The 70,518-nt window shown below is 55.3% G+C and overlaps 1 long non-coding RNA gene across 1 annotated transcript; it reads right to left on the minus strand.

The window, feature by feature from the left end:
* Window positions 1-21,882: 21,882 nt before the first annotated feature.
* On the minus strand, window positions 21,883-25,463 carry LOC135308377 (uncharacterized). Its single transcript, XR_010368815.1, has 3 exons — window positions 25,368-25,463; window positions 24,977-25,048; window positions 21,883-21,956 (listed from the first exon to the last, which is right to left on the minus strand). It is a non-coding gene; the product is annotated as an uncharacterized LOC135308377 (long non-coding RNA).
* Between the last annotated feature and the right edge of the window lie 45,055 nt (window positions 25,464-70,518).

The following is a 70,518-nucleotide window of genomic DNA, read 5'->3' on the forward strand; positions in this document are numbered from 1 at the left end:
GGCCAAGCATCCAGCCCTGGAGCTTGAGAAGTCCTCCCTGCAGACACACCTGTAACTCAACAGCCACAGAAGCTTCTGCCATCTCTGCTGATCTGCACGGGCACCACTGAGCCGCAGGAGCGGTGAGGGGATCGTGCAGGGCACGGGCACACACGTGCATGGTTCTGTGCTGGCACCTGCAGCGCTGCCTCCCTGGCCCAGCTTTGGGCTCTGAGCTGGCAGCTCTCCCAGGGGAAAGGCCTTGACCTACCCTCAGCATCTCCCACAGCCTCAGTCCTGGATGTGGGGCCTTCACCGGCAGGTTCAGCTGCAAAGAAAGGCAGGAGAGAAGAGCTCCTGTGGCACTGCAGGAGATCCTCAGGCTGCCCACAAGGCTCAGCCCCGGGGCACAGCCCTGGGCCCGGCCCCTTCCCTCTCTGCTCTTCTCTGTGATTGCACAGAGCACATGGAAGGACACACTGGCATTGCACACTGGAGGAAGATTGAAAGCTAAATGCTCCTTCCTCCCACTGACAGTGATACTGTGCGACTCCTCAGGGATCCAGAAGGGAGCAGGGCAAGATTTTCAGAATCCTTCAGCCCTTAAATAATGTTAAGGGAAATGGCTTATGAGTGAGCTCTTGTCACATTGATCCTGATTATTCTGTCAAGAAAGGCACACGGAGGAATAGCCTCCAGCATCCTCCAGGAATTTCAAGCCATTTTCCAGCAGGGCTTCCAAAAAATCCAAGACATGATTCCAGTCTTGAAGGGATCAGAGATCAGAACGATATCAGTGGCATTCTGGGATCCCGTTCTGGCACAGGGAAATGGGCACTGCCAGGGTGTCGGGTAAGACCGTGGGAGCCAGATGGGAATAGACATGGCCAAAGGTGCACAGGGGCCTGGGGAGCTCTGGGCTGGCTCCTGGTCACTCTCCACACTCTTTCCCTGCCCTCAGCAACATCCCTGGGAGGGGTGGCTAGAGCACCACAGGGCCCCGGGGCTCTCTTCTTCACATACAAAAGAAATCCTCGCAAAAGCCCTGGGGAAAACTGCAGCAGGCAGTGCCACAGCTATCCATCCCTCCGTCCCTCTGTCCCTCCTGCCCTCCTTCTGCTGGGACAGCTCCCAGATCCCAAGGGCAAACAGCCAGGCCCTCTTAGGACACACTGGAGCCTTGCTCTCCCCCTCTGTCCTTTCCCCACCATGGGCACCCCGTGCAGTCGCTGCCAGGATTCAGGACATGTCTCCCATGGAGGGACCCCAGCAGGACTGCTCAGGACCCGAGTGCCCTGAGCCTGCTCGGGATAATTCCCCTGGGCTGTGCCTGACTTGTCCAGGCTGTGCCCGCACTGCCAAGCAGCAGAGAGGGCAGCTCAAGCCTCAGCAGGGCTCAGGCCCAGAGGCACGGCAATTACCTCCTGTGCCTGTGCCTGGCATGGCCTCCCTTCCTGCAGCAGAGGCTGGCACGGAACCACTGCTTCCTCCGGCAAATGCTTCCTTCTGCACAGGCTCTCCTTTCATTTCTGGAGAATGGAAAAGAGACAGCTGGATCAGATGAAAATATTCCTGACTGGGAATGGGGAAGGTGATAACTTCAGGAAGCATCACTTGTGAATGGAATGCATAAGGATCAGAAAACACCCAGGATTTTGGAACAAGCCAAGGCTGCTTCCTTCCCCAAACAGCCCCAACATCTGATCTGCCTGGACACCAGGAAATTGCAGGGGATCTGAGGGTGGGCATGGCCTGTGGTGCAATTGGGGCTGCCTGTCAGCTGATGCCAAATGCCTTCCTGCAGAGGCTGGGCAGAAGCTGCAGCCAGGCCAGGCTGGGAAACAGCCCTGCAGGGCGTGAAAGCAGCAGCAGGGCAGCAAGGCTGCCATGGATCCCTTCCTGCTGTGCCGGGCACGACGTGTCCAGATGTGCAGCCAAAGCCCCCGGCTGCTGAGTCCCAGGGGAAGCATGAGGCAAATGCACCCACCTTGCCTTCTCTGCAGACATTCCTTCAGCATTTGCCACATGACTTCTAATGGGTCCTGGAATTTCTTGCCTGCCATGTCTTTGGTCTCTCCTGTCGGAGGACCTTAAGAGAAAGTAGTTCCATTTCCCAGGAATGGATCCCACAAAAGCAGGGCTCAGCTTGTGGGGTCAGCAGGGACACACTACTCACCCCTGCCATGGGAGTTCGGCTTTTGTGCAGCATCTGAGGTAGGAGTTGGTGAAGGCGTCCCTGCAGACACGCCTGTAACACAACAGCCACAGAAGCTTCTGTCACCTGGTTCTTACCAGTCAGTCAAACATTACGCCTTGGTGGGACAGTGAGAACATACCTGCAGAATGCTCGGAGGGCTTCACAACTTCAGTTTGCCAGGCTAATGAAGAATCCTTCCCAGCATCCCAGTCTGGTAACAAACCAAGATGAGAACTGTTTCCATTGTGTGCTAGGGCTGGCTCTGGCCCTGGGCTGGCGGCAGGGCTCCCGCTCGGGGCTGCTCCTGTGCCTTGGGCCTCTGGGCACTCAGGGCCAGCTCCGCAGCAGCTGCAGCGCCAGGGACGTTGCTGCACCAGTCCCATTTCCCCGGGGCTCTGAACCAGCTCCAGAGGCCTGGAAGCCGAGGCGCCTCCAGCTTTGGCTGCTGATGGGGAAGGGCAGGCCCTGGGGGAAGAGCTGCTGCCACACAGCCCCGGCCAGGCCTGAGCCCGGCACAGCAATTACCTGCTGTGCCTGTGCCCATGTCTGGAATCGCCTTCCTTCCTGCAGCAGGGGCTGGCACCGAAGATGGAGTGCTTCCTTCAAGAAATGCCACCTTCCACTGAAGCACTATGTCCATCTCTTGAGAAAGGAAGGGAGACAGCTGCATCAGATGGAGCTGTTCCCCACTTGGGTGGTGGCATCAGAGGTAATATTTGTGAAATTTATGGAGCAGGAAAATGGCCAGGTTACAGTGGCATGATGAGAGCACTTGCAGCTCCAAACAGACACCCTTTTCCTAATCTGCAGGGCTGGATATTGTGGGGGATTTCAGGGTGTGTTACAGTTTGGGCTGCCTGTCAGCTGATGCCAAGTGCCTTCCTGCAGAGGCTGGGCAGAAGCTGCAGCCAGGCCAGGCTGGGAAACAGCCCTGCAGGGCGTGAAAGCAGCAGCGAGGCAGCAAGGCTGCCATGGATCCCTTCCCGCTGTGCCGGGCACGGCATGTCCAGATGTGCAGCCAAAGCCCCCGGCTGCTGAGTCCCAGGGGAAGCATGAGGGAAATGCACCCACCTTCTCTTGTCTGCAGGGGTTCCTTCAGCTCTTGCCTCATCTGTTTGAATGGTTCCAGGGATATCTTATCTGTTGTGTCTTGGATTTTACCTGTTGGAGTACCTTAGAGAAAAATATTTCCATTTCCCTGGAATGGATCCCAGAAAAGGAAGTCTCAGCCTGTGGGGTCATCAGGGACACACTACTCACTCCTGTGATGGGAGCTGGGTTTGAGTGCAACATCCAAGGTAGGAGCTGGATAAATCCTCCCTGTAGAGACATCTGTAACACAACAGCCACAGAAGCTTCTGTCACCTGGTTCCTGCCCGCTTGTCTACAATTCTTCCTTGGTGGCACACTGAGAACATACCTGCAGGAGGCTCCAAGGGCTTCAAAACTTTATTCATCCAAGCTGATGGAGAAGCCCTCCCAGACACCTCATCTAGAACGGATCACAGATGAGAACATTTTCCAGAGTGTGCTGGGATCCCCTTCTGGCACAGGGAACTGGGCACTGCCAGGGGTTCGGCTAAGGCCATGGGAGCCAGATATGAATGGACACGGCCAAAGCTGTTGGGGCCTGGGGAGCTCTGGGCTGGCTCCTGATTACCCTCCACACTCTTTCCCTGCCCTCAGCAACATCCCTGGGAGGGGTGGCTAGAGCACCACAGGGCCCCGGGGTTCTCTCCCTCAGACACAGAGGAAATCCTCTCTAAAACCCCGGGGAAAACTGCAGCAGGCAGTGACATAGGTATCCATCCCTCCCTCCCTCCCTCTGTCCCTCCAGCCCTCCTTCTGCTGGGACACCCCCCAGATCCCAAGGGCAAACAGCCAGGCCCTCTCAGGACACACTGGAGCCTTGCTCTCCCCCTCTGTCCTTTCCCCACCGTGACCAACCCGTGCAGTCGCTGCCAGGTTTCAGGACATGTCTCCCAAGGAGGGACCCCAGCAGGACTGCTCAGTTACCCGAGTGCCCTGAGCCTGCTCGGGATAATTCCCCTGGGCTGTGCCGCTCTAGTCCAGGCTGTGCCCGCACTGCCAAACAGCAGAGAGGGCAGCTCAAGCCTCAGCAGGGCTCAGGCCCAGAGGCACAGCAATTACCTCCTGTGCCTGTGCCTGGCATGGCCTCCCTTCCTGGAGCTGAGGCTGGCACGGAACCACTGCTTCCTCCGGGAAATGCTTCTTTCTCCACAGGCTCTCCTTTCATTTCTGGAGAATGGAAAAGTGACAGCTGGATCAGATGGAAACATTCCTCACTGGGAATGGGCCATGGATCCCATCCCTCTGTGCCGGGAACCATGCGTTCAGATGTGCAGCCAAAGCCCCCGGCTGCTGAGTCCCAGGGGAAGCATGAGGCAAATGCACCCACCTTGTCCTCCCTGCAGCATTTTCTTCAGCACTTGCCTCGTCTGTTTGGATGGTTCCAGGGATATCTTGTCTCTTGTGTTTTGGATCTTCCCTATCGGAGAACCTTAGAGAAAAATACTTCCATTTCCCAGGAATGCATTCCACAAAAGCAGGGCTCAACTTGTGGTGTCAGCAGGGACACACTACTCACCCCTGCTATGGGAGCTGGTCTTGTCAGCAATAACTACCAAAGGACGTATGAATCTCCTCCCTGCAGACACACCTGTAACTCAACAGCCACAGAAGCTTCTGCCATCTCTGCTGATCTGCACGGGCACCACTGAGCCGCAGGAGCGGTGAGGGGATCGTGCAGGGCGAGGGCACACACATGCATGGTTCTGTGCTGGCACCTGCAGCGCTGCCTCCCTGGCCCAGCTTTGGGCTCTGAGCTGGCAGCTCTCCCAGGGGAAAGGCCTTGACCTACCCTCAGCATCTCCCAGAGGCTCAGTCCTGGATGTGGTGCCTTCACCAGCAGGTTCAGCTGCAAAGAAAGGCAGGACAGAAGAGCTCCTGTGGCACTGCAGGAGATCCTCAGGCTGCCCACAAGGCTCAGCCCCGGGGCACAGCCCTAGGCCCGGCCCCTTCCCTCTCTGCTCTTCTCTGTGACTGCACAGAGCACACGGAAGGACACACTGGCATTGCACACGGGAGGAAGATGGACAGCTAAATGCTCCTTCCTCCCAATGACAGTGATCCTGTGGGACCCCTCAGGGATCCAGAAGGGAGCAGGGCAAGATTTTCCGGATTCTTTCAACCTTAAGTTTATGTTAAGGGAATTGGTTAATAAGTGAGCTTTTGTTGAACTGATCCTGATTATTCTCTCAGGAAAGGCAGAATGAAAACTTACCTCCAGCATCCTCCAGGAACTTCAAACCATGCTTCATGAGGACTTCCTGAAAACCCATGTCACGATTCCAGGCTAGAAGGGAGCAGAGATGAGAACCATTTCCATGATGTGCTGGGATCCCCTTCTGCCACAGGGAACTGGGCAATGCAGGGCTGTTGGGTAAGGCTGTGGGAGCCAGATGGGAATGGACATGGCCAAAGCTGCACAGGGGCCTGGGGAGCTCTGGGCTGGGTCCTGGTCACTCTCCAACCTCATTGCAGGCCCTGTGCATCCCTGGAAGGGTGGCTGGAGTAGCCCAGGGCCCGTGGGGTCTCTCTCCCTCCCACAGAGGAAACCCTCCCTAAAGCCCGGGGCAAAACCATCCCCAGCGCTTCCCAGGGAGCAGGGAGCGCTGTTCCGGGAAAGGGCAGCCAGGCTGCCGGCTCACCTGCTCGCCGCGGCTGCAGCGGAGCAGCCTGGGCAGCCCTGGCAGGCAGGGCCACGGCCAGGAGCAGCAGGAGTAGGAGGCGCAGAGCAAGGGCCATGCTGCCTTGTCCTCCGCCAGTCCCGCAGCTCTTGCTGCCACCGCTGTCCCGACACCGCTGTCCCAATGTCAGCACCGCTGCTGCCACCGCCGCTGCTGCCGCAACAGTTGTGCTCAGGGACTGACTGCTGGCTCCTTGTGCTGCTGTGCAACCACGGGGCTGTGGCACCTCTGGCACCTCTGTGACCTCAGGGCCTGCTGAGAGCTCAGCCTGCTGTGACCCCGGAGCCCTGCTGTGACCTCATGGCCTCAGCTGTACCCCCAGAGTGTGCGCCCGTCTGCATGAATGGACTGCCCTGACTGTAAATGTTTTGCTTCATCAAAGGGCCATTGCTCAGCAAAACCTTTCTTTTGCCTGCTGACATTGCTGGTCAGGCTGCGTCCCTCAAGATGCTCTTGATTGTTGCAGTTCAAATTTATTTTATTGATTTCATTTTAAGTCTTGTTTAAGGGCTCTGTTGTGCCCCCGTTTTTTTCCTGAGTTGGTTCACCTGTGGGTTTTACCCTCCCTCCAAACTGTCCCTGGTGTCCTTCCCCACCCCTTGTTCCAGCTCTTTCCCTGCCTGTCAAGGCAACCCAGCCCCTTGGTTCCCCAACCTTTGGGCCAATCTCTGACTGCAACTCCCCTTTGGAATTCCCCTACTCCTGGAAGCCCCATTGGCCCTTGTGACCCATCCTCTCCACCCTCCTACCCCAACTGGCCCCAGACACTTGATGTAATCCCCTCACTCCTCTCCTGAGCATTCCCTATTGGTTCATTGTTTGCATCCACCCCATGACTTGTATGTGTACAAAACCCCTTGGGCAGTACAGCTAGGGGCTTTTCATCCTGTTCTCTTCACCTGGACTAAGCTGTTCCTTGAAGAACCTGAAGACGGGACGCCTCCTCCTTTCTCCTGTGCCTCGTCCCTGTCGTGGCTTGTGTCTGGCACTGGAGAGCAAGTGGCACTAAAGGTTCTGCCTCTGGTAAATGCCCATAGCGAGGCAGTTCCCGACTCCTGCCGTAGTGCCGGAGTTGTAAGAGCTAGCCCAGGTTCCAGCACTCACTTCACTAATGTACCGAATGCCCCTTCTTCAGTGCCTGCTCTGGTGCTCTGCCATCTCACACAGCAGAGTGTGATTCACATACTGCAGCCCAGAGGTAGGTTGTTGCAACATTGAAATGGGTGTGGTTGGCAGGATGGCTGGGCATAAATCACTACAGAACTAAAGCAAATGTGTGCACTGTCCCAGGCTGGACTTGAATAGGCACAGGAATTGTGGAAAGATGAGGACAAGATAGCAGAGAACAATGGAAACACCAGCTGAAAAGGAGGACATGCTGAAGGAGTTATTTGTGCACATTTGGGGGTATATTTTCCTTGGGTGCAAAGCAAAATCAAAAGCTTCTAAATGCCCAAAAGATGAGAACTGTGTGTGGTAAATAGATATGATTCATGCTGACAAAATTGAAACAGTAATCAATATTGATAATTAATATTTGGAAATAAAAAACCAGTTAAAGGAGTCATGCCAAGCAAGAAAGGGAGAGGAGGGGTCCACCCCCAACCTTCTCCTGCAGATGTTCAGAACAGGAGGAAGCAAGAGATAACTATGACTAAATTTCCTTGGAAGAGAGGAGAATTTGGTTAGACACCAGGCAAATGTTGATTATATGAGATTCACTGCTTTAATGTTAGAACACAGTATTGGTTTATACTGTAGCAGCTTGGTGCGCATGTGTAATCCAAAAGGTGAACTCCAGGACTCCATGGAGGAAGAGGAGAGGCCTTCCTCAAAGAAGATCCCCAAAGAGTGGTACAACTTACTTAAAGAAGTGTGGAGCATGCGTGGGGAAGGTGATGATGAGGGCGGTGATACAAGTGTGACGAATCGAAAATGGGAGGAGATGGTAATGACATGCAGCATAAAAAGGGGAATTTGGGCTTGACACGCTAGTACGTGAGGTGACGGGGGTCCAAAAGCCCTGCACCCGTACCCCACGCATACCCCGCGAGGTTATTTTTGATTATACGCTATTATCAGAAACAAATTATTCATAATTTAAAGCAAATTATATTGTCAATATTTTGAGTGTATTCAATTGTATATATATTAAGCTACATAATTAAAATTGCTGTTACATTTCATTTTGTTTGGGTTTGTTCTTTCCGTTTTTTTGATTGGATAATTGGGCAAATATAACATGTGGAATGTCCTCCACAGCAGAGTGTCAGACCTCTGGATCTTTTTAAACAATTTTATCAAGGTGGAGCTGTGGCGGCTTCAGCTGGTGCCTCTGGGGGACCTTGAACAAAGAACCCCTGAGCTTTTCTACCCTCCCAGGTGAAGTGTGATAATCTCAGGTCTTCCTGCTGTGTCCGAGTGCCGGGCCACTGGCTGGCACCACAGGTCCCCAGACCCTCTGCTGAGGCATCCCTCTCCTACAGTCAAGTTTAGTCTGTCACATTTGGCTTTTCTCTCTGATCCACCACCAGGACCAAAGATCACATGGTCCTGAGGATGTAAAAATGCCTGTTCCTTCTGGAACATTGCTGTTGTGTGACAGCCGTGCAGGCAGAGCGGGCAGCTGTAGGGATACTGACTCGTTTCCCTGGACCCAGTCGTGCTGCATCCATCGAGCTGCTGGGTGTTGGTGCTCGCTGGGACGCGGCCCGGCCCGGCACCACGGGAGTTAGGAAGGGTCTTGAAGGAATCCCCACGCGTTAAAGCAGACGATTTAGCCTGGGATTTTAAGTTGTTTCTCAGTTAACCTTGTAAAAGGCCAAAACAAGTCTCCTATGAATTCTGTCCCTGTCAAGGTCAGTTCTGCCCCGAAAGCCCGTCAGCATTCTCAGGGCAGTGGCAGGAGCCGGGTGCTGGCCCGGAGCCCCGCTGGCCGGGGAGAGCGCGGCCCAGAGCGAGCCCCTGCTGCCCGGGATGGCCACAGGCCCGGGGGAGCCAGGCAGGCAACGCCAGGGCCCTGTCCAGGGCTCCTGGGGCTCCTCTGGCATCTGTTCCGTCCCCTCAGGTGCTGAGCGGTGCCCGTCCCGCGGAGCTGTCTGTGCCCGGCCCCAAAAGAGGCAGGGCCGGGGCTGTGGCCCCTGGGCTGGCGGTGCCGCCTGCCCAGCGCTCAGCACCGCCCGTGCCGTGCCGATGCAGCGTGACCCGGCGGGGCAGCTCCGCCTTGGCGCCTCGCCACCGCCATCCCGGCACGGCGGCTGGCCCTGGGCCGCGGCAGCCCCGAGCCGCACGGGCCCGGGAGGGACTGTTGGAGGTCCCCGTCCCCTGCGTGCCTCAGCAGACACTCCAGCCCCACTGCATGCAGCAGGAGGGACACAAAGCACCTGCACGCTTACGAGAGTCCACAGCCCTTTCTACATGTGAAATGAGACCCCAGAACCATGACATGTGCCTCAGGAGAGATCCCAGCACCCTGCACACCTTGGGAGAGATCCCAAACCCTCTGCATGCCTCACACAGGATTCCAAATCCCTTGCATGACTTGAAGTGGACCCCAGTGCCCTCCATGCCTCAGAGGAAACCTAAAATATCCCTGGGTGTGCCGCAAGGGACCCCATCCCCTCATGCACCTTAGGGGGACTCCAAAGCCCCCACGTGCCTTACAGGGAAGTCCAGGCCAGCTACGCCGAGTGTTTTGACCTGGAAATCAAGCCTGGTTGCACCTGGGTTGTTGTGTCTCTGGGGCTGCTCACCAGCTCTGTCGAACCCCAAGGCCACACAGCCCTTCCCTTCCCTTCCCTTCCCTTCCCTTCCCTTCCCTTCCCTTCCCTTCCCTTCCCTTCCCTTCCCTTCCCTTCCCTTCCCTTCCCTTCCCTTCCCTTCCCTTCCCTTCCCTTCCCTTCCCTTCCCTTCCCTTCCCTTCCCTTCCCTTCCTTCTGGCCCTGGCTGAGAGCAGCAGACCCTGTGCAGCACCCTGCATTGGTGATGGCCCATCAATTAGGTCCTATCAAGTGTGTGTTAATTAGGGAGGAGCTTTGTTTTGCCTGCTGACATTGCTGGTCAGGCTGTGTCCCTGGAGATACTCTTGATGGCTTCCCTCTTTTCCTGGCCATGGCACTGGAGGAGGTCTGGGCCCAGATGATCCCACGGAAGGAAATGTCCCTCAGCCCAGGGACGCTCAGCATGGGCTGCCCCATCCCCTCGGGGCCCCACCGCTGGTCACAGTGAAGCCATCTGCAGAATAAATAGACTCCACTGTCGCCCTGGTTTTTAATGTTCTTCTAAGCCTTCTGATGTTTACATTCTTGTAGCAAACTTTCCCAAACACTTTATGTAAATAACTTATTGTTTTGCATTCTTTTCTGCAGAGGAGAAATTTGATGGACTGTTGGTTTGTCCAGTGTCATTGGAGAGGTGGCACTTTCACCCTCCAATCCACTGTCACTTTTGGAAATCTGTAAATGTTGGAGTCAGAAATTCAACTGCCTTCTTTTTTACCTTGGAGAGATGCGTGTCTGCGTTGTTTTATTTCATGTCCTATAGCGGCACTCCACAACCTGATGTAGTTGTGAAGTGGGTATGCGTGTCAGGGCCTGGCACAAGCGAGACGGCTCTCGTGAAAACTTGTGCCCCGAGCCCTGGACTGAGCCACATCTTTGTTCACAAACATGTTCCATATGCAATACCTTACACAATCTCGTCATGCACATTCAACCCCTGGCCCCGCCTGTCCTCCCCTCACATGGCGATTAGATCCACGGCCTTCTGGGCACGTGTTGTTTCCTGTGGTGGTCACACTGGGGTCATTGGTGGTCTCTGAGGTCGAAGGCTGTGGTCTTGCTCATGACTGAACTTTTGAACTTTTCTCCTTTGTGCATGCACTGTGGTCCCCTGGTGCTTATCTGAGTAGGTCTGTTGGTTTGGATCAGCTTGGAGACAGAGGAGCTCCTTAGTCTAGGCTTCCTGCATTCCCTGGTCTTCTCCTGGTGTTATGAGTAAAACAGTTATCTGTAGCTATGATATTTTATTAAAAATCCTTTCCTGGGATTTTTCCCCTCATGAGGAGCTGAGGGCCTCAGGAAAGAAATGTAAACAATAACTGTCTGCTGCTGTGGAATGCAACAGGTGCATCTTCCATTGGTCCATGTGGATTGTTTTCACTTGATGACCAATCACAGCCAACTGTGTTGAGCCTGTGAGCGGCCCAAAACCTCCATTTCATCAGCAGCCCCGGCCTGGCTTCTGCCTGCCCACACCGTGGGCATCCACAGCTCCTCCTGGGCATGGAGCTCAGTCAGTGCTGGGGCTGGGTGGGCTTTGCTGCTGCTGCCACCTGGACACTGGGGTGACCGCTTGTCCTAGGTTGCAGTGTAAAGATGTATTCTAATGCCATCCTCAAGAGCTGCTGAAACCAGGAGGGGCATTGTTTCTTCCTTATCTCCTGTTAATGGGCCCATCAATGTCTTGCCACATGACTCAGAGATAACTCCCTCCCAGAGCCATTTCTGTTTAATGGCTAATCAAGGACCCACAGCATGAGGCAGAATGATACCAGCCCACTGTGAGATGCTCTGCCCATGGGGGAGGAGCTAAGCATCCCCAGCTGGATATAATCTGGGTTTTGGGACACAACAAGCAGTCTTTCCACTGGATTCCCAGAGGAACCGCCGCCCTTACCCACTGCTTTTCCAGAGGATGAGAGCTACCAGATTGTTTCTACAGGATCACCACTTCCACAAGTCCATTTCATCTGGACTGCTACCACCACCCTAACTAGCAGGGTGTCAGCAGGCTGTATTCTGAGCCTGTCAGTGGTTTTTCTTTTGTATCATTGCATGTATTTTGGGATTTTTTCCCTTTTCCTAATAAATTGTATTTCTGACTTGGAGTCTCTCACTGGTTTTGCTTTCAAACCACAACACAGATCCTTCTCTTTATTTAAACAGAGGAATGGGCCATTGCCTACTCTGCAAGCGGGGGGGGAGGGTGGGGTGGGGTGGGGTGGGGTGTCACCTTCAGTGCTGCCTAGAGGGCAAGGCCAGGGGGCTCAGGGGCAGAGGAAGGGATGTGTTTGTCTGAGGAGGGGCTGGAAGGTGCTGGGCTGGTCCTGGGGTCTCTAGAGGAACTCGGGTTGGCTGGGATGGGACAGATGGAGAGAAAAAAAGGGATGAAGGCAGCTTGGGGAGGCCCATGGGGAGAGCAGGTGGCAGTGGGATCTACGGGGCAATAAGAGGCTTCCTCATAGACGGTTGTTCTGGGGTCCTCTTCACAGAACACTTGAGAGGGCTGTCCGGGCCGTTCCTGCTGCTGGAGGAGCTGCTCACGCTGTCTGGGTGTCAGGTGCAGCCACCGTCTTCCAACTCCTGTCCCGAGGTGCTCCTGTGAAGAGAGGAGGAGGCTGAGGCCCCAGCTGCCAGTGGCACACAGGGACCCTCGTGCACAGCAGGGCCCAGAGCTGGCAAGGCTCCCCAGCACGGCTGGAGCTGCTGGCACAGCCGGGCCCAGCTGGACAGCTGCCCCTCAAGGCCCCGGAAAGCAGGGACGGCTCTGGGCAGGGTCCCTGGCCAGGAGCGGGCCCCAGAGCGCCTCTGCCTTTCAAGGGCAACCTCGGCCCTGCTCTTTCTCCTCCCCACCTGCCTCTGCCTCTGCCCCGTGCCCCTGGGGCTGCTCTTGGCCAGGCAGCCTCAGTGGGAGCCAGCTCTGGCTGCAGCCCCAGCGGGGCCCCCAGGACAAGGCCCAGCAATTGAGGGGCCAATGGAAGCACTGAGCAGCAGCAGAACCCTCAGCGGAGTTATTTGGACAATCATGGACTGGCCACAACCCCACTGCAGCCTCAATGGGAATGTTCCCTGACCATGTTAGACTTTCAAAAGAAGCTGTTTGAGGGGGAGAGCAACAAAACACTCACTGTTTTCTGTTCCAGGAATACCAGATTCCAAAGCAGCACAACATGAAAACAAGCTCCAAACAAAGCACGCCTGCCAGTAACCCTAGCCAGCAGCCGGTTCCCTGACAGAAGCCCCTTCCGAGGCCATCCTGGGCATTGCGAACAGGTCTTGTGGTGCCGGCTGCATCTGTGGGAGCGATGGGGAGCGTGAGCCCGTGCTGTGCTGCACTGCTGAGCTGGCAGCACGGTGGATACGGGCAGGACGTACTCTGTTTCCCCCAGAGCTGGGGCCTGCAGGCACCTTGCCGGCCCTTGGCACAGGCTGCGCCAGCCAACAAAGCCCAGCAGGCCGGGAGGAGAGCCCGGGGGCAGCGCAGCTGCTTGGGCAGTGGCTGCTGCCAGGGACAGGGGCCAAAGCCATCCCTGAGCAGCCACTGCCACCCCTGGCCCTCCCTGCCCCGTGACAGCTCCCCCAGCCCCAGGGGACAGGCTCAGGCCCTGTCAGGAGCCTGTCGGGAGCCAGGGCTGGCTCTGGCCCTGGGCTGGCGGCAGGGCTCCCGCTCGGGGCTGCTCCTGTGCCTTGGGTCTCTGGGCACTCAGGGCCAGCTCCGCAGCAGCTGCAGCGCCAGGGACGTTGCTGCACCAGTCCTGTTTCCCCGGGGCTCTGAACCAGCTCCAGAGGCCTGGAAGCTGAGGCGCCTCCAGCTTTGGCTGCTGCCGGGCCGGGCAAGGGCAGGCCCTGGGAGAAGAGCTGCTGCCACACAGCCCCGGCCAGGCCTGAGCCCGGCACAGCAATTACCTGCTGTGCATGTGCCCATGTCTGGCTTTGCCTTCCTTCCTGCAGCAGGGGCTGGCACCGAAGATGGAGTGCTTCCTTCAAGAAATGCCACCTTCCACTGAAGCACTATGTCTATCTCTTGACAAAGGAAGGGAGACAGCTGCATCAGATGGAGCTGTTTCCCACTTGGGTGGTGGCATCAGAGGTAATATTTGTGAAAGTTATGGAGCAGGAAAATGGCCAGGTTACAGTGGCATGATGAGAGCACTTCCACCTCCAAACAGCCACCCTTTTCCTAATCTGCAGGGCTGGATATAGTGGGGGATCTCAGGGTGTGTTACAGTTTGGGCATGGCCTGTCAGCTGATGCCAAATAACTTCCGGCAGAGGCTGGGCAGAAGCTGCAGCCAGGCCAGGCTGGGAAACAGCCCTGCAGGGCGTGAAAGCAGCAGCGGGGCAGCAAGGCTGCCATGGATCCCTTCCCGCTGTGCCGGGCACGGCATGTCCAGATGTTCAGCCAAAGCCCCCGGCTGCTGACTCCCAGGAGAAGCATGAGGGAAATGCACCCACCTTCTCTTGTCTGCAGGGGTTCCTTCAGCTCTTGCCTCATCTGTTTGGATGGTTCCAGGGATATCTTATCTGTTGTATCTTGGATTTTCCCTGTTGGAGTACCTTAGAGAAAAATATTTCCATTTCCCAGGAATGGATCCCAGAAAAGCAGGGCTCAGCCTGTAGGGTCAGCAGGGACACACTACTCACCCCTGAGATGGGAGCTGGGCTTGAGTGCAGCATCCAAGGTAGCAGCTGGAGAAGCTGGAGAAGTCTTCCCTGTAGACACATCTGTAACACAACAGCCACAGAAGCTTCCGTCACCTGGTTCCTGCCCGCTTGTCTACAATTCTTCCTTGGTGGCACACTGAGAACATACCTGCAGGAGGCTCCAAGGGCTTCAAAACTTTATTCATCCAAGCTGATGGAGAAGCCTTCCCAGCACCCTCATCTACAATGCAGCACAGATGAGAACATTTTCCAGTGTGTGCTGGGATCTCTTTCTGCCACAGGGAACTGGGCACTGCCAGGGAGTCGGGTAAGGCCATGGGAGCCAGATGGGAATAGACATGGCCAAAGCTGCCCAGGGGCCTGGGGTGCTCTGGGCTGGCTCCTGGTCACTCTCCACACTCTTTCCCTGCCCTCAGCAACATCCCTGGGAGGGGTGGCTGCAGCAGTGCAGGGACCTGGAACTCTCCCCCTCACACACAGAAGAAATCCTCCCTAAAGCATGGGGGAAAACTGCAGCAGGCGGTGCCACAGGTATCCATCCTGCCCTCCCTCTGTCCCTCCTGCCCTCCTTCTGTGGGGATACCCCCCAGATCTCAAGGGCAAACAGCCAGGCCCTCTCAGGACACACTGCAGCCTTGCTCTCCTCCTATGTCCTTTCCCCACCGTGGGCACCCCGTGCAGTCGCTGTCAGGTTTCAGGACATGTCTCCCATGGAGGGACCCCAGCAGGACTGCTCAGGACCCGAGTGCCCTGAGCCTGCTCGGGATAATTCCCCTGGGCTGTGCTGCTCTAGTCCAGGCTGTGCCCGCACTGCCAAACAGCAGAGAGGGCAGCTCAAGCCTCAGCAGGGCTCAGCCCCAGAGGCACAGCAATTACCTCCTGTGCCTGTGCCTGGCATGGCCTCCCTTCCTGGAGCTGAGGCTTGCATGCAACCACTGCTTCCTCCGGGAAATGCTTCTTTCTCCGCAGGCTCTCCTTTCATTTCTGGAGAATGGAAAAGAGACAGCTGGATCAGATGAAAACATTCCTGACTGGGAATGGGGAAGGGGACAATTTCAGGAGGCATCACTTGTGAAAGGAATGCACAAGGATCAGAAAACACCCAGGATTTTGGGACAACCCAAGGCTGCTTCCTTCCCCAAACAGCCCCAACATCTGATCTGCCTGGACACCAGGAAATTGCAGGGGATCTGAGGGTGGGCATGGCCTGTGGTGCAATTGGGGCTGTCTGCCAGCTGATGCCAAATGCCTTCCTGCAGAGGCTGGGCAGAAGCTGCAGCCAGGCCAGGCTGGGAAACAGCCCTGCAGGGCATGAAAGCAGCAGCGGGGCAGCAAGGCTGCCATGGATCCCTTCCTGCTGTGCCGGGCACGACGTGTCCAGATGTGCAGCCAACGCCCCCGGCTACTGAGTCCCAGGAGCAGCATGAGGGAAATGCACCCACCTTGTCTTCTCTGCAGATGTTCCTTCAGCATTTGCCACATGATTTCTAATGGGTCCTGGAATTTCCTGCCTGCCATGTCTTTGGTCTTTCCTGTCAGAGGACCTTAAGAGAAAGTTGTTCCATTTCCCAGCAATGGACCCCACAAAAGCAGGGCTCAGCCTGAGGGGTCAGCAGGGACACACTACTCACCCCTGCCATGGGAGCTGGGCTTTTGTGCAGCATCCAAGGTAGGAGTTGGTGAGGTCGTCCCTGCAGACACGCCTGTAACACAACAGCCACAGAAGCTTCTGTCACCTGCTTCTTACCAGTCAGTCAAACATTACGCCTTGGTGGGACAGTGAGAACATACCTGCAGAATGCTCAGAGTGCTTCACAACTTCAGAGCGCCAGGCTAATGGAGAATCCTTCCCAGCATCCCAGTCTGGAAGCAAACCAAGATGAGAACTGTTTCCATTGTGTGCCAGGGCTGGCTCTGGCCCCGGGCTGGCGGCAGGGCTCCCGCTCAGGGCTGCTCCTGTGCCTTGGGTCTCTGGGCACTCAGGGCCAGCTCCGCAGCAGCTGCAGCGCCAGGGACGTTGCTGCAGCAGTCCCGTTTCCCCGGGGCTCTGAACCAGCTCCAGAGGCCTGGAAGCTGAGGCGCCTCCAGCTTTGGCTGCTGCCGGGCCGGGCAAGGGCAGGCCCTGGGAGAAGAGCTGCTGCCACACAGCCCCGGCCAGGGCTGAGCCTGGCACAGCAATTACCTGCTGTGCCTGTGCCCGTGTCTGGCTTTGCCTTCCTTCCTGCAGCAGGGGCTGGCACCGAAGATGGAGTGCTTCCTTCAAGAAATACCACCTTCCACTGAAGCACTATGTCTATCTCTTGACAAAGGAAGGGAGACAGCTGCATCAGATGGAGCTGTTTCCCACTTGGGTGGTGGCATCAGAGGTAATATTTGTGAAAGTTATGGAGCAGGAAAATGGCCAGGTTACAGTGGCATGATGAGAGCACTTCCACCTCCAAACAGCCACCCTTTTCCTAATCTGCAGGGCTGGATATAGTGGGGGATCTCAGGGTGTCTTACAGTTTGGGCATGGCCTGTCAGCTGATGCCCAATAACTTCCTACAGAGGCTGGGCAGAAGCTGCAGCCAGGCCAGGCTGGCAAACAGCCCTGCAGGGCGTGAAAGCAGCAGCGGGGCAGCAAGGCTGCCATGGATCCCTTCCCACTGTGCCGGGCATGGCATGTCCAGAAGTGCAGCCAAAGCCCCCGGCTGCTGAGTCCCAGGAGCAGCATGAGGGAAATGCACCCACCTTGTCTTCTCTGCAGACATTCCTTCAGCTCTTGCCTCATCTGTTTGGATGGTTCCAGGGATATCTTATCTGTTGTATCTTGGATTTTCCCTGTTGGAGTACCTTAGAGAAAAATATTTCCATTTCCCAGGAATGGATCCCAGAAAAGCAGGGTTCAGCCTGTGGGGTCAGCAGGGACACACTACTCACCCCTGAGATGGGAGCTGGGCTTGAGTGCAGCATCCAAGGTAGCAGCTGGAGAAGCTGGAGAAGTCTTCCCTGTAGACACATCTGTAACACAACAGCCACAGAAGCTTCTGTCACCTGGTGCCTGCCCGCTTGTCTACAATTCTTCCTTGGTGGCACACTGAGAACATACCTGCAGGAGGCTCCAAGGGCTTCAAAACTTTATTCATCCAAGCTGATGGAGAAGCCTTCTCAGCACCCTCATCTACAATGCAGCACAGATGAGAACATTTTCCAGTGTGTGCTGGGATCTCTTTCTGCCACAGGGAACTGGGCACTGCCAGGGAGTCGGGTAAGGCCATGGGAGCCAGATGTGAATAGACATGGCCAAAGCTGCCCAGGGGCCTGGGGAGCTCTGGGCTGGCTCCTGGTCACTCTCCACACTCTTTCCCTGCCCTCAGCAACATCCCTGGGAGGGGTGGCTGCAGCAGTGCAGGGACCTGGAACTCTCCCCCTCACACACAGAAGAAATCCTCCCTAAAGCATGGGGGAAAACTGCAGCAGGCAGTGCCGCAGCTATCCATCCTGCCCTCCCTCTGTCCCTCCTGCCCTCCTTCTGTGGGGAAACCCCCCAGATCTCAAGGGCACACAGCCAGGCCCTCTCAGGACACACTGGAGCCTTGCTCTCCCCCTCTGTCCTTTCCCCACCGTGGGCACCCTGTGCAGTCGCTGTCAGGTTTCAGGACATGTCTCCCATGGAGGGACCCCAGCAGGACTGCTCAGTGCCCTGAGCCTGCTCGGGATAATTCCCCTGGGCTGTGCTGCTCTAGTCCAGGCTGTGCCCGCACTGCCAAACAGCAGAGAGGGCAGCTCAAGCCTCAGCAGGGCTCAGGCCCAGAGGCACAGCAATTACCTCCTGTGCCTGTGCCTGGCATGGCCTCCCTTCCTGGAGCTGAGGCTGGCATGCAACCACTGCTTCCTCCGGGAAATGCTTCTTTCTCCGCAGGCTCTCCTTTCATTTCTGGAGAATGGAAAAGAGACAGCTGGATCAGATTAAAGCATTCCTGACTGGGAATGGGGAAGGGGACAATTTCAGGAGGCATCACTTGTGAAAGGAATGCATAAGGATCAGACAACACCCAGGATTTTGGGACAACCCAAGGCTGCTTCCTTCCCCAAACAGCCCCAACATCTGATCTGCCTGGACACCAGGAAATTGCAGGGGATCTGAGGGTGGGCATGGCCTGTGGTGCAATTGGGGCTGTCTGCCAGCTGATGCCAAATGCCTTCCTGCAGAGGCTGGGCAGAAGCTGCAGCCAGGCCAGGCTGGGAAACAGCCCTGCAGGGCGTGAAAGCAGCAGCGGGGCAGCAAGGCTGCCATGGATCCCTTCCTGCTGTGCCGGGCACGGCGTGTCCAGATGTGCAGCCAACGCCCCCGGCTACTGAGTCCCAGGAGCAGCATGAGGGAAATGCACCCACCTTGTCTTCTCTGCAGACGTTCCTTCAGCATTTGCCACATGATTTCTAATGGGTCCTGGAATTTCCTGCCTGCCATGTCTTTGGTCTTTCCTGTCAGAGGACCTTAAGAGAAAGTAGTTCCATTTCCCAGGAATGGACCCCACAAAAGCAGGGCTCAGCCTGAGGGGTCAGCAGGGACACACTACTCACCCCTGCCATGGGAGCTGGCCTTTTGTGCAGCATCCAAGGTAGGAGTTGGTGAGGTCGTCCCTGCAGACACGCCTGTAACACAACAGCCACAGAAGCTTCTGTCACCTGCTTCTTACCAGTGAGTCAAACATTACGCCTTGGTGGGACAGTGAGAACATACCTGCAGAATGCTCAGAGGGCTTCACAACTTCAGAGCGCCAGGCTAATGGAGAATCCTTCCCAGCATCCCAGTCTGAGAGCAAACCAAGATGAGAACTGTTTCCATTGTGTGCCAGGGCTGGCTCTGGCCCTGGGCTGGCGGCAGGGCTCCCGCTCGGGGCTGCTCCTGTGCCTTGGGCCTCTGGACACTCAGGGCCAGCTCCGCAGCAGCTGCAGCGCCAGGGACGTTGCTGCACCAGTCCCGTTTCCCCGGGGCTCTGAACCAGCTCCAGAGGCCTGGAAGCCGAGGCGCCTCCAGCTTTGGCTGCTGCCGGGCCGGGCAAGGGCAGGCCCTGGGGGAAGAGCTGCTGCCACACAGCCCCGGCCAGGGCTGAGCCTGGCACAGCAATTACCTGCTGTGCCTGTGCCCGTGTCTGGCTTTGCCTTCCTTCCTGCAGCAGGGGCTGGCACCGAAGATGGAGTGCTTCCTTCAAGAAATACCACCTTCCACTGAAGCACTATGTCCATCTCTTGACAAAGGAAGGGAGACAGCTGCATCAGATGGAGCTGTTTCCCACTTAGGTGGTGGCATCAGAGGTAATATTTGTGAAATTTATGGAGCAGGAAAATGGCCAGGTTACAGTGGCATGATGAGAGCACTTCCACCACCAAACAGCCACCCTTTTCCTAATCTGCAGGGCTGGATATAGTGGGGGATCTCAGGGTGTCTTACAGTTTGGGCATGGCCTGTCAGCTGATGCCAAATGCCTTCCTGCAGAGGCTGGGTAGAAGCTGCAGCCAGGCCAGGCTGGGAAACAGCCCTGCAGGGCGTGAAAGCAGCAGTGGGGCAGCAAGGCTGCCATGGATCCCTTCCCACTGTGCCAGGCACGGCGTGTCCAGATGTGCAGCCAAAGCCCCCGGCTGCTGACTCCCAGGAGAAGCATGAGGGAAATGCACCCACATTCTCTTGTCTGCAGGGGTTCCTTCAGCTCTTGCCTCATCTGTTTGGATGGTTCCAGGGATATCTTATCTGTTGTATCTTAGATTTTCCCTGTTGGAGTACCTTAGAGAAAAATATTTCCATTTCCCAGGAATGGATCCCAGAAAAGCAGGGTTCAGCCTGTGGGGTCAGCAGGGACACACTACTCACCCCTGAGATGGGAGCTGGGCTTGAGTGCAGCATCCAAGGTAGCAGCTGGAGAAGCTGGAGAAGTCTTCCCTGTAGACACATCTGTAACACAACAGCCACAGAAGCTTCCGTCACCTGGTGCCTGCCCGCTTGTCTACAATTCTTCCTTGGTGGCACACTGAGAACATACCTGCAGGAGGCTCCAAGGGCTTCAAAACTTTATTCATCCAAGCTGATGGAGAAGCCTTCCCAGCACCCTCATCTACAATGCAGCACAGATGAGAACATTTTCCAGTGTGTGATGGGATCTCTTTCTGCCACAGGGAACTGGGCACTGCCAGGGAGTCGGGTAAGGCCATGGGAGCCAGATGTGAATAGACATGGCCAAAGCTGCCCAGGAGCCTGGGGAGCTCTGGGCTGGCTCCTGGTCACTCTCCACACTCTTTCCCTGCCCTCAGCAACATCCCTGGGAGGGGTGGCTGCAGCAGTGCAGGGACCTGGAACTCTCCCCCTCACACACAGAAGAAATCCTCCCTAAAGCATGGGGGAAAACTGCAGCAGGCAGTGCCACAGCTATCCATCCTGCCCTCCCTCTGTCCCTCCTGCCCTCCTTCTGTGGGGAAACCCCCCAGATCCCAAGGGGAAAAAACCAGGCCCTCTCAGGACACACTGGAGCCTTGCTCTCCCCCTCTGTCCTTTCCCCACCGTGGGCACCCCGTGCAGTCACTCCCAGGTTTCAGGACATGTCTCCCATGGAGGGACCCCAGCAGGACTGCTCAGTGCCCTGCGCCTGCTCGGGATAATTCCCCTGGGCTGTGCCGCTCTAGTCCAGGCTGTGCCCGCACTGCCAAACAGCAGAGAGGGCAGCTCAAGCCTCAGCAGGGCTCAGGCCCAGAGGCACAGCAATTACCTCCTGTGCCTGTGCCTGGCATGGCCTCCCTTCCTGGAGCTGAGGCTGGCATGCAACCACTGCTTCGTCCGGGAAATGCTTCTTTCTCCACAGGCTCTCCTTTCATTTCTGGAGAATGGAAAAGAGACAGCTGGATCAGATGAAAACATTCCTGACTGGGAATGGGGAAGGGGACAATTTCAGGAGGCATCACTTGTGAAAGGAATGCACAAGGATCAGAAAACACCCAGGATTTTGGGACAACCCAAGGCTGCTTCCTTCCCCAAACAGCCCCAACATCTGATCTGCCTGGACACCAGGAAATTGCAGGGGATCTGAGGGTGGGCATGGCCTGTGGTGCAATTGGGGCTGTCTGCCAGCTGATGCCAAATGCCTTCCTGCAGAGGCTGGGCAGAAGCTGCAGCCAGGCCAGGCTGGGAAACAGCCCTGCAGGGCATGAAAGCAGCAGCGGGGCAGCAAGGCTGCCATGGATCCCTTCCTACTGTGCCGGGCACGGCGTGTCCAGATGTGCAGCCAAAGCCCCCGGCTACTGAGTCCCAGGAGCAGCATGAGGGAAATGCACCCACCTTGTCTTCTCTGCAGACGTTCCTTCAGCATTTGCCACATGATTTCTAATGGGTCCTGGAATTTCCTGCCTGCCATGTCTTTGGTCTTTCCTGTCAGAGGACCTTAAGAGAAAGTAGTTCCATTTCCCAGGAATGGACCCCACAAAAGCAGGGCTCAGCCTGAGGGGTCAGCAGGGACACACTACTCACCCCTGCCATGGGAGCTGGCCTTTTGTGCAGCATCCAAGGTAGGAGTTGGTGAGGTCGTCCCTGCAGACACGCCTGTAACACAAAAGCCACAGAAGCTTCTGTCACCTGCTTCTTACCAGTCAGTCAAACATTACGCCTTGGTGGGACAGTGAGAACATACCTGCAGAATGCTCAGAGGGCTTCACAACTTCAGAGCGCCAGGCTAATGGAGAATCCTTCCCAGCATCCCAGTCTGGAAGCAAACCAAGATGAGAACTGTTTCCATTGTGTGCCAGGGCTGGCTCTGGCCCCGGGCTGGCGGCAGGGCTCCCGCTCGGGGCTGCTCCTGTGCCTTGGGCCTCTGGGCACTCAGGGCCAGCTCCGCAGCAGCTGCAGCGCCAGGGACGTTGCTGCACCAGTCCCGTTTCCCCGGGGCTCTGAACGAGCTCCAGAGGCCTGGAAGCTGAGGCGCCTCCAGCTTTGGCTGCTGCCGGGCCGGGCAAGGGCAGGCCCTGGGGGAAGAGCTGCTGCCACACAGCCCCGGCCAGGCCTGAGCCCGGCACAGCAATTACCTGCTGTGCCTGTGCCCGTGTCTGGCTTTGCCTTCCTTCCTGCAGCAGGGGCTGGCACCGAAGATGGAGTGCTTCCTTCAAGAAATACCACCTTCCACTGAAGCACTATGTCCATCTCTTGACAAAGGAAGGGAGACAGCTGCATCAGATGGAGCTGTTTCCCACTTGGGTGGTGGCATCAGAGGTAATATTTGTGAAATTTATGGAGCAGGAAAATGGCCAGGTTACAGTGGCATGATGAAAGCACTTCCACCACCAAACAGCCACCCTTTTCCTAATCTGCAGGGCTGGATATAGTGGGGGATCTCCGGGTGTGTTACAGTTTGGGCATGGCCTGTCAGCTGATGCCAAATAACTTCCGGCAGAGGCTGGGCAGAAGCTGCAGCCAGGCCAGGCTGGGAAACAGCCCTGCAGGGCGTGAAAGCAGCAGCGGGGCAGCGAGGCTGCCATGGATCCCTTCCCACTGTGCCGGGCATGGCGTGTCCAGATGTGCAGCCAAAGCCCCCGGCTGCTGAATCCCAGGAGCAGCATGAGGGAAATGCACCCACCTTGTCTTCTCTGCAGACATTCCTTCAGCTCTTGCCTCATCTGTTTGGATGGTTCCAGGGATATCTTATCTGTTGTATCTTGGATTTTCCCTGTTGGAGTACCTTAGAGAAAAATATTTCCATTTCCCAGGAATGGATCCCAGAAAAGCAGGGTTCAGCCTGTGGGGTCAGCAGGGACACACTACTCACCCCTGAGATGGGAGCTGGGCTTGAGTGCAGCATCCAAGGTAGCAGCTGGAGAAGCTGGAGAAGTCTTCCCTGTAGACACATCTGTAACACAACAGCCACAGAAGCTTCCGTCACCTGGTGCCTGCCCGCTTGTCTACAATTCTTCCTTGGTGGCACACTGAGAACATACCTGCAGGAGGCTCCAAGGGCTTCAAAACTTTATTCATCCAAGCTGATGGAGAAGCCTTCCCAGCACCCTCATCTACAATGCAGCACAGATGAGAACATTTTCCAGTGTGTGATGGGATCTCTTTCTGCCACAGGGAACTGGGCACTGCCAGGGAGTCGGGTAAGGCCATGGGAGCCAGATGTGAATAGACATGGCCAAAGCTGCCCAGGAGCCTGGGGAGCTCTGGGCTGGCTCCTGGTCACTCTCCACACTCTTTCCCTGCCCTCAGCAACATCCCTGGGAGGGGTGGCTGCAGCAGTGCAGGGACCTGGAACTCTCCCCCTCACACACAGAAGAAATCCTCCCTAAAGCATGGGGGAAAACTGCAGCAGGCAGTGCCACAGCTATCCATGCTGCCCTCCCTCTGTCCCTCCTGCCCTCCTTCTGTGGGGAAACCCCCCAGATCCCAAGGGGAAAAAACCAGGCCCTCTCAGGACACACTGGAGCCTTGCTCTCCCCCTCTGTCCTTTCCCCACCGTGGGCACCCCGTGCAGTCACTCCCAGGTTTCAGGACATGTCTCCCATGGAGGGACCCCAGCAGGACTGCTCAGTGCCCTGCGCCTGCTCGGGATAATTCCCCTGGGCTGTGCCGCTCTAGTCCAGGCTGTGCCCGCACTGCCAAACAGCAGAGAGGGCAGCTCAAGCCTCAGCAGGGCTCAGGCCCAGAGGCACAGCAATTACCTCCTGTGCCTGTGCCTGGCATGGCCTCCCTTCCTGGAGCTGAGGCTGGCATGCAACCACTGCTTCGTCCGGGAAATGCTTCTTTCTCCACAGGCTCTCCTTTCATTTCTGGAGAATGGAAAAGAGACAGCTGGATCAGATGAAAACATTCCTGACTGGGAATGGGGAAGGGGACAATTTCAGGAGGCATCACTTGTGAAAGGAATGCACAAGGATCAGAAAACACCCAGGATTTTGGGACAACCCAAGGCTGCTTCCTTCCCCAAACAGCCCCAACATCTGATCTGCCTGGACACCAGGAAATTGCAGGGGATCTGAGGGTGGGCATGGCCTGTGGTGCAATTGGGGCTGTCTGCCAGCTGATGCCAAATGCCTTCCTGCAGAGGCTGGGCAGAAGCTGCAGCCAGGCCAGGCTGGGAAACAGCTCTGCAGGGCATGAAAGCAGCAGAGGGGCAGCAAGGCTGCCATGGATCCCTTCCTGCTGTGCCGGGCACGGCGTGTCCAGATGTGCAGCCAACGCCCCCGGCTACTGAGTCCCAGGAGCAGCATGAGGGAAATGCACCCACCTTGTCTTCTCTGCAGACGTTCCTTCAGCATTTGCCACATGATTTCTAATGGGTCCTGGAATTTCCTGCCTGCCATGTCTTTGGTCTTTCCTGTCAGAGGACCTTAAGAGAAAGTAGTTCCATTTCCCAGGAATGGACCCCACAAAAGCAGGGCTCAGCCTGAGGGGTCAGCAGGGACACACTACTCACCCCTGCCATGGGAGCTGGGCTTTTGTGCAGCATCCAAGGTAGGAGTTGGTGAGGTCGTCCCTGCAGACACACCTGTAACACAACAGCCACAGAAGCTTCTGTCACCTGGTTCTTACCAGTCAGTCAAACATTACGCCTTGGTGGGACAGTGAGAACATACCTGCAGAATGCTCAGAGGGCTTCACAACTTCAGAGTGCCAGGCTAATGGAGAATCCTTCCCAGCATCCCAGTCTGGAAGCAAACCAAGATGAGAACTGTTTCCATTGTGTGCCAGGGCTGGCTCTGGCCCTGGGCTGGCGGCAGGGCTCCCGCTCGGGGCTGCTCCTGTGCCTTGGGCCTCTGGGCACTCAGGGCCAGCTCCGCAGCAGCTGCAGCGCCAGGGACGTTGCTGCACCAGTCCCGTTTCCCCGGGGCTCTGAACCAGCTCCAGAGGCCTGGAAGCCGAGGCGCCTCCAGCTTTGGCTGCTGCCGGGCCGGGCAAGGGCAGGCCCTGGGGGAAGAGCTGCTGCCACACAGCCCCGGCCAGGCCTGAGCCCGGCACAGCAATTACCTGCTGTGCCTGTGCCCGTGTCTGGCTTTGCCTTCCTTCCTGCAGCAGGGGCTCACACCGAAGATGGAGTGCTTCCTTCAAGAAATACCACCTTCCACTGAAGCACTATGTCCATCTCTTGACAAAGGAAGGGAGACAGCTGCATCAGATGGAGCTGTTTCCCACTTGGGTGGTGGCATCAGAGGTAATATTTGTGAAATTTATGGAGCAGGAAAATGGCCAGGTTACAGTGGCATGATGAAAGCACTTCCACCACCAAACAGCCACCCTTTTCCTAATCTGCAGGGCTGGATATAGTGGGGGATCTCCGGGTGTGTTACAGTTTGGGCATGGCCTGTCAGCTGATGCCAAATAACTTCCGGCAGAGGCTGGGCAGAAGCTGCAGCCAGGCCAGGCTGGGAAACAGCCCTGCAGGGCGTGAAAGCAGCAGCGGGGCAGCGAGGCTGCCATGGATCCCTTCCCACTGTGCCGGGCATGGCGTGTCCAGATGTGCAGCCAAAGCCCCCGGCTGCTGAATCCCAGGAGCAGCATGAGGGAAATGCACCCACCTTGTCTTCTCTGCAGACATTCCTTCAGCTCTTGCCTCATCTGTTTGGATGGTTCCAGGGATATCTTATCTGTTGTATCTTGGATTTTCCCTGTTGGAGTACCTTAGAGAAAAATATTTCCATTTCCCAGGAATGGATCCCAGAAAAGCAGGGTTCAGCCTGTGGGGTCAGCAGGGACACACTACTCACCCCTGAGATGGGAGCTGGGCTTGAGTGCAGCATCCAAGGTAGCAGCTGGAGAAGCTGGAGAAGTCTTCCCTGTAGACACATCTGTAACACAACAGCCACAGAAGCTTCCGTCACCTGGTGCCTGCCCGCTTGTCTACAATTCTTCCTTGGTGGCACGCTGAGAACATACCTGCAGGAGGCTCCAAGGGCTTCAAAACTTTATTCATCCAAGCTGATGGAGAAGCCTTCCCAGCACCCTCATCTACAATGCAGCACAGATGAGAATATTTTCCAGTGTGTGATGGGATCTCTTTCTGCCACAGGGAACTGGGCACTGCCAGGTAGTCGGGTAACGCCATGGGAGCCAGATGTGAATAGACATGGCCAAAGCTGCCCAGGGGCCTGGGGAGCTCTGGGCTGGCTCCTGGTCACTCTCCACACTCTTTCCCTGCCCTCAGCAACATCCCTGGGAGGGGTGGCTGCAGCAGTGCAGGGACCTGGAACTCTCCCCCTCACACACAGAAGAAATCCTCCCTAAAGCATGGGGGAAAACTGCAGCAGGCAGTGCCACAGCTATCCATGCTGCCCTCCCTCTGTCCCTCCTGCCCTCCTTCTGTGGGGAAACCCCCCAGATCCCAAGGGGAAAAAACCAGGCCCTCTCAGGACACACTGGAGCCTTGCTCTCCCCCTCTGTCCTTTCCCCACCGTGGGCACCCCGTGCAGTCACTCCCAGGTTTCAGGACATGTCTCCCATGGAGGGACCCCAGCAGGACTGCTCAGTGCCCTGCGCCTGCTCGGGATAATTCCCCTGGGCTGTGCCGCTCTAGTCCAGGCTGTGCCCGCACTGCCAAACAGCAGAGAGGGCAGCTCAAGCCTCAGCAGGGCTCAGGCCCAGAGGCACAGCAATTACCTCCTGTGCCTGTGCCTGGCATGGCCTCCCTTCCTGGAGCTGAGGCTGGCATGCAACCACTGCTTCCTCCGGGAAATGCTTCTTTCTCCACAGGCTCTCCTTTCATTTCTGGAGAATGGAAAAGAGACAGCTGGATCAGATGAAAATATTCCTGACTGGGAATGGGGAAGGGGACAATTTCAGGAGGCATCACTTGTGAAAGGAATGCACAAGGATCAGACAACACCCAGGATTTTGGGACAACCCAAGGCTGCTTCCTTCCCCAAACAGCCCCAACATCTGATCTGCCTGGACACCAGGAAATTGCAGGGGATCTGAGGGTGGGCATGGCCTGTGGTGCAATTGGGGCTGTCTGCCAGCTGATGCCAAATGCCTTCCTGCAGAGGCTGGGCAGAAGCTGCAGCCAGGCCAGGCTGGGAAACAGCCCTGCAGGGCGTGAAAGCAGCAGCGGGGCAGCAAGGCTGCCATGGATCCCTTCCTGCTGTGCCGGGCACGGCGTGTCCAGATGTGCAGCCAACGCCCCCGGCTACTGAGTCCCAGGAGCAGCATGAGGGAAATGCACCCACCTTGTCTTCTCTGCAGACGTTCCTTCAGCATTTGCCACATGATTTCTAATGGGTCCTGGAATTTCCTGCCTGCCATGTCTTTGGTCTTTCCTGTCAGAGGACCTTAAGAGAAAGTAGTTCCATTTCCCAGGAATGGACCCCACAAAAGCAGGGCTCAGCCTGAGGGGTCAGCAGGGACACACTACTCACCCCTGCCATGGGAGCTGGCCTTTTGTGCAGCATCCAAGGTAGGAGTTGGTGAGGTCGTCCCTGCAGACACGCCTGTAACACAACAGCCACAGAAGCTTCTGTCACCTGCTTCTTACCAGTGAGTCAAACATTACGCCTTGGTGGGACAGTGAGAACATACCTGCAGAATGCTCAGAGGGCTTCACAACTTCAGAGCGCCAGGCTAATGGAGAATCCTTCCCAGCATCCCAGTCTGAGAGCAAACCAAGATGAGAACTGTTTCCATTGTGTGCCAGGGCTGGCTCTGGCCCTGGGCTGGCGGCAGGGCTCCCGCTCGGGGCTGCTCCTGTGCCTTGGGCCTCTGGGCACTCAGGGCCAGCTCCGCAGCAGCTGCAGCGCCAGGGACGTTGCTGCACCAGTCCCGTTTCCCCGGGGCTCTGAACCAGCTCCAGAGGCCTGGAAGCTGAGGCGCCTCCAGCTTTGGCTGCTGCCGGGCCGGGCAAGGGCAGGCCCTGGGGGAAGAGCTGCTGCCACACAGCCCCGTCCAGGGCTGAGCCTGGCACAGCAATTACCTGCTGTGCCTGTGCCCGTGTCTGGCTTTGCCTTCCTTCCTGCAGCAGGGGCTCACACCGAAGATGGAGTGCTTCCTTCAAGAAATACCACCTTCCACTGAAGCACTATGTCCATCTCTTGACAAAGGAAGGGAGACAGCTGCATCAGATGGAGCTGTTTCCCACTTAGGTGGTGGCATCAGAGGTAATATTTGTGAAATTTATGGAGCAGGAAAATGGCCAGGTTACAGTGGCATGATGAGAGCACTTCCACCACCAAACAGCCACCCTTTTCCTAATCTGCAGGGCTGGATATAGTGGGGGATCTCAGGGTGTCTTACAGTTTGGGCATGGCCTGTCAGCTGATGCCAAATGCCTTCCTGCAGAGGCTGGGTAGAAGCTGCAGCCAGGCCAGGCTGGGAAACAGCCCTGCAGGGCGTGAAAGCAGCAGCGGGGCAGCAAGGCTGCCATGGATCCCTTCCCACTGTGCCGGGCACGGCGTGTCCAGATGTGCAGCCAAAGCCCCCGGCTGCTGACTCCCAGGAGAAGCATGAGGGAAATGCACCCACATTCTCTTGTCTGCAGGGGTTCCTTCAGCTCTTGCCTCATCTGTTTGGATGGTTCCAGGGATATCTTATCTGTTGTATCTTGGATTTTCCCTGTTGGAGTACCTTAGAGAAAAATATTTCCATTTCCCAGGAATGGATCCCAGAAAAGCAGGGTTCAGCCTGTGGGGTCAGCAGGGACACACTACTCACCCCTGAGATGGGAGCTGGGCTTGAGTGCAGCATCCAAGGTAGCAGCTGGAGAAGCTGGAGAAGTCTTCCCTGTAGACACATCTGTAACACAACAGCCACAGAAGCTTCCGTCACCTGGTGCCTGCCCGCTTGTCTACAATTCTTCCTTGGTGGCACACTGAGAACATACCTGCAGGAGGCTCCAAGGGCTTCAAAACTTTATTCATCCAAGCTGATGGAGAAGCCTTCCCAGCACCCTCATCTACAATGCAGCACAGATGAGAACATTTTCCAGTGTGTGATGGGATCTCTTTCTGCCACAGGGAACTGGGCACTGCCAGGGAGTCGGGTAAGGCCATGGGAGCCAGATGTGAATAGACATGGCCAAAGCTGCCCAGGAGCCTGGGGAGCTCTGGGCTGGCTCCTGGTCACTCTCCACACTCTTTCCCTGCCCTCAGCAACATCCCTGGGAGGGGTGGCTGCAGCAGTGCAGGGACCTGGAACTCTCCCCCTCACACACAGAAGAAATCCTCCCTAAAGCATGGGGGAAAACTGCAGCAGGCAGTGCCACAGCTATCCATCCTGCCTTCCCTCTGTCCCTCCTGCCCTCCTTCTGTGGGGAAACCCCCCAGATCCCAAGGGGAAAAAACCAGGCCCTCTCAGGACACACTGGAGCCTTGCTCTCCCCCTCTGTCCTTTCCCAACCGTGGGCACCCCGTGCAGTCGCTCCCAGGTTTCAGGACATGTCTCCCATGGAGGGACCCCAGCAGGACTGCTCAGTGCCCTGCGCCTGCTCGGGATAATTCCCCTGGGCTGTGCCGCTCTAGTCCAGGCTGTGCCCGCACTGCCAAACAGCAGAGAGGGCAGCTCAAGCCTCAGCAGGGCTCAGGCCCAGAGGCACAGCAATTACCTCCTGTGCCTGTGCCTGGCATGGCCTCCCTTCCTGGAGCTGAGGCTGGCATGCAACCACTGCTTCGTCCGGGAAATGCTTCTTTCTCCACAGGCTCTCCTTTCATTTCTGGAGAATGGAAAAGAGACAGCTGGATCAGATGAAAACATTCCTGACTGGGAATGGGGAAGGGGACAATTTCAGGAGGCATCACTTGTGAAAGGAATGCACAAGGATCAGAAAACACCCAGGATTTTGGGACAACCCAAGGCTGCTTCCTTCCCCAAACAGCCCCAACATCTGATCTGCCTGGACACCAGGAAATTGCAGGGGATCTGAGGGTGGGCATGGCCTGTGGTGCAATTGGGGCTGTCTGCCAGCTGATGCCAAATGCCTTCCTGCAGAGGCTGGGCAGAAGCTGCAGCCAGGCCAGGCTGGGAAACAGCCCTGCAGGGCATGAAAGCAGCAGCGGGGCAGCAAGGCTGCCATGGATCCCTTCCTACTGTGCCGGGCACGGCGTGTCCAGATGTGCAGCCAAAGCCCCCGGCTACTGAGTCCCAGGAGCAGCATGAGGGAAATGCATCCACCTTGTCTTCTCTGCAGACGTTCCTTCAGCATTTGCCACATGATTTCTAATGGGTCCTGGAATTTCCTGCCTGCCATGTCTTTGGTCTTTCCTGTCAGAGGACCTTAAGAGAAAGTAGTTCCATTTCCCAGGAATGGACCCCACAAAAGCAGGGCTCAGCCTGAGGGGTCAGCAGGGACACACTACTCACCCCTGCCATGGGAGCTGGCCTTTTGTGCAGCATCCAAGGTAGGAGTTGGTGAGGTCGTCCCTGCAGACACGCCTGTAACACAAAAGCCACAGAAGCTTCTGTCACCTGCTTCTTACCAGTCAGTCAAACATTACGCCTTGGTGGGACAGTGAGAACATACCTGCAGAATGCTCAGAGGGCTTCACAACTTCAGAGCGCCAGGCTAATGGAGAATCCTTCCCAGCATCCCAGTCTGGAAGCAAACCAAGATGAGAACTGTTTCCATTGTGTGCCAGGGCTGGCTCTGGCCCTGGGCTGGCGGCAGGGCTCCCGCTCGGGGCTGCTCCTGTGCCTTGGGCCTCTGGGCACTCAGGGCCAGCTCCGCAGCAGCTGCAGCGCCAGGGACGTTGCTGCACCAGTCCCGTTTCCCCGGGGCTCTGAACCAGCTCCAGAGGCCTGGAAGCTGAGGCGCCTCCAGCTTTGGCTGCTGCCGGGCCGGGCAAGGGCAGGCCCTGGGGGAAGAGCTGCTGCCACACAGCCCCGGCCAGTCCTGAGCCCGGCACAGCAATTACCTGCTGTGCCTGTGCCCGTGTCTGGCTTTGCCTTCCTTCCTGCAGCAGGGGCTGGCACCGAAGATGGAGTGCTTCCTTCAAGAAATACCACCTTCCACTGAAGCACTATGTCCATCTCTTGACAAAGGAAGGGAGACAGCTGCATCAGATGGAGCTGTTTCCCACTTGGGTGGTGGCATCAGAGGTAATATTTGTGAAATTTATGGAGCAGGAAAATGGCCAGGTTACAGTGGCATGATGAAAGCACTTCCACCACCAAACAGCCACCCTTTTCCTAATCTGCAGGGCTGGATATAGTGGGGGATCTCCGGGTGTGTTACAGTTTGGGCATGGCCTGTCAGCTGATGCCAAATAACTTCCGGCAGAGGCTGGGCAGAAGCTGCAGCCAGGCCAGGCTGGCAAACAGCCCTGCAGGGCGTGAAAGCAGCAGCGGGGCAGCAAGGCTGCCATGGATCCCTTCCCACTGTGCCGGGCATGGCGTGTCCAGATGTGCAGCCAAAGCCCCCGGCTGCTGAATCCCAGGAGCAGCATGAGGGAAATGCACCCACCTTGTCTTCTCTGCAGACATTCCTTCAGCTCTTGCCTCATCTGTTTGGATGGTTCCAGGGATATCTTATCTGTTGTATCTTGGATTTTCCCTGTTGGAGTACCTTAGAGAAAAATATTTCCATTTCCCAGGAATGGATCCCAGAAAAGCAGGGTTCAGCCTGTGGGGTCAGCAGGGACACACTACTCACCCCTGAGATGGGAGCTGGGCTTGAGTGCAGCATCCAAGGTAGCAGCTGGAGAAGCTGGAGAAGTCTTCCCTGTAGACACATCTGTAACACAACAGCCACAGAAGCTTCCGTCACCTGGTGCCTGCCCGCTTGTCTACAATTCTTCCTTGGTGGCACACTGAGAACATACCTGCAGGAGGCTCCAAGGGCTTCAAAACTTTATTCATCCAAGCTGATGGAGAAGCCTTCCCAGCACCCTCATCTACAATGCAGCACAGATGAGAACATTTTCCAGTGTGTGATGGGATCTCTTTCTGCCACAGGGAACTGGGCACTGCCAGGGAGTCGGGTAAGGCCATGGGAGCCAGATGTGAATAGACATGGCCAAAGCTGCCCAGGAGCCTGGGGAGCTCTGGGCTGGCTCCTGGTCACTCTCCACACTCTTTCCCTGCCCTCAGCAACATCCCTGGGAGGGGTGGCTGCAGCAGTGCAGGGACCTGGAACTCTCCCCCTCACACACAGAAGAAATCCTCCCTAAAGCATGGGGGAAAACTGCAGCAGGCAGTGCCACAGCTATCCATCCTGCCTTCCCTCTGTCCCTCCTGCCCTCCTTCTGTGGGGAAACCCCCCAGATCCCAAGGGGAAAAAACCAGGCCCTCTCAGGACACACTGGAGCCTTGCTCTCCCCCTCTGTCCTTTCCCAACCGTGGGCACCCCGTGCAGTCGCTCCCAGGTTTCAGGACATGTCTCCCATGGAGGGACCCCAGCAGGACTGCTCAGTGCCCTGCGCCTGCTCGGGATAATTCCCCTGGGCTGTGCCGCTCTAGTCCAGGCTGTGCCCGCACTGCCAAACAGCAGAGAGGGCAGCTCAAGCCTCAGCAGGGCTCAGGCCCAGAGGCACAGCAATTACCTCCTGTGCCTGTGCCTGGCATGGCCTCCCTTCCTGGAGCTGAGGCTGGCATGCAACCACTGCTTCGTCCGGGAAATGCTTCTTTCTCCACAGGCTCTCCTTTCATTTCTGGAGAATGGAAAAGAGACAGCTGGATCAGATGAAAACATTCCTGACTGGGAATGGGGAAGGGGACAATTTCAGGAGGCATCACTTGTGAAAGGAATGCACAAGGATCAGAAAACACCCAGGATTTTGGGACAACCCAAGGCTGCTTCCTTCCCCAAACAGCCCCAACATCTGATCTGCCTGGACACCAGGAAATTGCAGGGGATCTGAGGGTGGGCATGGCCTGTGGTGCAATTGGGGCTGTCTGCCAGCTGATGCCAAATGCCTTCCTGCAGAGGCTGGGCAGAAGCTGCAGCCAGGCCAGGCTGGGAAACAGCCCTGCAGGGCATGAAAGCAGCAGCGGGGCAGCAAGGCTGCCATGGATCCCTTCCTACTGTGCCGGGCACGGCGTGTCCAGATGTGCAGCCAAAGCCCCCGGCTACTGAGTCCCAGGAGCAGCATGAGGGAAATGCACCCACCTTGTCTTCTCTGCAGACGTTCCTTCAGCATTTGCCACATGATTTCTAATGGGTCCTGGAATTTCCTGCCTGCCATGTCTTTGGTCTTTCCTGTCAGAGGACCTTAAGAGAAAGTAGTTCCATTTCCCAGGAATGGACCCCACAAAAGCAGGGCTCAGCCTGAGGGGTCAGCAGGGACACACTACTCACCCCTGCCATGGGAGCTGGCCTTTTGTGCAGCATCCAAGGTAGGAGTTGGTGAGGTCGTCCCTGCAGACACGCCTGTAACACAAAAGCCACAGAAGCTTCTGTCACCTGCTTCTTACCAGTCAGTCAAACATTACGCCTTGGTGGGACAGTGAGAACATACCTGCAGAATGCTCAGAGGGCTTCACAACTTCAGAGCGCCAGGCTAATGGAGAATCCTTCCCAGCATCCCAGTCTGGAAGCAAACCAAGATGAGAACTGTTTCCATTGTGTGCCAGGGCTGGCTCTGGCCCTGGGCTGGCGGCAGGGCTCCCGCTCGGGGCTGCTCCTGTGCCTTGGGCCTCTGGGCACTCAGGGCCAGCTCCGCAGCAGCTGCAGCGCCAGGGACGTTGCTGCACCAGTCCCGTTTCCCCGGGGCTCTGAACGAGCTCCAGAGGCCTGGAAGCTGAGGCGCCTCCAGCTTTGGCTGCTGCCGGGCCGGGCAAGGGCAGGCCCTGGGGGAAGAGCTGCTGCCACACAGCCCCGGCCAGTCCTGAGCCCGGCACAGCAATTACCTGCTGTGCCTGTGCCCGTGTCTGGCTTTGCCTTCCTTCCTGCAGCAGGGGCTGGCACCGAAGATGGAGTGCTTCCTTCAAGAAATACCACCTTCCACTGAAGCACTATGTCCATCTCTTGACAAAGGAAGGGAGACAGCTGCATCAGATGGAGCTGTTTCCCACTTGGGTGGTGGCATCAGAGGTAATATTTGTGAAATTTATGGAGCAGGAAAATGGCCAGGTTACAGTGGCATGATGAAAGCACTTCCACCACCAAACAGCCACCCTTTTCCTAATCTGCAGGGCTGGATATAGTGGGGGATCTCCGGGTGTGTTACAGTTTGGGCATGGCCTGTCAGCTGATGCCAAATAACTTCCGGCAGAGGCTGGGCAGAAGCTGCAGCCAGGCCAGGCTGGCAAACAGCCCTGCAGGGCGTGAAAGCAGCAGCGGGGCAGCAAGGCTGCCATGGATCCCTTCCCACTGTGCCGGGCATGGCGTGTCCAGATGTGCAGCCAAAGCCCCCGGCTGCTGAATCCCAGGAGCAGCATGAGGGAAATGCACCCACCTTGTCTTCTCTGCAGACATTCCTTCAGCTCTTGCCTCATCTGTTTGGATGGTTCCAGGGATATCTTATCTGTTGTATCTTGGATTTTCCCTGTTGGAGTACCTTAGAGAAAAATATTTCCATTTCCCAGGAATGGATCCCAGAAAAGCAGGGTTCAGCCTGTGGGGTCAGCAGGGACACACTACTCACCCCTGAGATGGGAGCTGGGCTTGAGTGCAGCATCCAAGGTAGCAGCTGGAGAAGCTGGAGAAGTCTTCCCTGTAGACACATCTGTAACACAACAGCCACAGAAGCTTCCGTCACCTGGTGCCTGCCCGCTTGTCTACAATTCTTCCTTGGTGGCACACTGAGAACATACCTGCAGGAGGCTCCAAGGGCTTCAAAACTTTATTCATCCAAGCTGATGGAGAAGCCTTCCCAGCACCCTCATCTACAATGCAGCACAGATGAGAACATTTTCCAGTGTGTGATGGGATCTCTTTCTGCCACAGGGAACTGGGCACTGCCAGGGAGTCGGGTAAGGCCATGGGAGCCAGATGTGAATAGACATGGCCAAAGCTGCCCAGGAGCCTGGGGAGCTCTGGGCTGGCTCCTGGTCACTCTCCACACTCTTTCCCTGCCCTCAGCAACATCCCTGGGAGGGGTGGCTGCAGCAGTGCAGGGACCTGGAACTCTCCCCCTCACACACAGAAGAAATCCTCCCTAAAGCATGGGGGAAAACTGCAGCAGGCAGTGCCACAGCTATCCATGCTGCCCTCCCTCTGTCCCTCCTGCCCTCCTTCTGTGGGGAAACCCCCCAGATCCCAAGGGGAAAAAACCAGGCCCTCTCAGGACACACTGGAGCCTTGCTCTCCCCCTCTGTCCTTTCCCCACCGTGGGCACCCCGTGCAGTCACTCCCAGGTTTCAGGACATGTCTCCCATGGAGGGACCCCAGCAGGACTGCTCAGTGCCCTGCGCCTGCTCGGGATAATTCCCCTGGGCTGTGCCGCTCTAGTCCAGGCTGTGCCCGCACTGCCAAACAGCAGAGAGGGCAGCTCAAGCCTCAGCAGGGCTCAGGCCCAGAGGCACAGCAATTACCTCCTGTGCCTGTGCCTGGCATGGCCTCCCTTCCTGGAGCTGAGGCTGGCATGCAACCACTGCTTCGTCTGGGAAATGCTTCTTTCTCCACAGGCTCTCCTTTCATTTCTGGAGAATGGAAAAGAGACAGCTGGATCAGATGAAAACATTCCTGACTGGGAATGGGGAAGGGGACAATTTCAGGAGGCATCACTTGTGAAAGGAATGCACAAGGATCAGAAAACACCCAGGATTTTGGGACAACCCAAGGCTGCTTCCTTCCCCAAACAGCCCCAACATCTGATCTGCCTGGACACCAGGAAATTGCAGGGGATCTGAGGGTGGGCATGGCCTGTGGTGCAATTGGGGCTGTCTGCCAGCTGATGCCAAATGCCTTCCTGCAGAGGCTGGGCAGAAGCTGCAGCCAGGCCAGGCTGGGAAACAGCTCTGCAGGGCATGAAAGCAGCAGAGGGGCAGCAAGGCTGCCATGGATCCCTTCCTGCTGTGCCGGGCACGGCGTGTCCAGATGTGCAGCCAACGCCCCCGGCTACTGAGTCCCAGGAGCAGCATGAGGGAAATGCACCCACCTTGTCTTCTCTGCAGACGTTCCTTCAGCATTTGCCACATGATTTCTAATGGGTCCTGGAATTTCCTGCCTGCCATGTCTTTGGTCTTTCCTGTCAGAGGACCTTAAGAGAAAGTAGTTCCATTTCCCAGGAATGGACCCCACAAAAGCAGGGCTCAGCCTGAGGGGTCAGCAGGGACACACTACTCACCCCTGCCATGGGAGCTGGCCTTTTGTGCAGCATCCAAGGTAGGAGTTGGTGAGGTCGTCCCTGCAGACACACCTGTAACACAACAGCCACAGAAGCTTCTGTCACCTGGTTCTTACCAGTCAGTCAAACATTACGCCTTGGTGGGACAGTGAGAACACACCTGCAGAATGCTCAGAGGGCTTCACAACTTCAGAGCGCCAGGCTAATGGAGAATCCTTCCCAGCATCCCAGTCTGGAAGCAAACCAAGATGAGAACTGTTTCCATTGTGTGCCAGGGCTGGCTCTGGCCCTGGGCTGGCGGCAGGGCTCCCGCTCGGGGCTGCTCCTGTGCCTTGGGCCTCTGGGCACTCAGGGCCAGCTCCGCAGCAGCTGCAGCGCCAGGGACGTTGCTGCAGCAGTCCCGTTTCCCCGGGGCTCTGAACCAGCTCCAGAGGCCTGGAAGCCGAGGCGCCTCCAGCTTTGGCTGCTGCCGGGCCGGGCAAGGGCAGGCCCTGGGGGAAGAGCTGCTGCCACACAGCCCCGGCCAGGCCTGAGCCCGGCACAGCAATTACCTGCTGTGCCTGTGCCCGTGTCTGGCTTTGCCTTCCTTCCTGCAGCAGGGGCTGGCACCGAAGATGGAGTGCTTCCTTCAAGAAATACCACCTTCCACTGAAGCACTATGTCCATCTCTTGACAAAGGAAGGGAGACAGCTGCATCAGATGGAGCTGTTTCCCACTTGGGTGGTGGCATCAGAGGTAATATTTGTGAAATTTATGGAGCAGGAAAATGGCCAGGTTACAGTGGCATGATGAAAGCACTTCCACCACCAAACAGCCACCCTTTTCCTAATCTGCAGGGCTGGATATAGTGGGGGATCTCCGGGTGTGTTACAGTTTGGGCATGGCCTGTCAGCTGATGCCAAATAACTTCCGGCAGAGGCTGGGCAGAAGCTGCAGCCAGGCCAGGCTGGCAAACAGCCCTGCAGGGCGTGAAAGCAGCAGCGGGGCAGCAAGGCTGCCATGGATCCCTTCCCACTGTGCCGGGCATGGCGTGTCCAGATGTGCAGCCAAAGCCCCCGGCTGCTGAATCCCAGGAGCAGCATGAGGGAAATGCACCCACCTTGTCTTCTCTGCAGACATTCCTTCAGCTCTTGCCTCATCTGTTTGGATGGTTCCAGGGATATCTTATCTGTTGTATCTTGGATTTTCCCTGTTGGAGTACCTTAGAGAAAAATATTTCCATTTGCCAGGAATGGATCCCAGAAAAGCAGGGTTCAGCCTGTGGGGTCAGCAGGGACACACTACTCACCCCTGAGATGGGAGCTGGGCTTGAGTGCAGCATCCAAGGTAGCAGCTGGAGAAGCTGGAGAAGTCTTCCCTGTAGACACATCTGTAACACAACAGCCACAGAAGCTTCCGTCACCTGGTGCCTGCCCGCTTGTCTACAATTCTTCCTTGGTGGCACACTGAGAACATACCTGCAGGAGGCTCCAAGGGCTTCAAAACTTTATTCATCCAAGCTGATGGAGAAGCCTTCCCAGCACCCTCATCTACAATGCAGCACAGATGAGAACATTTTCCAGTGTGTGATGGGATCTCTTTCTGCCACAGGGAACTGGGCACTGCCAGGGAGTCGGGTAAGGCCATGGGAGCCAGATGTGAATAGACATGGCCAAAGCTGCCCAGGAGCCTGGGGAGCTCTGGGCTGGCTCCTGGTCACTCTCCACACTCTTTCCCTGCCCTCAGCAACATCCCTGGGAGGGGTGGCTGCAGCAGTGCAGGGACCTGGAACTCTCCCCCTCACACACAGAAGAAATCCTCCCTAAAGCATGGGGGAAAACTGCAGCAGGCAGTGCCACAGCTATCCATCCTGCCTTCCCTCTGTCCCTCCTGCCCTCCTTCTGTGGGGAAACCCCCCAGATCCCAAGGGGAAAAAACCAGGCCCTCTCAGGACACACTGGAGCCTTGCTCTCCCCCTCTGTCCTTTCCCAACCGTGGGCACCCCGTGCAGTCGCTCCCAGGTTTCAGGACATGTCTCCCATGGAGGGACCCCAGCAGGACTGCTCAGTGCCCTGCGCCTGCTCGGGATAATTCCCCTGGGCTGTGCCGCTCTAGTCCAGGCTGTGCCCGCACTGCCAAACAGCAGAGAGGGCAGCTCAAGCCTCAGCAGGGCTCAGGCCCAGAGGCACAGCAATTACCTCCTGTGCCTGTGCCTGGCATGGCCTCCCTTCCTGGAGCTGAGGCTGGCATGCAACCACTGCTTCGTCCGGGAAATGCTTCTTTCTCCACAGGCTCTCCTTTCATTTCTGGAGAATGGAAAAGAGACAGCTGGATCAGATGAAAACATTCCTGACTGGGAATGGGGAAGGGGACAATTTCAGGAGGCATCACTTGTGAAAGGAATGCACAAGGATCAGAAAACACCCAGGATTTTGGGACAACCCAAGGCTGCTTCCTTCCCCAAACAGCCCCAACATCTGATCTGCCTGGACACCAGGAAATTGCAGGGGATCTGAGGGTGGGCATGGCCTGTGGTGCAATTGGGGCTGTCTGCCAGCTGATGCCAAATGCCTTCCTGCAGAGGCTGGGCAGAAGCTGCAGCCAGGCCAGGCTGGGAAACAGCCCTGCAGGGCATGAAAGCAGCAGCGGGGCAGCAAGGCTGCCATGGATCCCTTCCTACTGTGCCGGGCACGGCGTGTCCAGATGTGCAGCCAAAGCCCCCGGCTACTGAGTCCCAGGAGCAGCATGAGGGAAATGCACCCACCTTGTCTTCTCTGCAGACGTTCCTTCAGCATTTGCCACATGATTTCTAATGGGTCCTGGAATTTCCTGCCTGCCATGTCTTTGGTCTTTCCTGTCAGAGGACCTTAAGAGAAAGTAGTTCCATTTCCCAGGAATGGACCCCACAAAAGCAGGGCTCAGCCTGAGGGGTCAGCAGGGACACACTACTCACCCCTGCCATGGGAGCTGGCCTTTTGTGCAGCATCCAAGGTAGGAGTTGGTGAGGTCGTCCCTGCAGACACGCCTGTAACACAAAAGCCACAGAAGCTTCTGTCACCTGCTTCTTACCAGTCAGTCAAACATTACGCCTTGGTGGGACAGTGAGAACATACCTGCAGAATGCTCAGAGGGCTTCACAACTTCAGAGCGCCAGGCTAATGGAGAATCCTTCCCAGCATCCCAGTCTGGAAGCAAACCAAGATGAGAACTGTTTCCATTGTGTGCCAGGGCTGGCTCTGGCCCTGGGCTGGCGGCAGGGCTCCCGCTCGGGGCTGCTCCTGTGCCTTGGGCCTCTGGGCACTCAGGGCCAGCTCCGCAGCAGCTGCAGCGCCAGGGACGTTGCTGCACCAGTCCCGTTTCCCCGGGGCTCTGAACGAGCTCCAGAGGCCTGGAAGCTGAGGCGCCTCCAGCTTTGGCTGCTGCCGGGCCGGGCAAGGGCAGGCCCTGGGGGAAGAGCTGCTGCCACACAGCCCCGGCCAGTCCTGAGCCCGGCACAGCAATTACCTGCTGTGCCTGTGCCCGTGTCTGGCTTTGCCTTCCTTCCTGCAGCAGGGGCTGGCACCGAAGATGGAGTGCTTCCTTCAAGAAATACCACCTTCCACTGAAGCACTATGTCCATCTCTTGACAAAGGAAGGGAGACAGCTGCATCAGATGGAGCTGTTTCCCACTTGGGTGGTGGCATCAGAGGTAATATTTGTGAAATTTATGGAGCAGGAAAATGGCCAGGTTACAGTGGCATGATGAAAGCACTTCCACCACCAAACAGCCACCCTTTTCCTAATCTGCAGGGCTGGATATAGTGGGGGATCTCCGGGTGTGTTACAGTTTGGGCATGGCCTGTCAGCTGATGCCAAATAACTTCCGGCAGAGGCTGGGCAGAAGCTGCAGCCAGGCCAGGCTGGCAAACAGCCCTGCAGGGCGTGAAAGCAGCAGCGGGGCAGCAAGGCTGCCATGGATCCCTTCCCACTGTGCCGGGCATGGCGTGTCCAGATGTGCAGCCAAAGCCCCCGGCTGCTGAATCCCAGGAGCAGCATGAGGGAAATGCACCCACCTTGTCTTCTCTGCAGACATTCCTTCAGCTCTTGCCTCATCTGTTTGGATGGTTCCAGGGATATCTTATCTGTTGTATCTTGGATTTTCCCTGTTGGAGTACCTTAGAGAAAAATATTTCCATTTCCCAGGAATGGATCCCAGAAAAGCAGGGTTCAGCCTGTGGGGTCAGCAGGGACACACTACTCACCCCTGAGATGGGAGCTGGGCTTGAGTGCAGCATCCAAGGTAGCAGCTGGAGAAGCTGGAGAAGTCTTCCCTGTAGACACATCTGTAACACAACAGCCACAGAAGCTTCCGTCACCTGGTGCCTGCCCGCTTGTCTACAATTCTTCCTTGGTGGCACACTGAGAACATACCTGCAGGAGGCTCCAAGGGCTTCAAAACTTTATTCATCCAAGCTGATGGAGAAGCCTTCCCAGCACCCTCATCTACAATGCAGCACAGATGAGAACATTTTCCAGTGTGTGATGGGATCTCTTTCTGCCACAGGGAACTGGGCACTGCCAGGGAGTCGGGTAAGGCCATGGGAGCCAGATGTGAATAGACATGGCCAAAGCTGCCCAGGAGCCTGGGGAGCTCTGGGCTGGCTCCTGGTCACTCTCCACACTCTTTCCCTGCCCTCAGCAACATCCCTGGGAGGGGTGGCTGCAGCAGTGCAGGGACCTGGAACTCTCCCCCTCACACACAGAAGAAATCCTCCCTAAAGCATGGGGGAAAACTGCAGCAGGCAGTGCCACAGCTATCCATGCTGCCCTCCCTCTGTCCCTCCTGCCCTCCTTCTGTGGGGAAACCCCCCAGATCCCAAGGGGAAAAAACCAGGCCCTCTCAGGACACACTGGAGCCTTGCTCTCCCCCTCTGTCCTTTCCCCACCGTGGGCACCCCGTGCAGTCACTCCCAGGTTTCAGGACATGTCTCCCATGGAGGGACCCCAGCAGGACTGCTCAGTGCCCTGCGCCTGCTCGGGATAATTCCCCTGGGCTGTGCCGCTCTAGTCCAGGCTGTGCCCGCACTGCCAAACAGCAGAGAGGGCAGCTCAAGCCTCAGCAGGGCTCAGGCCCAGAGGCACAGCAATTACCTCCTGTGCCTGTGCCTGGCATGGCCTCCCTTCCTGGAGCTGAGGCTGGCATGCAACCACTGCTTCGTCTGGGAAATGCTTCTTTCTCCACAGGCTCTCCTTTCATTTCTGGAGAATGGAAAAGAGACAGCTGGATCAGATGAAAACATTCCTGACTGGGAATGGGGAAGGGGACAATTTCAGGAGGCATCACTTGTGAAAGGAATGCACAAGGATCAGAAAACACCCAGGATTTTGGGACAACCCAAGGCTGCTTCCTTCCCCAAACAGCCCCAACATCTGATCTGCCTGGACACCAGGAAATTGCAGGGGATCTGAGGGTGGGCATGGCCTGTGGTGCAATTGGGGCTGTCTGCCAGCTGATGCCAAATGCCTTCCTGCAGAGGCTGGGCAGAAGCTGCAGCCAGGCCAGGCTGGGAAACAGCTCTGCAGGGCATGAAAGCAGCAGAGGGGCAGCAAGGCTGCCATGGATCCCTTCCTGCTGTGCCGGGCACGGCGTGTCCAGATGTGCAGCCAACGCCCCCGGCTACTGAGTCCCAGGAGCAGCATGAGGGAAATGCACCCACCTTGTCTTCTCTGCAGACGTTCCTTCAGCATTTGCCACATGATTTCTAATGGGTCCTGGAATTTCCTGCCTGCCATGTCTTTGGTCTTTCCTGTCAGAGGACCTTAAGAGAAAGTAGTTCCATTTCCCAGGAATGGACCCCACAAAAGCAGGGCTCAGCCTGAGGGGTCAGCAGGGACACACTACTCACCCCTGCCATGGGAGCTGGCCTTTTGTGCAGCATCCAAGGTAGGAGTTGGTGAGGTCGTCCCTGCAGACACACCTGTAACACAACAGCCACAGAAGCTTCTGTCACCTGGTTCTTACCAGTCAGTCAAACATTACGCCTTGGTGGGACAGTGAGAACACACCTGCAGAATGCTCAGAGGGCTTCACAACTTCAGAGCGCCAGGCTAATGGAGAATCCTTCCCAGCATCCCAGTCTGGAAGCAAACCAAGATGAGAACTGTTTCCATTGTGTGCCAGGGCTGGCTCTGGCCCTGGGCTGGCGGCAGGGCTCCCGCTCGGGGCTGCTCCTGTGCCTTGGGCCTCTGGGCACTCAGGGCCAGCTCCGCAGCAGCTGCAGCGCCAGGGACGTTGCTGCAGCAGTCCCGTTTCCCCGGGGCTCTGAACCAGCTCCAGAGGCCTGGAAGCCGAGGCGCCTCCAGCTTTGGCTGCTGCCGGGCCGGGCAAGGGCAGGCCCTGGGGGAAGAGCTGCTGCCACACAGCCCCGGCCAGGCCTGAGCCCGGCACAGCAATTACCTGCTGTGCCTGTGCCCGTGTCTGGCTTTGCCTTCCTTCCTGCAGCAGGGGCTGGCACCGAAGATGGAGTGCTTCCTTCAAGAAATACCACCTTCCACTGAAGCACTATGTCCATCTCTTGACAAAGGAAGGGAGACAGCTGCATCAGATGGAGCTGTTTCCCACTTGGGTGGTGGCATCAGAGGTAATATTTGTGAAATTTATGGAGCAGGAAAATGGCCAGGTTACAGTGGCATGATGAAAGCACTTCCACCACCAAACAGCCACCCTTTTCCTAATCTGCAGGGCTGGATATAGTGGGGGATCTCCGGGTGTGTTACAGTTTGGGCATGGCCTGTCAGCTGATGCCAAATAACTTCCGGCAGAGGCTGGGCAGAAGCTGCAGCCAGGCCAGGCTGGGAAACAGCCCTGCAGGGCGTGAAAGCAGCAACGGGGCAGCGAGGCTGCCATGGATCCCTTCCCACTGTGCCGGGCATGGCGTGTCCAGATGTGCAGCCAAAGCCCCCGGCTGCTGAGTCCCAGGAGCAGCATGAGGGAAATGCACCCACCTTGTCTTCTCTGCAGACATTCCTTCAGCTCTTGCCTCATCTGTTTGGATGGTTCCAGGGATATCTTATCTGTTGTATCTTGGATTTTCCCTGTTGGAGTACCTTAGAGAAAAATATTTCCATTTCCCAGGAATGGATCCCAGAAAAGCAGGGTTCAGCCTGTGGGGTCAGCAGGGACACACTACTCACCCCTGAGATGGGAGCTGGGCTTGAGTGCAGCATCCAAGGTAGCAGCTGGAGAAGCTGGAGAAGTCTTCCCTGTAGACACATCTGTAACACAACAGCCACAGAAGCTTCCGTCACCTGGTGCCGGCCCGCTTGTCTACAATTCTTCCTTGGTGGCACACTGAGAACATACCTGCAGGAGGCTCCAAGGGCTTCAAAACTTTCTTCATCCAAGCTGATGGAGAAGCCTTCTCAGCACCCTCATCTACAATGCAGCACAGATGAGAACATTTTCCAGTGTGTGCTGGGATCTCTTTCTGCCACAGGGAACTGGGCACTGCCAGGGAGTCGGGTAAGGCCATGGGAGCCAGATGTGAATAGACATGGCCAAAGCTGCCCAGGGGCCTGGGGAGCTCTGGGCTGGCTCCTGGTCACTCTCCACACTCTTTCCCTGCCCTCAGCAACATCCCTGGGAGGGGTGGCTGCAGCAGTGCAGGGACCTGGAACTCTCCCCCTCACACACAGAAGAAATCCTCCCTAAAGCATGGGGGAAAACTGTAGCAGGCAGTGCCACAGCTATCCATCCTGGCCTCCCTCTGTCCCTCCTGCCCTCCTTCTGTGGGGAAACCCCCCAGATCTCAAGGGCAAACAGCCAGGCCCTCTCAGGACACACTGGAGCCTTGCTCTCCCCCTCTGTCCTTTCCCCACCGTGGGCACCCCATGCAGTCGCTGTCAGGTTTCAGGACATGTCTCCCATGGAGGGACCCCAGCAGGACTGCTCAGTGCCCTGCGCCTGCTCGGGATAATTCCCCTGGGCTGTGCCGCTCTAGTCCAGGCTGTGCCCGCACTGCCAAACAGCAGAGAGGGCAGCTCAAGCCTCAGCAGGGCTCAGGCCCAGAGGCACAGCAATTACCTCCTGTGCCTGTGCCTGGCATGGCCTCCCTTCCTGGAGCTGAGGCTGGCATGCAACCACTGCTTCGTCCGGGAAATGCTTCTTTCTCCACAGGCTCTCCTTTCATTTCTGGAGAATGGAAAAGAGACAGCTGGATCAGATGAAAATATTCCTGACTGGGAATGGGGAAGGGGACAATTTCAGGAGGCATCACTTGTGAAAGGAATGCACAAGGATCAGAAAACACCCAGGATTTTGGGACAACCCAAGGCTGCTTCCTTCCCCAAACAGCCCCAACATCTGATCTGCCTGGACACCAGGAAATTGCAGGGGATCTGAGGGTGGGCATGGCCTGTGGTGCAATTGGGGCTGTCTGCCAGCTGATGCCAAATGCCTTCCTGCAGAGGCTGGGCAGAAGCTGCAGCCAGGCCAGGCTGGGAAACAGCCCTGCAGGGCGTGAAAGCAGCAGCGGGGCAGCGAGGCTGCCATGGATCCCTTCCTGCCGTGCCGGGCACGGCGTGTCCAGATGTGCAGCCAACGCCCCCGGCTGCTGAGTCCCAGGAGCAGCATGAGGGAAATGCACCCACCTTGTCTTCTCTGCAGATGTTCCTTCAGCATTTGCCACATGATTTCTAATGGGTCCTGGAATTTCCTGCCTGCCATGTCTTTGGTCTTTCCTGTCAGAGGACCTTAAGAGAAAGTAGTTCCATTTCCCAGCAATGGACCCCACAAAAGCAGGGCTCAGCCTGAGGGGTCAGCAGGGACACACTACTCACCCCTGCCATGGGAGCTGGCCTTTTGTGCAGCATCCAAGGTAGGAGTTGGTGAGGACGTCCCTGCAGACACGCCTGTAACACAACAGCCACAGAAGCTTCTGTCACCTGGTTCTTACCAGTCAGTCAAACATTACGCCTTGCTGGGACAGTGAGAACATACCTGCAGAATGCTCAGAGGGCTTCACAACTTCAGAGCGCCAGGCTAATGGAGAATCCTTCCCAGCATCCCAGTCTGGAAGCAAACCAAGATGAGAACTGTTTCCATTGTGTGCCAGGGCTGGCTCTGGCCCTGGGCTGGCGGCAGGGCTCCCGCTCGGGGCTGCTCCTGTGCCTTGGGCCTCTGGGCACTCAGGGCCAGCTCCGCAGCAGCTGCAGCGCCAGGGACGTTGCTGCACCAGTCCCGTTTCCCCGGGGCTCTGAACCAGCTCCAGAGGCCTGGAAGCCGAGGCGCCTCCAGCTTTGGCTGCTGCCGGGCCGGGCAAGGGCAGGCCCTGGGAGAAGAGCTGCTGCCACACAACCCCGGCCGGGCCTGAGCCCGGCACAGCAATTACCTGCTGTGCATGTGCCCGTGTCTGGCTTTGCCTTCCTTCCTGCAGCAGGGGCTGGCACCGAAGATGGAGTGCTTCCTTCAAGAAATACCACCTTCCACTGAAGCACTATGTCCATCTCTTGACAAAGGAAGGGAGACAGCTGCATCAGATGGAGCTGTTTCCCACTTGGGTGGTGGCATCAGAGGTAATATTTGTGAAATTTATGGAGCAGGAAAATGGCCAGGTTACAGTGGCATGATGAGAGCACTTCCACCTCCAAACAGCCACCCTTTTCCTAATCTGCAGGGCTGGATATAGTGGGGGATCTCAGGGTGTGTTACAGTTTGGGCATGGCCTGTCAGCTGATGCCAAATAACTTCCGGCAGAGGCTGGGCAGAAGCTGCAGCCAGGCCAGGCTGGGAAACAGCCCTGCAGGGCGTGAACGCAGCAACGGGGCAGCGAGGCTGCCATGGATCCCTTCCCACTGTGCCAGGCACGGCGTGTCCAGATGTGCAGCCAAAGCCCCCGGCTGCTGACTCCCAGGGGAAGCATGAGGGAAATGCACCCACCTTCTCTTGTCTGCAGGGGTTCCTTCAGCTCTTGCCTCATCTGTTTGGATGGTTCCAGGGATATCTTATCTGTTGTATCTTGGATTTTCCCTGTTGGAGTACCTTAGAGAAAAATATTTCCATTTCCCAGGAATGGATCCCAGAAAAGCAGGGCTAAGCCTGTGGGGTCAGCAGGGACACACTACTCACCCCTGAGATGGGAGCTGGGCTTGAGTGCAGCATCCAAGGTAGCAGCTGGAGAAGCTGGAGAAGTCTTCCCTGTAGACACATCTGTAACACAACAGTCACAGAAGCTTCTGTCACCTGGTGACTACCCGCTTGTCTACAATTCTTCCTTGGTGGCACACTGAGAACATACCTGCAGGAGGCTCCAAGGGCTTCAAAACTTTATTCATCCAAGCTGATGGAGAAGCCTTCCCAGCACCCTCATCTACAATGCAGCACAGATGAGAACATTTTCCAGTGTGTGATGGGATCTCTTTCTGCCACAGGGAACTGGGCACTGCCAGGGAGTCGGCTAAGGCCATGGGAGCCAGATGTGAATAGACATGGCCAAAGCTGCCCAGGGGCCTGGGGAGCTCTGGGCTGGCTCCTGGTCACTCTCCACACTCTTTCCCTGCCCTCAGCAACATCCCTGGGAGGGGTGGCTGCAGCAGTGCAGGGACCTGGAACTCTCCCCCTCACACACAGAAGAAATCCTCCCTAAAGCATGGGGGAAAACTGCAGCAGGCAGTGCCGCAGCTATCCATCCTGGCCTCCCTCTGTCCCTCCTGCCCTCCTTCTGTGGGGAAACCCCCCAGATCCCAAGGGCAAACAGCCAGGCCCTCTCAGGACACACTGGAGCCTTGCTCTCCCCCTCTGTCCTTTCCCCACCGTGGGCACCCCGTGCAGTCGCTCCCAGGTTTCAGGACATGTCTCCCATGGAGGGACCCCAGCAGGACTGCTCAGTGCCCTGCGCCTGCTCGGGATAATTCCCCTGGGCTGTGCCGCTCTAGTCCAGGCTGTGCCCGCACTGCCTAACAGCAGAGAGGGCAGCTCAAGCCTCAGCAGGGCTCAGGCCCAGAGGCACAGCAATTACCTCCTGTGCCTGTGCCTGGCATGGCCTCCCTTCCTGGAGCTGAGGCTGGCATGCAACCACTGCTTCGTCCGGGAAATGCTTCTTTCTCCACAGGCTCTCCTTTCATTTCTGGAGAATGGAAAAGAGACAGCTGGATCAGATGAAAACATTCCTGACTGGGAATGGGGAAGGGGACAATTTCAGGAGGCATCACTTGTGAAAGGAATGCATAAGGATCAGAAAACACCCAGGATATTGGGACAGCCCAAGGCTGCTTCCTTCCCCAAACAGCCCCAACATCTGATCTGCCTGGACACCAGGAAATTGCAGGGGATCTGAGGGTGGGCATGGCCTGTGGTGCATTAGGGGCTGTCTGCCAGCTGATGCCAAATGCCTTCCTGCAGAGGCTGGGCAGAAGCTGCAGCCAGGCCAGGCTGGCAAACAGCCCTGCAGGGCGTGAAAGCAGCAGCGGGGCAGCGAGGCTGCCATGGATCCCTTCCTGCTGTGCCGGGCACGACGTGGCCAGATGTGCAGCCAAAGCCCCCGGCTACTGAGTCCCAGGAGCAGCATGAGGGAAATGCACCCACCTTGTCTTCTCTGCAGACGTTCCTTCAGCATTTGCCACATGATTTCTAATGGGTCCTGGAATTTCCTGCCTGCCATGTCTTTGGTCTTTCCTGTCAGAGGACCTTAAGAGAAAGTAGTTCCATTTCCCAGGAATGGACCCCACAAAAGCAGGGCTCAGCCTGAGGGGTCAGCAGGGACACACTACTCACCCCTGCCATGGGAGCTGGCCTTTTGTGCAGCATCCAAGGTAGGAGTTGGTGAGGTCGTCCCTGCAGACACACCTGTAACACAACAGCCACAGAAGCTTCTGTCACCTGCTTCTTACCAGTCAGTCAAACATTACGCCTTGGTGGGACAGTGAGAACATACCTGCAGAATGCTCAGAGGGCTTCACAACTTCAGAGTGCCAGGCTAATGGAGAATCCTTCCCAGCATCCCAGTCTGGAAGCAAACCAAGATGAGAACTGTTTCCATTGTGTGCCAGGGCTGGCTCTGGCCCTGGGCTGGCGGCAGGGCTCCCGCTCGGGGCTGCTCCTGTGCCTTGGGCCTCTGGGCACTCAGGGCCAGCTCCGCAGCAGCTGCAGCGCCAGGGACGTTGCTGCAGCAGTCCCGTTTCCCCGGGGCTCTGAACCAGCTCCAGAGGCCTGGAAGCCGAGGCGCCTCCAGCTTTGGCTGCTGCCGGGCCGGGCAAGGGCAGGCCCTGGGGGAAGAGCTGCTGCCACACAGCCCCGGCCAGGCCTGAGCCCGGCACAGCAATTACCTGCTGTGCCTGTGCCCGTGTCTGGCTTTGCCTTCCTTCCTGCAGCAGGGGCTGGCACCGAAGATGGAGTGCTTCCTTCAAGAAATACCACCTTCCACTGAAGCACTATGTCCATCTCTTGACAAAGGAAGGGAGACAGCTGCATCAGATGGAGCTGTTTCCCACTTGGGTGGTGGCATCAGAGGTAATATTTGTGAAATTTATGGAGCAGGAAAATGGCCAGGTTACAGTGGCATGATGAAAGCACTTCCACCACCAAACAGCCACCCTTTTCCTAATCTGCAGGGCTGGATATAGTGGGGGATCTCCGGGTGTGTTACAGTTTGGGCATGGCCTGTCAGCTGATGCCAAATAACTTCCGGCAGAGGCTGGGCAGAAGCTGCAGCCAGGCCAGGCTGGGAAACAGCCCTGCAGGGCGTGAAAGCAGCAGCGGGGCAGCGAGGCTGCCATGGATCCCTTCCCACTGTGCCGGGCATGGCGTGTCCAGATGTGCAGCCAAAGCCCCCGGCTGCTGAATCCCAGGAGCAGCATGAGGGAAATGCACCCACCTTGTCTTCTCTGCAGACATTCCTTCAGCTCTTGCCTCATCTGTTTGGATGGTTCCAGGGATATCTTATCTGTTGTATCTTGGATTTTCCCTGTTGGAGTACCTTAGAGAAAAATATTTCCATTTCCCAGGAATGGATCCCAGAAAAGCAGGGTTCAGCCTGTGGGGTCAGCAGGGACACACTACTCACCCCTGAGATGGGAGCTGGGCTTGAGTGCAGCATCCAAGGTAGCAGCTGGAGAAGCTGGAGAAGTCTTCCCTGTAGACACATCTGTAACACAACAGCCACAGAAGCTTCTGTCACCTGGTGCCTGCCCGCTTGTCTACAATTCTTCCTTGGTGGCACACTGAGAACATACCTGCAGGAGGCTCCAAGGGCTTCAAAACTTTATTCATCCAAGCTGATGGAGAAGCCTTCCCAGCACCCTCATCTACAATGCAGCACAGATGAGAACATTTTCCAGTGTGTGCTGGGATCTCTTTCTGCCACAGGGAACTGGGCACTGCCAGGGAGTCGGCTAAGGCCATGGGAGCCAGATGTGAATAGACATGGCCAAAGCTGCCCAGGGGCCTGGGGAGCTCTGGGCTGGCTCCTGGTCACTCTCCACACTCTTTCCCTGCCCTCAGCAACATCCCTGGGAGGGGTGGCTGCAGCAGTGCAGGGACCTGGAACTCTCCCCCTCACACACAGAAGAAATCCTCCCTAAAGCATGGGGGAAAACTGCAGCAGGCAGTGCCACAGCTATCCATCCTGCCCTCCCTCTGTCCCTCCTGCCCTCCTTCTGTGGGGAAACCCCCCAGATCCCAAGGGCAAACAGCCAGGCCCTCTCAGGACACACTGGAGCCTTGCTCTCCCCCTCTGTCCTTTCCCCACCGTGGGCACCCCGTGCAGTCGCTCCCAGGTTTCAGGACATGTCTCCCATGGAGGGACCCCAGCAGGACTGCTCAGTGCCCTGAGCCTGCTCGGGATAATTCCCCTGGGCTGTGCCGCTCTAGTCCAGGCTGTGCCCGCACTGCCAAACAGCAGAGAGGGCAGCTCAAGCCTCAGCAGGGCTCAGGCCCAGAGGCACAGCAATTACCTCCTGTGCCTGTGCCTGGCATGGCCTCCCTTCCTGGAGCTGAGGCTGGCATGCAACCACTGCTTCCTCCGGGAAATGCTTCTTTCTCCACAGGCTCTCCTTTCATTTCTGGAGAATGGAAAAGAGACAGCTGGATCAGATGAAAACATTCCTGACTGGGAATGGGGAAGGGGACAATTTCAGGAGGCATCACTTGTGAAAGGAATGCATAAGGATCAGAAAACACCCAGGATATTGGGACAGCCCAAGGCTGCTTCCTTCCCCAAACAGCCCCAACATCTGATCTGCCTGGACACCAGGAAATTGCAGGGGATCTGAGGGTGGGCATGGCCTGTGGTGCATTAGGGGCTGTCTGCCAGCTGATGCCAAATGCCTTCCTGCAGAGGCTGGGCAGAAGCTGCAGCCAGGCCAGGCTGGCAAACAGCCCTGCAGGGCGTGAAAGCAGCAGCGGGGCAGCGAGGCTGCCATGGATCCCTTCCTGCTGTGCCGGGCACGACGTGGCCAGATGTGCAGCCAAAGCCCCCGGCTACTGAGTCCCAGGAGCAGCATGAGGGAAATGCACCCACCTTGTCTTCTCTGCAGACATTCCTTCAGCATTTGCCACATGATTTCTAATGGGTCCTGGAATTTCCTGCCTGCCATGTCTTTGGTCTTTCCTGTCAGAGGACCTTAAGAGAAAGTAGTTCCATTTCCCAGGAATGGACCCCACAAAAGCAGGGCTCAGCCTGAGGGGTCAGCAGGGACACACTACTCACCCCTGCCATGGGAGCTGGCCTTTTGTGCAGCATCCAAGGTAGGAGTTGGTGAGGTCGTCCCTGCAGACACGCCTGTAACACAACAGCCACAGAAGCTTCTGTCACCTGGTTCTTAACAGTCAGTCAAACATTACGCCTTGGTGGGACAGTGAGAACATACCTGCAGAATGCTCAGAGGGCTTCACAACTTCAGAGCGCCAGGCTAATGGAGAATCCTTCCCAGCATCCCAGTCTGGAAGCAAACCAAGATGAGAACTGTTTCCATTGTGTGCCAGGGCTGGCTCTGGCCCCGGGCTGGCGGCAGGGCTCCCGCTCGGGGCTGCTCCTGTGCCTTGGGCCTCTGGGCACTCAGGGCCAGCTCCGCAGCAGCTGCAGCGCCAGGGACGTTGCTGCAGCAGTCCCGTTTCCCCGGGGCTCTGAACCAGCTCCAGAGGCCTGGAAGCCGAGGCGCCTCCAGCTTTGGCTGCTGCCGGGCCGGGCAAGGGCAGGCCCTGGGGGAAGAGCTGCTGCCACACAGCCCCGGCCAGGCCTGAGCCCGGCACAGCAATTACCTGCTGTGCCTGTGCCCGTGTCTGGCTTTGCCTTCCTTCCTGCAGCAGGGGCTGGCACCGAAGATGGAGTGCTTCCTTCAAGAAATACCACCTTCCACTGAAGCACTATGTCCATCTCTTGACAAAGGAAGGGAGACAGCTGCATCAGATGGAGCTGTTTCCCACTTGGGTGGTGGCATCAGAGGTAATATTTGTGAAATTTATGGAGCAGGAAAATGGCCAGGTTACAGTGGCATGATGAGAGCACTTCCACCACCAAACAGCCACCCTTTTCCTAATCTGCAGGGCTGGATATTGTGGGGGATCTCAGGGTGTGTTACAGTTTGGGCATGGCCTGTCAGCTGATGCCAAATAACTTCCTACAGAGGCTGGGCAGAAGCTGCAGCCAGGCCAGGCTGGGAAACAGCCCTGCAGGGCATGAAAGCAGCAGCGGGGCAGCAAGGCTGCCATGGATCCCTTCCCGCTGTGCCGGGCATGGCGTGTCCAGATGTGCAGCCAAAGCCCTCGGCTGCTGACTCCCAGGGGAAGCATGAGGGAAATGCACCCACCTTCTCTTGTCTGCAGGGGTTCCTTCAGCTCTTGCCTCATCTGTTTGGATGGTTCCAGGGATATCTTATCTGTTGTATCTTGGATTTTCCCTGTTGGAGTACCTTAGAGAAAAATATTTCCATTTGCCAGGAATGGATCCCAGAAAAGCAGGGTTCAGCCTGTGGGGTCAGCAGGGACACACTACTCACCCCTGAGACACACTACTCAACCCTGGCTTGAGTGCAGCATCCAAGGTAGCAGCTGGAGAAGCTGGAGAAGTCTTCCCTGTAGACACATCTGTAACACAACAGCCACAGAAGCTTCTGTCACCTGGTGCCTGCCCGCTTGTCTACAATTCTTCCTTGGTGGCACACTGAGAACATACCTGCAGGAGGCTCCAAGGGCTTCAAAACTTTATTCATCCAAGCTGATGGAGAAGCCTTCCCAGCACCCTCATCTACAATGCAGCACAGATGAGAACATTTTCCAGTGTGTGCTGGGATCTCTTTCTGCCACAGGGAACTGGGCACTGCCAGGGAGTCGGCTAAGGCCATGGGAGCCAGATGTGAATAGACATGGCCAAAGCTGCCCAGGGGCCTGGGGAGCTCTGGGCTGGCTCCTGGTCACTCTCCACACTCTTTCCCTGCCCTCAGCAACATCCCTGGGAGGGGTGGCTGCAGCAGTGCAGGGACCTGGGACTCTCCCCCTCACACACAGAAGAAATCCTCCCTAAAGCATGGGGGAAAACTGCAGCAGGCAGTGCCACAGCTATCCATCCCTCCCTCCCTCTGTCCCTCTTGCCCTCCTTCTGCTGGGACAGCTCCCAGATCCCAAGGGCAAACAGCCAGGCCCTCTCAGGACACACTGGAGCCTTGCTCTCCCCCTCTGTCCTTTCCCCACCGTGTGCACCCCGTGCAGTCGCTGTCAGGTTTCAGGACATGTCTCCCATGGAGGGACCCCAGCAGGACTGCTCAGTGCCCTGAGCCTGCTCGGGATAATTCCCCTGGGCTGTGCTGCTCTAGTCCAGGCTGTGCCCGCACTGCCAAACAGCAGAGAGGGCAGCTCAAGCCTCAGCAGGGCTCAGGCCCAGAGGCACAGCAATTACCTCCTGTGCCTGTGCCTGGCATGGCCTCCCTTCCTGGAGCTGAGGCTGGCATGCAACCACTGCTTCCTCCGGGAAATGCTTCTTTCTCCACAGGCTCTCCTTTCATTTCTGGAGAATGGAAAAAAGACAGCTGGATCAGATGAAAACATTCCTGACTGGGAATGGGGAAGGGGACAATTTCAGGAGGCATCACTTGTGAAAGGAATGCATAAGGATCAGAAAACACCCAGGATTTTGGGACAACCCAAGGCTGCTTCCTTCCCCAAACAGCCCCAACATCTGATCTGCCTGGACATCAGGAAATTGCAGGGCATCTGAGGGTGGGCATGGCCTGTGGTGCATTTGGGGCTGTCTGCCAGCTGATGCCAAATAACTTCCTGCAGAGGCTGGGCAGAAGCTGCAGCCAGGCCAGACTGGGAAACAGCCCTGCAGGGCGTGAAAGCAGCAGCGGGGCAGCGAGGCTGCCATGGATCCCTTCCTGCTGTGCCGGGCACGGCGTGTCCAGATGTGCAGCCAAAGCCCCCGGCTGCTGAGTCCCAGGAGCAGCATGAGGGAAATGCACCCACCTTGTCTTCTCTGCAGACGTTCCTTCAGCATTTGCCACATGATTTCGAATGGGTCCTGGAATTTCCTGCCTGCCATGTCTTTGGTCTCTCCTGTCAGAGGACCTTAAGAGAAAGTAGTTCCATTTCCCAGGAACGGACCCCACAAAAGCAGGGCTCAGCCTTTGGGGTCAGCAGGGACACACTACTCACCCCTGCCATGGGAGCTGGCCTTTTGTGCAGCATCCAAGGTAGGAGTTGGTGAGGTCGTCCCTGCAGACACGCCTGTAACACAACAGCCACAGAAGCTTCTGTCACCTGGTTCTTAACAGTCAGTCAAACATTACGCCTTGGTGGGACAGTGAGAACATACCTGCAGAATGCTCAGAGGGCTTCACAACTTCAGAGCGCCAGGCTAATGGAGAATCCTTCCCAGCATCCCAGTCTGGAAGCAAACCAAGATGAGAACTGTTTCCATTGTGTGCCAGGGCTGGCTCTGGCCCTGGGCTGGCGGCAGGGCTCCCGCTCGGGGCTGCTCCTGTGCCTTGGGCCTCTGGGCACTCAGGGCCAGCTCCGCAGCAGCTGCAGCGCCAGGGACGTTGCTGCACCAGTCCCGTTTCCCCGGGGCTCTGAACCAGCTCCAGAGGCCTGGAAGCCCAGGCGCCTCCAGCTTTGGCTGCTGCCGGGCCGGGCAAGGGCAGGCCCTGGGGGAAGAGCTGCTGCCACACAGCCCCGGCCAGGCCTGAGCCCGGCACAGCAATTACCTGCTGTGCCTGTGCCCGTGTCTGGCTTTGCCTTCCTTCCTGCAGCAGGGGCTGGCACCGAAGATGGAGTGCTTCCTTCAAGAAATACCACCTTCCACTGAAGCACAATGTCCATCTCTTGACAAAGGAAGGGAGACAGCTGCATCAGATGGAGCTGTTTCCCACTTGGGTGGTGGCATCAGAGGTAATATTTGTGAAATTTATGGAGCAGGAAAATGGCCAGGTTACAGTGGCATGATGAGAGCACTTCCACCACCAAACAGCCACCCTTTTCCTAATCTGCAGGGCTGGATATTGTGGGGGATCTCAGGGTGGGTTACAGTTAGGGCATGGCCTGTCAGCTGATGCCAAATAACTTCCTACAGAGGCTGGGCAGAAGATGCAGCCAGGCCAGGCTGGGAAACAGCCCAGCAGGGCGTGAAAGCAGCAGCGGGGCAGCAAGGCTGCCATGGATCCCTTCCCACTGTGCCGGGCATGGCGTGTCCAGATGTGCAGCCAAAGCCCCCGGCTGCTGACTCCCAGGGGAAGCATGAGGGAAATGCACCCACCTTCTCTTGTCTGCAGGGGTTCCTTCAGCTCTTGCCTCATCTCTTTGGATGGTTCCAGGGATATCTTATCTGTTGTATCTTGGATTTTCCCTGTTGGAGTACCTTAGAGAAAAATATTTCCATTTCCCAGGAATGGATCCCAGAAAAGCAGGGTTCAGCCTGTGGGGTCAGCAGGGACACACTACTCACCCCTGAGATGGGAGCTGGGCTTGAGTGCAGCATCCAAGGTAGCAGCTGGAGAAGCTGGAGAAGTCTTCCCTGTAGACACATCTGTAACACAACAGCCACAGAAGCTTCTGTCACCTGGTGCCTGCCCGCTTGTCTACAATTCTTCCTTGGTGGCACACTGAGAACATACCTGCAGGAGGCTCCAAGGGCTTCAAAACTTTATTCATCCAAGCTGATGGAGAAGCCTTCCCAGCACCCTCATCTACAATGCAGCACAGATGAGAACATTTTCCAGTGTGTGCTGGCATCTCTTTCTGCCACAGGGAACTGGGCACTGCCAGGGAGTCGGGTAAGGCCGTGGGAGCCAGATGTGAATAGACATGGCCAAAGTTGCCCAGGGGCCTGGGGAGCTCTGGGCTGGCTCCTGGTCACTCTCCACACTCTTTCCCTGCCCTCAGCAACATCCCTGGGAGGGGTGGCTGCAGCAGTGCAGGGACCTGGAACTCTCCCCCTCACACACAGAAGGAATCCTCCCTAAAGCATGGGGGAAAACTGCAGCAGGCAGTGCCACAGCTATCCATCCTGCCCTCCCTCTGTCCCTCCTGCCCTCCTTCTGCTGGGACAGCTCCCAGATCCCAAGGGCAAACAGCCAGGCCCTCTCAGGACACACTGGAGCCTTGCTCTCCCCCTCTGTCCTTTCCCCACCGTGGGCACCCTGTGCAGTCGCTCCCAGGTTTCAGGACATGTCTCCCATGGAGTGACCCCAGCAGGACTTCTCAGGACCCGAATGCCCTGAGCCTGCTCGGGATAATTCCCCTGGGCTGTGCCGCTCTAGTCCAGGCTGTGCCCGCACTGCCAAGCAGCAGAGAGGGCAGCTCAAGCCTCAGCAGGGCTCAGGCCCAGAGGCACAGCAATTACCTCCTGTGCCTGTGCCTGGCATGGCCTGCCTTCCTGGAGCTGAGGCTGGCATGCAACCACTGCTTCCTCCGGGAAATGCTTCCTTCTGCACAGGCTCTCCTTTCATTTCTGGAGAATGAAAAAGAGACAGCTGGATCAGATGGAAACATTCCTCACTGGGAATGGGCCATGGATGCCATCCCGCTGTGCCGGGAACCATGCGTTCAGATGTGCAGCCAAAGCCCCCGGCTGCTGACTCCCAGGGGAAGCATGAGGCAAATGCACCCACCTTGTCCTCCCTGCAGCATTTTCTTCAGCACTTGCCTCATCTGTTTGGATGGTTCCAGGGATATCTTCTCTGTTGTGTCTTGCATCTTCCTCTTTGGATGAACTTAGAGAAAAATATTTCCATTTCCCAGGAATGGATCCCACAAAAGCAGTGCTCAACTTGTGGGGTCAGCAGGGACACACTACTCACCCCAGCCATGGGGGCTGGCCTTGTTGGCAATAACCACCAAAGTATGTATGAATCTCCTCCCTGCAGACACACCTGTAACTCAACAGCCACAGAAGCTTCTGCCATCTCTGCTGATCTGCACGGGCACCACTGAGCCGCAGGAGCGGTGAGGGGATCGCGCAGGGCGAGGGCATACACGTGCCTGGTTCTGTGCTGGCACCTGCAGCGATGCCTCCCTGGCCCAGCTTTGGGCTCTGAGCTGGCAGCTCTCCCAGGGGAAAGGCCTTGACCTACCCTCAGCATCTCCCAGAGCCTCAGTCCTGGATGTGGGACCTTCACCAGCAGGTTCAGCTGCAAAGAAAGGCAGGACAGAAGAGCTCCTGTGACACTGCAGGAGATCCTCAGGCTGCCCACAAGGCTCAGCCCCGGGGCACAGCCCTGGGCCCGGCCCCTTCCCTCTCTGCTCTTCTCTTTGACTGCACAGAGCACATGGTAGGACACACTGGCATTGCACATGGGAGGAAGACTGAAAGCTAAATGCTCCTTCCTCCCAATGACAGCGATCCTGTGGGATCCCTCAGGGCTCCAGAAGGGAGCAGGGCAAGATTTTCAGAATCCTTCAGCCCTTACATAATGTTAAGGGAAATGGCTTATGAGTGAGCTCTTGTCGCATTGATCCTGATTATTCTGTCAAGAAAGGCACACGGAGGAATAGCCTCCAGCATCCTCCAAGAATTTCAAGCCATTTTCCAGCAGGGCTTCCAAAAAATCAAAGTCATGATTCCAGTCTAGAAGGGAGCAGAGAACAGAACAATATCAGTGGCATTCTGGGATCCCCTTCTGCCACAGAGAACTGGGCACTGCAAGGGGGTCGGGTAAAGCCGTGGGAGCCAGATGGGAATAGACATGGCCAAAGCTGCCCAGGGGCCTGGGGAGCTCTGGGCTGGCTCCTGGTCACTCCCCACACTCTTTCCCTGCCCTCAGCAACACCCTTGAGAGGGGTGGCTGCAGCAGCGCAGGGCCCTGGGACTCTCTCCCTCACACACAGAGGAAATCCTCCCTAAAGCACGGGGGCAAACTGCAGCAGGCAGTGCCACAGCTATCCCTCCCTCCCTTCCTTCTCCCCTCCTGCCCTCCTTCTGATGGGACACCTCCCCCAGATCCCAAGGGCAAACAGCCAGGCCCTCTCAGGACACACTGGAGCCTTGCTCTCCCCCTCTGTCCTTTCCCCACCGTGGGCACCCCGTGCAGTCACTGCCAGGTTTCAGGACATGTCTCCCATGGAGGGACCCCAGCAGGACTGCTCAGGACCCGAGTGCCCTGAGCCTGCTCGGGATAATTCCCCTGGGCTGTGCCGCTCTAGTCCAGGCTGTGCCCGCACTGCCAAGCAGCAGAGAGGGCAGCTCAAGCCTCAGCAGGGCTCAGGCCCAGAGGCACAGCAATTACCTCCTGTGCCTGTGCCTGGCCTGGTCTCCCTTCCTGCAGCAGAGGCTGGCACGGAACCACTGCTTCCTCCGGGAAATGCTTCCATCTGCACAGGCTCTCCTTTCATTTCTGGAGAATGGAAAAGAAACACATGGATCGGATGGAAACATTCCTGACTGGGAATGGGGAAGGGGACAATTTCAGGAGGCATCACTTGTGAAAGGAATGCATAAGGATCAGAAAACACCCAGGATTTTGGGACAACCCAAGGCTGCTTCCTTCCCCAAACAGCCCCAACATCTGATCTGCCTGGACACCAGGAAATTGCAGGGCATCTGAGGGTGGGCATGGCCTGTGCTGCATTTGGGGCTGACTGCCAGCTGATGCCAAATGCCTTCCTGCAGAGGCTGGGGAGAAGCTACAGCCAGGCCAGGCTGGGAAACAGCCCTGCAGGGCGTGAAAGCAGCAGCGGGGCAGCGAGGCTGCCATGGATCCCTTCCTGCTGTGCCGGGCACGGCGTGTCCAGATGTGCAGCCAAAGCCCCCAGCTGCTGAGTCCCAGGAGCAGCATGAGGGAAATGCACCCACCTTGTCTTCTCTGCAGACGTTCCTTCAGCATTTGCCACATGATTTCTAATGGGTCCTGGAATTTCCTGCCTGCCATGTCTTTGGTCTCTCCTGTCAGAGGACCTTAAGAGAAAGTAGTTCCATTTCCCAGGAATGGACCCCACAAAAGCAGGGCTCAGCCTTTGGGGTCAGCAGGGACACACTACTCACCCCTGCCATGGGAGCTGGCCTTTTGTGCAGCATCCAAGGTAGGAGTTGGTGAGGTTGTCCCTGCAGACACGCCTGTAACACAACAGCCACAGAAGCTTCTGTCACCTGGTTCTTACCAGTCAGTCAAACATTACGCCTTGGTGGGACAGTGAGAACATACCTGCCGAATGCTCAGAGGGCTTCGCAACTTCAGAGTGCCAGGCTAATGGAGAATCCTTCCCAGCATCCCAGTCTGGAAGCAAACCAAGATGAGAACTGTTTCCATTGTGTGCCAGGGCTGGCTCTGGCCCTGGGCTGGCGGCAGGGCTCCCGCTCGGGGCTGCTCCTGTGCCTTGGGCCTCTGGGCACTCAGGGCCAGCTCCGCAGCAGCTGCTGCGCCAGGGACGTTGCTGCACCAGTCCCGTTTCCCCGGGGCTCTGAACCAGCTCCAGAGGCCTGGAAGCCGAGGCGCCTCCAACTTTGGCTGCTGCCGGGCCGGGCAAGGGCAGGCCCTGGGGGAAGAGCTGCTGCCACACAGCCCCGGCCAGGCCTGAGCCCGGCACAGCAATTACCTGCTGTGCCTGTGCCCGTGTCTGGCTTTGCCTTCCTTCCTGCAGCAGGGGCTCGCACCGAAGATGGAGTGCTTCCTTCAAGAAATACCACCTTCCACTGAAGTACTATGTCCATCTCTTGACAAAGGAAGGGAGACAGCTGCATCAGATGGAGCTGTTTCCCCCTTGGGTGGTGGCATCAGAGGTAATATTTATGAAATTTATGGAGCAGGAAAATGGCCAGGTTACAGTGGCATGATGAGAGCACTTCCACCTCCAAACAGCCACCCTTTTCCTAATCTGCAGGGCTGGATATTGTGGGGGATCTCAGGGTGTCTTACAGTTTGGGCATGGCCTGTCAGCTGATGCCAAATAACTTCCGGCAGAGGCTGGGCAGAAGCTGCAGCCAGGCCAGGCTGGCAAACAGCCCTGCAGGGCGTGAAAGCAGCCGCAGGGCAGCGAGGCTGCCATGGATCCCTTCCCGCTGTGCCGGGCACGGCGTGTCCAGATGTGCAGCCAGAGGCCCTGGCTGCTGAGTCCCAGGGGAAGCATGAGGGAAATGCACCCACCTTGTCCTCCTCCCTGCAGCAATTCTTTCAGCATTTGCCTCATGTTTTTGGATGGCTCATGGGGTTTCTGGTGTCCTGTAGCTTTGTTCTTTCCCCTCAGAGGACCTTCGAGCAACAGAGTTCCATTTCCCGGGAATGGATCCCACAAAAGCAGGGTTCAGCCTGTGGGGTCATCAGGGACACACTACTCACCCCTGCCATGGGAGCTGGGCTTTTGTGTAGGAATCAGCAAAGCAGCTAGACAAGTCCTCCCTGCAGACACACCTGGAACACAAGAGCCACAGAAGCTTCTGTCACCTGATTCCTGCCAGGTTCACAACAATTATTCCTTGGTGGCACACTGAGAACATACCTGACGGTGGCTCAGATAGGACCAAGACTTTATGCAGCCAAGCTAATGGAGAAGCCTTCCCAGACACCTCATCTAGAAGGGAGCAGAGATCAGACCCATTTCCATGGTGTGCTGGAGTCCCCTTCTGCCTCAGGGAACTGGGCACTGCAAGGGGCTCAGGTAAGTTTGTGGGAGTCGGACGTGAATGGATAAGGCCAAAGCTGCACAGCAGCCTGGGGAGCTCTGGGCTGGCTCCTGGTCACACTCCAGACTCTTTTCAGGCCCTGTGAAACATCCTTGGATGTAGGAATGTAGGAGAGTGCCCCCCTAATTACAGAGTGGCAAAGCTAACCTTTATCCCCCAAAAAAGGAAAGAAGCCCAGAAGTTTCTCCCAACGATCAGGTGACAAGCCACCTCAAAGGACCCCAGAGGCTTCAGTAAAAACTCTGGGTCACCTAACTGGATAGAAGCCAAAAAGTCCCGCCTGAACCATCAGGTAGAAAAGGGGAGGACAAAAGAACCAAAGGGCTTTTGTGAAGGTGTTTCTACCAGTGGCAGACTGCTGTACCTGCATCGGATTTTTCTGTTTGTTATTTTGCCTTTTATTAAACCTTTTTGTTTCTAACACTGCAGCAGAAGCCATCCTGCTCATTATTTGCCTCCAAAGGTAATAGCTGAGCTATCCTTGGGTGTGCTGGGTTCCCTTTTTGAAGGTTTATAACACCTGGCCCGAGAAAAAAGAACCCAGCACGTGGCGCCCGGACAGTATTTCTCCTATTGAGGAAGATGGTCTAGGGATTTTTTGATTACCTCCATCAAAATAGGACATTTTTACTTGATATTTGCGTGTTTTGGGGGAGCAGGCCTGCACCTGAGTTTTTTGTCGCTTTAAAATAGAAAACCCAGAAGAAGGCATTTGAGATTGAGAGGGAATCTCGAATCAAAGCCTCATACTGGTGAAGAGGAGGCTGTAATCAGAGACGGGACTGGAGCAGCACCGCAGCCTCAGAGGACTCTGTCGCTCAGCTCAGCTGATTTGTCACTGTTGTGACCCAGGACCTGGGAAGAATTTCATACCAAGAAGGACAACTGGAAAACTCTGGTGAGTGCCACCATGGGAAATCGGTTGTCTTTAGCTGAGCAGGATTTTTTTTCATATTTCAATTATAAGTTAGAAATTCAAGATATTCTGTTTGACAACAAACAGCTTAAAAAGCTTGTAAAATGGGTCTTAACAGAGTTCCCAAACTCAGACATATCTCAGAAACTCGATCCAGAATTCCGGGATTCGGTCGGACTGAAATTACATAACATGGAAAAGAATAAGAAGTCCAACTTAAAGCTGCATCCAATATTCAGGACGGTGTTAAAATTTGTAACAATGGAAAGTGCAAAGCAAGCAAAGAATGCACACAAGCAAGCAAAGATCAGGGACAGGGCAGAATGCAGGCAGCAACAGCAGGATTGGGAGGAGAGGAGAAAGAGGAGTTCTGAGGGGACCCAGAAGCCTTCCCTTATCCCAGTCGAGAACCAGAAACCCCGGAGGAGTGGCCGGGAGGTGGCCAGGCCAGCCGCCCCCCCCCTTCCCCACCCCCGTCCTGGGAGAGAGGGGAGCAGACCAGCCCTGGCCAGGCTCCTCTGCAAACCACATCTTTCACAATCCCTGCCATACCTAAGTCCTCTGTATTTCCTCTGAAAAGCTCCCTTTGGCGCTCGAAATCGGTGAATTTTGGCAGTACAATGCAAAAAACCGAGCCGATTGTGTCCACTCTGAGGACAGTGGAGCTCATGGCAGACGCCATGATGGCCCCGGCCCAGCCCCGCCCTTCGTGGGCGTGGCTCGCCCTCCTCCCCGGGCTCCCAGCAGTCCCTGGGTGGCTCCTCCCTGAGCTCCTGCCCATCAGAGCAGGGACACGCCCCTTTTGTGGGCGGAGCCTGGGTGTTGTACCCGCCCACAGCCCGGGAGGGCACGCCCCCTCCCCGCCGAGCGTGGGAACCGGATGTGATGCCCCGGAAGTCACCCTGTCCAAGATGGCGGCGCCCATATCCGACACCTTGCCGGAACAAAAAACAAATTATTCCTATGCTCCACAATGTAATTCCAAATAATCTAAGGAAGAGTTTAACACACAAGGAGTCACAGATACCTGGCAGAGGATAAGAAAGGATGCAGTTCAGGAAGGAGAGTGGGGAATTGCATCAAAGTTAAAAGTTTTTCCTGTGAGGTGCACAGCAGGTCCTGCACCGAGAGGGAGCTGGCAGCAGATCAGTTTTGCTGAGTTAAAAGAGATTTGCAGAGCCTCTCGTTTGTATGGTAGCGATTCTGCATATTTCAGAAGTCTTTTACAAGCCACCTTTACAGCAAATGTATTTACTCCACACGATTTAAAGCAGCTTTGCACATCCCTGCTGTCCCCAAGAGAATTTTCTCTGTGGGAACTGGCATGGAAACGTTTGTTAAATGACCTTTTAGGAGGTTATGCAGGAACTCCAGCCACTGCAAATTTGACTATAGATCAGCTCAGGTGGAGGAGCTCATACAGATCCTCAAACACAAGCCCGAACTCTCAATAAACAAGTATTACAGGATATCAAAGAAGCAGCAAAAACAGCTTTGTTACAGGTTCCTGATGGCAACAAACCAGAATTAGATTTCACAGAAATAAAACACAGAATAGATGAGCCTTATATTAAGTTTTTGGGCCGTTTGAAAATGGCATTAGAAAAGCAAATTCCAATAGACGGAGCCAGACAAGAGTTATTAAAATGGCTCGCAATTTCTAATGCAAACCCGAGCTGCGAAAAAGTGTTAGGTGCATTGCCACAGGGTCCTGAGCCCAGCCTGACCCAGCTCGTGGATGCTTGAACCGCCTGGGCACCCCTGAGCCTGCAGCAGCCATGCAGGCAGAGGTGCTGGCCAGTGCCATCACAGCAGCTCAGGAAAACACCCCAAAGCAGCAGGAAAAAGCAGCAGAAATGCAAACACAAGCCCTAGCAGAGGCTCTAAGAGCATTCAGAGGTGCAATTGAAAACCAGCAGACTCCAAGGGACACGTGCCATTCGTGTGGCCAGAGAGGTCATTTCAAAGGGGATGTCCTGGGGCCCGCAGAAGGCCACTGCCCAGAAACAGTGGATGCAGAGGTTTCTGTCACGTGCTAACAGCTGTCACCCAGCACAGGGCTGTCCGTGCCATCTGCCGGGAAACGTGCAGCCCGGCACGGGGCAGTGGCTGCCATGACACAGGAACCCTGCACCAGGGGCAGAGAGCACCACAGGCCACCAGGGTCAGAGCTGCAGCACGTCTGTGCAGGACTGCCGACCACAATGTCCCCAGGTGCCAGACTGGAGCTGTCCCCAGCCCAGCCAGTGGTGCTGACCAATGCCATTGCTCACACAGCGCCCACAGGACAGCTGGGGCCTGAACCACAACCACGTCAGTTCCTCATCGTGGGAGTGAGCAGATCCCATGCAGAAGGTTTTTATGTCATTCCAGCTGTGCTCTCTGTCACCTGTTCACAGGAAATTACAGTCTTAGCTTTGTGTCCAGACCCTTCATGCTTTTTACCCAAAGGACTGACCACAGCACAAGCTTTCCTCCTACCAGAGTCCCAGAACAGCACAGCTGCCATGGCCTGGACCAGGCACATCAGCCGCGGGCGGCCTCAGCTCACCTGTGTGCTGCAGCCCCTCGGGCAGCCATCACCCTCAGTGGCCTGACAGATCCCGGAGCAGACGGCATCTGACACCGGAATGGCCACAGGACTGGGCCACGGTGCCTGCGCTGGATCAGCTGGCAGCTATTGGTGGTCACTGTGAGATCTCTCGAAGCTCCCACTCAGGCACATTTGAGGGGCCTGCAGGTCGTGTTGCCACCACAAGACCATTCGTTGTAGGAGCTGATTTTGTTCTTTGGGGCCGGGACATTTTGTCGCAATGGGGTCTGAGGTTAGAAACTGGATTTTAACAAAAGCTGTTGATGGACATAACACTTTAAAACTGACATGGACATCTAATACACCCATCTGGGTCAGCCAGTGGCCCTTACCCAAAGAGAAACTTGCTGCTTTAGAGCAGTTGGTACAGGAACAGTTGAACAAAGGTCACTTAACTCCAACTACTAGTCCCTGGAACACCCCAGTTTATGCAATCAAAAAGCCAAACAGTGGGAAGTGGAGGTTGTTGCAGGATCTCAGAAAAGTTAATCAAGTGATTCAAGAAATGGGTTCTTTACAACCAGGTTTACCCTCTCCTGTTATGATTCCAAAAGATTGGAAGTTAAGTGTTATTGATTTAAAAGACTGTTTTTTCAATATTCCTTTGCATCCAGATGATGCACCAAGATTTGCATTTTCCATCCCATCCATAAATCAGCAAGCACCTTTGAAAAGATACCATTGGCTTTCTCTACCAGAAGGAATGAGAAATTCCCCGAGTATATGCCAGTGGTATGTTGCAAAAATACTTTCCTCAGTTTGTGCACAATATCCAAATTCTCTCATATTACATTACATGGAAGATATTTTAGTAGCAGCCAAGGACCAAGCATCAATGCAGGAGACAACAGATCAGGTCATCTCAGCAGTGGAGAAAGCAGGACTCACTGTAGCGAAAGAAAAAATACAGACACTTCCTCCCTGGAAATATTTAGGATACAGGATGACAGAACAAACGGTAACCCCGCAGCCACTCCAGCTAAGGACAAATCCAAAGACACTGAATGAAGTGCAGCAGCTCGTAGGGACTCTGAACTGGCTTCGTCCACTACTAGGCCTTTCAAATCAGGACTTGGCTCCTCTGGCAGACTTGTTGAGAGGAGACACAGCCTTAAACTCACCGTGAGAATTCAACAAAGAAGCTCAAAATGCTTTAAGACAAAGTGATGAGAGCCATCCAGATGTGCCAGGCTCATCGGTATAATCCTAACCTGTCTTTTTTGTTTGCAGTTTTAGGAGAGAGTCCACAGCTTCATGGTTTGATATTCCAGTGGGATCTAGAGAAGAAGGACCATCTGATAATCTTAGAGTGGGTTTTCCTGTCTCGTCAATTGGGTAAAACTATAACAACTTGCCCTGAAATTATTTCACAATTGATTATCAAGGCTAGATCTCGAATGCTTTCCCTTGCAGGAAAAGATTTTGCAGAAATCTTCCTGCCTGTCACATCCATCTATTTAGAATGGTTAATTCAAAATTCAGAAGTTATGCAATTTGCTTTGGAAAATTTTGCAGGAAAAATTTCAGTCAATTGTCCCAAACATGAGCTATTAAGTTCATCTTTAAAATTAATTCATAAGCCTTTAAGAAGTAATGCACCCCTCGAGGCAATCACATTTTTTACAGACGGTTCTGGGAAGTCTAAAAGGTCTGTGATTGCTTGGCAAAATTCAGAGACAAAAAAATGGGAATCAGATATTGAGGAAGTAGATGGTTCTGCACAGATTACAGAGCTAGCAGCAGTTGTACAGGTCTTTTCAAAATTCACATTTCCTTTTAATTTAGTAACGGATTCAATTTACGTTGCAGGTGTGGTGGAAAGAGCAGAAGGATGTCTGCTGAAAGAAGTTTCTGATGATCAGTTATACGGTTTGCTTAAAAAGTTAATCCTACTTCTTTCCATTCGACAAGAGCCTTACTTTGTAATGCACATTCGCTCACATTCTTCTCTTCCAGATTTTTTAGCAGAAGGCAATGCCATGGCTGATTTGTTAGCCGTGCCAATCCAGCACACACTTTTTAATGTTATTGAAATCTTCCCCTGTTGTTGTTGATTTAAGCTTCCACTCACCTTCCCTTCTTTTGGGTACCACTGTGCTTTTTCTTGATGTAATCCATTTAAAAATGTCTAGGGGACCTAAACTGATACTGTCCCATGGCCAAATTTCACTTAAGTGTGTCCCCCTGCACACTCAACAATGAATCAAATTAAATTCTTTTGTACCATATTGATAAAAAAGATTCTTTCTGTATATTTTTCCCTCTCTATCCCTTTGTCTTTTCAATTGCACTTCTTTCTCTTTGAATGTATCCTCTGAGTTGGTTTCACTTCCTTGTTCAAAGCATACCCATCTTTCTTTCACAGGGCACTCTCCTGACATCCTCTGGCTTGGGTTTGCAATATTTTTAGCCAGCCCATATAGTTTATTTTCTTCTTTACAGGTTGTTAACTGGGAGTGATCGATGCATTTGGGATTCATGTCTGTGTGTACTCTGATGAGTACACGTACTGTATCTCCTCTATACAAGGGATAGTAACACTTCTCACAAGTGTTTCCTCCACTTCCTCCAAAGTGGGTGAGTAGTAGCATTGCTACCAGTGGGAGTCTGGTACGGGCTGGCCTCCTCACCTCTCGAACCACAGGGGTTTTCTCGGTGCCCAGAGAGTATTTCCTGGAGGTAGTTCCCAATCCAGTCTTGCCTCCCACTTCTGGTTTTCCCTTCTTCTGGAGACATTCTGCCATGACCTTTATTGTACCGACTCCCTTTCTTCAATTTGGTCCCAATTAGGGTTGCAAGGAGAGTGCTCTATGGAACAGTACCGGAAACTGAGATCTTATTTTGATTGTCATTCTTAGCTGAACAAAACTTGACCTTGTACTATAACAAACATTAACAAGCTTTAAGGATTTAAGGATAACAATGTAGATGCTTCCCGTGGGGGGTTGTGTTCAGGGTTGCGCTTCTTTTGCTGTTTTCCTCAGGACCAATTTCAAGTCTTTATTGTCTCTGCTGCCTATAGTCCATTTGCTTGCCTCATTTGGGGGTTGTACTGGACCCTTCACTGGACTTGCATGTGTCCACCCCCGCTCCTTTGCTCTTCCTGCGGTGTTTGTTGTAAGCAGCACCTGGAAGGGGCCCTCAAAGCGAGCAGTGAGTGGAGAGGTTTTCCATGATTTAATCAATACCCGGTCTCCTGGGTTAATACTACGTATTTTACAGTTCAGTGGGGAAGTTTGGGGAAGGTGTCCCTTTTCCCTTAGTTCTTCCAGGGTTGCTGTTACTGTTTCTAAGTATTTTTGCATTGTCATGCCCCCTTCTAGATGTTCCCTGGGACTGTACAGGGTAAGCAAGAAAGGCAGCCCAAGCAGCATTTCATAAGGAGAGACCCCTAGATCTGTTCTGGCTCTTGTTCTTATTTGTAATAGGGCTAGATGTAAACATTTGACCCAGTTCTATTGGGTTTCTAAGACCAATTTTGTTAAGATATGCTTTAAGGTTTGATTCACCCTCTAGACCTTCCCAGAACTCTGAGAGTGCCAAGGGGTGTGTAACTCCCACTTTATTCCCAGGGCCCTGATGACTTGTTGCAGAACACTGGATGTAAAGTGGGGGCCACAGTCCAAATCAGTAAGATTTACTAGCCCATATCTCAGAAGAATTTCTTCCAAGAGAACTTTTGTCACAGTTTGAGTTTCTTGTGGGGAACACTTCAACCCAGTGGGTTAGGTGGTTAACTATGACCAATAGGTGTTTATACCCTGGGGCTGGAGTTAATTCAGTAAAATCAACCTGAATACTCTGGAAAGGTCTTATGGCTAATTTCCTCCCTCCTGGAGTTGTTTTTCACATTACCTTTTTGTTGACTTTTTGGCAGGTTAGACATTCTCCTGTGATGGATCTGGCCATTTCATATATTCCTGTCCCCATGCAATATTTCAGGAAAAGATCATATATTCATTGTGTTCCCCAGTGAGTTAATTGGTATATCTCTTCCATCACTTTCCTGGTTATTATTCAGTTGAATATTTATCATCCATCTGGGGTCCAGCACTTTCCATCCCCTGTTTTTACTGCTCCCATTTGCTCTATTTCTTTTAGCTCCTTGTCCTTGAAAACTGGAACCCCCTCTTCCTTTATTTTCCCGTGGTCTTTTTTTACCCTTAGGACTATGACTGAGTCCAGCATTTCAAAGGCTGCTTTTTTGGCTGCCCGGTCTGCTAATTTGTTTCCTTGGATTTCAGGGGTATCCCCTTTTTAGTAGCCTTTAATATGGATTGTGGCAATTTCTTTTGGTCCTCTGAGGGATTCAAGTGCTTCCCTATCAGACTTTCATGTGCCAGATTTTTCCCCTTTGAGTTAAGGTATGCCCTCTCTGGCCAGATTTTTCCAAAGGTATGAGCTATCCCAAAGGCATATTGAGAATCCACGTAGATTGTCCCTATATCATCTAATAAATCAAAACCTCTCTTTAGGGCATATACCTCGCAGTTTGTGCAGAGCAATTTGAGGGTAATTTCCCTTTTTCTTTGTTTTCCTCTGCTTCAATAATGGCGTATCCTGATGCCCATTTTCCCATTACTGTTTGGGAGGATCCATCTATATACTGGATCCTTCCATATGGTAAGGGGTCTTCTTCTAGCTCTTCTCTTACATTTGTTTGCATCTCAATTAGCTCTATACAATTATGCTCTAAATTTTCCATTTTTGGTTCCCCGGTTAAGAATTGAGCAGGATTTCAACCTTTTGAGGTAACAATCTCTAGATTCTTGACATTCATCAGGGTTATTTCATACCTCAGGATTCAGCTGTGTGTTAGCCACTGAGGAGTTTTTGGCTTAACACTGTCCTCAAATAATGGGATGTGTGTACTGAAATCCTTCCATTTAATGTAGGATTTGGAGTGTCTTCTAATAAGGTAGCTGTGGCTGCCACAGCTTGAATACAGGCTGGCCACCCTCTTGCAACCACATCCAATAATTTTGACAGATAAGCCACCAGCTTCCTGCTTCCCCCCCAGCCTTGGGTTATCACTTCATATGCTATCCATTCATTAACATTAACAAACAGATCAAATGGTTTTCTTCAATTAGGCAGACTCAAAACTGGGGTTTTCGTCAATCGAGCCTTTAAGTCTTGGAACCGTTCGGTATCCTCCAGAGTCCAGACTACAGGTTCTGTGCTTGTTAATTTTTCATACAAAAATTTTACAGCTTGAGTATACTGATCAATCCATAATATACAAGAGCCCATTATACCTATTAGCTTTCTTACATCTTTTTTAGTCTTGGGTGGTGGAATTGACAGGATCCCCACAACTCTTTCAGGACTGAGCTTTTTCTACCCTTTTCCAATTAGATGTCCAAGGAACTTTATCTCTTCTTCTACAAATTGGAGGTTTTTCTTTGATCCTTTTAATTCTTTATCTCCCAGAAAGTTTAGTAAACTTATACTGGCCTGTTTGACTTGTTCTTGATCTTTGCCTGATATTAGCAGGTCATCCACATATTGTAGAATTTGTATTTCTTCCCCAGGTACAGAGGATTTTAAAGGATCCTCTAAGGCTCGTCCAAATAGGTTAGGGGACTCTGTGAATCCCTGTGGGAGGCAGGTCCACCTGTGTTGTTGTTTACATTTGCAGTGTGGGTCTTCCCGTTCAAAGGCAAACAAATTCCTGCTCCCCACCTCTAATGGACGGGCCCAGAAGGCATCCTTCAAATCTGTTACTGAGAACCATGCATGCTCTTGTGGAGTTTGACTAAGAAGAGGATATGGATTTGATACTATTGGCTATCTGGAAATTGTTTGTTAATTTCCCTCAAATCCTGCACCAATTCATAGGTTCCATCAGCCTTCTTGACAGCTAACATTGGTGTATTATGTGGTGACATGCATGGTTCTAGTACGCCTTCTTCCATGAGTCCCTGGATCACAGCTGTTAGTCCTCTCTGGCCTTCAGGGGAGATGGGGTATTGTTTAACCTGAGCAGGGGGAATTTCTGACTGCATTTCTGTCTTAATTGGTGGGATATTTAACAACCCTGGCCCTCCTCCTTCCGCCCAGACTACTGGTTTAATTTCTCCCAAATCCTGTCCAGTTAACATTATTTGGGGTACCAAATCCTCCCCTCCTTTGGCACTACTGCAATTCCCATCTTTACTTGCAAGCCTCGCCCCAGTAAGTTACAAGTTATTTTTGGGATATAAAGGAAATCATCCCTACATTCCTTTGAATTGCCTTTTATAATTATGCTCTCTGTAACCTGGGCTCTGAACGGTTTCCCTTTTGCTCCCCACATTTGGCAGATCTTTTTGCTTAGCTGAGCCCCTCTGGGAAGCTTTGTCACACAGGATCGATCAGCACCTGTGTCCATTAAAAACTCATATTCTTCACTCTGGGGAGCAATTTC

This window comes from Passer domesticus, chromosome 9, assembly GCF_036417665.1.
Source record: "Passer domesticus isolate bPasDom1 chromosome 9, bPasDom1.hap1, whole genome shotgun sequence".
Taxonomy (NCBI): Eukaryota; Metazoa; Chordata; class Aves; order Passeriformes; family Passeridae; genus Passer; species Passer domesticus.